Source organism: Ammospiza nelsoni, chromosome Z (genome assembly GCF_027579445.1).
Source record: "Ammospiza nelsoni isolate bAmmNel1 chromosome Z, bAmmNel1.pri, whole genome shotgun sequence".
Classification (NCBI taxonomy): domain Eukaryota; kingdom Metazoa; phylum Chordata; class Aves; order Passeriformes; family Passerellidae; genus Ammospiza; species Ammospiza nelsoni.
In genome coordinates, this window is record NC_080669.1 from 28,605,111 (window position 1) to 28,677,199 (window position 72,089).

The 72,089-nt window shown below is 38.7% G+C and overlaps 2 protein-coding genes across 4 annotated transcripts in view; one reads left to right on the forward strand and one right to left on the reverse strand.

Annotated features, from left to right (window-relative positions):
• Positions 1 to 5,895: 5,895 nt before the first annotated feature.
• On the forward strand, positions 5,896 to 58,159 carry SHC3 (SHC adaptor protein 3). The gene is made up of 12 exons (XM_059492876.1): positions 5,896 to 6,591; positions 21,933 to 22,003; positions 34,006 to 34,069; positions 36,719 to 36,838; positions 39,975 to 40,028; positions 44,213 to 44,264; positions 48,215 to 48,341; positions 49,409 to 49,562; positions 50,618 to 50,714; positions 51,575 to 51,769; positions 53,932 to 54,227; positions 57,228 to 58,159. Exons 1-12 carry the CDS (start codon positions 6,052 to 6,054, stop codon positions 57,354 to 57,356), a joined length of 1,899 nt encoding a protein of 632 aa, XP_059348859.1. The 5' UTR covers positions 5,896 to 6,051; the 3' UTR covers positions 57,357 to 58,159.
• An 8,993-nt stretch (positions 58,160 to 67,152) lies between these two features.
• S1PR3 (sphingosine-1-phosphate receptor 3) overlaps positions 67,153 to 72,089 on the reverse strand; it is a 9,556-nt gene continuing 4,619 nt past the window's right edge. For all 3 annotated transcript variants that reach the window (XM_059492783.1, XM_059492785.1, XM_059492784.1), the window contains exon 2: positions 67,153 to 71,517. In XM_059492783.1, the coding sequence (XP_059348766.1) occupies positions 70,191 to 71,336 (1,146 nt within the window). In that variant the 5' untranslated portion in view covers positions 71,337 to 71,517 and the 3' untranslated portion in view covers positions 67,153 to 70,190. The remainder of the gene's footprint in view (positions 71,518 to 72,089) is intronic.

Sequence of the window (72,089 nt, forward strand, 5' to 3'; positions counted from 1 at the left end):
TTCTTAGCACAGAGACCCTCTCTAGGTGAGGCTCCAGCTAGACTGAGGTGCCTGATGCAGAGGATGGAAGTTTGGGACAGAGAGAAAGAGGAAAAAACCATAGAAACAGGATAATTTAGGTTGGAAAAGACCTGTTAAATAAAAAGGTCTGCAGAAGATGCAGGCAGCCAAACAGACATGGCAAAGCTTTAGATTGTCTGGTTTTTAGGATATACAGTTCTGTTACACTGCTGCAAATTGTCTAGTTTCAGTGTCTGGCTGAAAGAAAGAAATAATTAAAATTAAAGAAATAATTAAAATAATTAAAATTGTAGGGGTTGATTTAGTGTTTGTAGATTTTAATACATATCACTGTCTGATCCTCACAAAAGCTCAGTGTCCTGTTCAGATTTGGGTATTATCTCAGATCTGTCTTTTCTGTGAACTTTTGTAGTGTGTTGACTTTTAAGAGTTGGCTCAGGCACTACAAATGGAGCAGAAGAAATTGCAAGTTTAGTTTTCTTCCAAATATTTAATGTCATATTTCAATGTGTGAACATGTCTTACAATAAAATTGTTTCAGTATTTCCAACTAACAGAAAAAACAGCCTCCTGAACATTGTTTAGGGTCTGCTTCTGGTTGAAAATATAAGCATCTGCTCAAAAATTTGTAGGCACATTTGAGACCTTGATTTTTTACTTCACTGATGTAATTTTAGGTGGAAGCTGCTCATTAATGATTAATAATCACTGATCTTGAATAGTAATATTTTCAACAGTATGATTTTCCAGAGAAATAATTTGCAAAACCAGATAATGCTCCCATTTCCTGGTGCAGCCCACCCTTAGCAATAATGTTGCCATGGAAACAGCAAAACTCTGATCCAGTGAAACAACAGGAGTGAGGATGAAAGGGAGATTGGGGCAATTTATAGTTTTTTGGTTTTGGTTTTTTTTTTTTTTTTTTTTTTTTTTTTTTTTTTTTTTTTTTTCTTTTAATAAATTAACTAGAATTTGTTAGAATAGTTTTGGTTTCAGGTTGTGTTATTTTTGGGAAAGGGGGTGTTCCTTTATTTTGGGTTGGTTGGTTGGTTGGTTGGTTGGTTGGTTGGTTGGTTGGTTTTTCTGTGATGGGAAGATGGCACCCTTTACCTACATGCCTTCAGGTTTTTTTGCATAGGACAGTAAGATGAGGTTGAACTCATTATGGAAAAATAACCCTAAGCGATGTGAGCCCAGTCCATGCTTTGATTCCTGAAAAATGTTTTGAAGTAGAAGTATATAGTCCTGCCACTGAACAGGACGTACAGTGCCTTTCAATAAGTCTTGCCCCCCTTGAAAACACAGTAGGATGTAATTGGGCTCTGTGTGCAGGTAGATCAGAGAAACAGAGGAATACAGAATATGATATGTTAAGTATGTACAAACAGAACATATAGAATTATTTGGCAATTTAGTTTTTAAAACGAAAAATTCTTATTTTTAATTAAAATTTAAAATTAAAATTCTTAATTCTTAAAAAGGTTAGATCATAATGCCTTTTAGCTTATCCTGATGTTATCTTGCTTTTCTTTTAACTACACCATCTAAGCTTGCCGCACATAAAGAAGGCTGAATTAGGCTTAATATTTAGATTAATAAATTTAGATTAATAAATAGATGGGTAAGAGATTTCTGATATAAGTCTATCTTGTGTTGTGCAAAGAATAGGATATTAGAAATCATTGTATTATAAAAATGCTATATTTTTATTTGAGGAATTGACCATTTTTTGATATTGAAGATTCACCAGGAACAATTACTAAAGCAGATCATTAACACTTGTGTCCATCATATTACAATGTAAGGAATAGCATCCTGTTTGCTGATGGCTTAATGTTACATCACACCAATAGTAATTGTTTAGGAATTTTCATAAGGAGGAATGTTAACTATGATGCTCTATGGCTATGTTTTGTGAAGTATTAAAACTCTTAACAACATCTATATTTATGCTTGTCTGACAGTCAGTGTTTCTTATAACTTTGCTAACCTAAATTCCATTTGGAGGGTTTTTTTGGTCCAAAAGTTAAGGTCTTTCTCATTTGTCCTAAATTCAGTTTAGCCTGCAAACAATTTTACTGCTACCGGGTGACAACTCTGAAAACGCAAATATTTCAGCAGAATTTCAACAGTTTCTAGCACTTATTTGTTGTAGAGTACATACTTGACCACAGTGTGTTACTGGAATGAGGTATTTTTGCCGACTCTGATCATATGTTTAATATTTCTTTGAATATGATCACTGAAAGTCAAATCTTTGCATTCTGTAAAGTTTTTTACTATAGGTTGGGGAACATAGTTGTGGTATTTCCTGAGTTTCCTTTTTATGGTGGTCGCATCATCCTATTTGGTTTGGCTTGTGTATTGGCAATATCTCCTACATTTGCAGCAATTTAAAGCCATTTAAACCTCAGCAAAATGTACGTTCTCCAATCATGCCCCCAGCAAAATTTCTTTTCTTACCCTTTGTTGTTGATAAAAATTAATATCTTCTGACATACAGGCTGCAGAGGTAGCTTGGATATAGAAGTAACAAGGTGGCAGCTAAGAATAAGCCCGTAAGAGCCACTTGGCGGAAGAAAAGGACATGAAACAAGAACTGAATTAAAGCTGAAAAAAACAACAGGAAAAAAGATCAAAAAAGAAAGAAGGGTCTAAGAGCCAAAATTACCAGTTCTTTGTAAGAAATGCTGCATTTTGTCAGAGGCAGTGTACACCCCCTCCCTGTGTATGTATTTCTAGGGTTGCATACTATTTTTCATTTTCTGACATTGAATTTCCACTTGCCATTTTATTACTGGGTCGACAAAGGAGTAATTGTTCCATGGCCATTTATTAATCATGTTGTAGTGTCTGGCTCACAGGCCTGCAAAAAGAAAAAATAAAAAAAAAAAGGTTCATTTTCAACCTGGTTGAAATTCAACATGCTGACTTAGCACAGGTTGCTAAATAGAAGTAAGAAAAAAACAGTGCTCTGAATGTCTTGCTGTCTTGCAAGATAATAGCGACAACAAGCTTGTTTAAGGCAGGCATGTTAAAGTCAGTGTGCAAACTCCAGACACAGTGCTGGAAATACAGAAGACATTATAAATGCTCTGGCAATAGCTAGAATGAGCTAGATCCTAATTTATATTGCAGTTTATGCCCATTACACAGTCTCCTAATTTCACTCATTAGTTCCTGGAGCTGGATTTGAACCTGCTGCCTGCAGGGCAAAATTATGTACTGTTTCTAGTCCCTGGAACTATAAAAGGCACGGTTTTGAAATGTTCAGGTCTCCTACCCTAGGACTGGATTTGGGAGGGAGACAGTTTCCTGATCAGACACTGAAATAGGCACTGGATTTCAAGCACTGGGTAACTCAGTGGCTTCTACTCCTCTGCAGTGTCTAATGTCAGATTTACAGTAGAGCTCTGTATCCAATGGATGCCTTGCAGCTTTTCTCTGTCCACTGAAAGTTTCAAAATTAGACCTTTTGCTGGTGGTCTAGGAAGCTTTCATCCTCTAGCTTTCCCTTTGCCTACCATTCCCTGGAGTGATGATCATACTGTCTTTAAATATCTACTGTGCTAACAGGGTAAATAAGGGAGAAATAAGTATATGCAATTTTTTTTCAAGAAGAGCTTTGGGTTTGTTTTTGTGGTTATTTTTATGGGAGGGTTTGTTGATTGGGTGGGTTTTTTGTTTGGATTTTGTTTGTTTTTTGTTGTGGGGGTTTTTGTTTGTTTGTTTTGTTTTGTTTTTGTCAGAGGTCTCTGAAGACAAACCTGTAAAATCTGTGAATCTGCGGGTGCACAGAGAGCAATCGAATATCAAACGAAATGTGCACATTCATGTTCCTATGCTGGATGTAAATGAATTGGCTGAATGAACACAGTCGGGGAGAAACAGAGATCTGGCTCCGGTGTTTTCCTCACCTGCTACTCCTGTGGACACCCCAGGCATTTCTCTGGCAACACCCTGTCTTCCGCAGGGGCTTCACGACCCACTCCCATCTGCTGACACGCCGGCTTCATTTTCTGGCGTTGCAGCAAAAAAGGTGCCGCCTGTGCTGGAAATGGGATCTTCCACTATTTAGCAAGGCTTTGCTGAATGAGTCATCAAAGCCGGCTGGTATTGGCTGGGCTGGTGAGCACCCAAGGGATTGCCTGGCAGCGGCTGCGAGGCCTCGCTTCATTCACAGAAATGTGGGGATGCTAGCCAGCCCTTTCATTCACTCGCGCAGCATCTCATTCACATTTTGCAGTCCTGCTGGCCGCTTCTAATGAAGAGAGCCGTTCGGGAGCAGTAGGGTTTTCTGGGCAGTAGAGACACGTAAAAATAGGCTATCGTGTGTATATTTGCTGTTGCTGTGCTAGGAGGATGGCGAGAGGAATGAATGCTGTGAGGATGCTGTAGCAGGTTTGCAGCGTGGTGATGAAAGGCTCTTCTGCAGATCAGTAGAAAACTGCTTTACATTGACTAGGATATTGCCATTATTCATCACTGCTGGGATAAGAGGTGCTGACTTAATTCAGTATATCATGAATATACTAATTAAATACCTGTATTTAAGCCAGCTGTTCCACTGTGTTTGCAGTTTGTACACTGCAGCCTTTAGTTGTGGGAGAAGGAAGGAATTCCATAGACTTTTTTCCTTTAAGATGTGCTGCAGTTAGTAATTTATTTTAAAAATTTGCACTATGCAACTTCTCTGGTCTGAATTTGTTTGTAATGCAGTGTGTTGTCCTACATCAAAAAAATGTTTTGCAAAGCAGATTAATTTATAGGAAAAAGCCATATGACTTGTGATGGGCATTGTATATCACAATGCTGTACACATTTGGATTTCTAAAGAAATTGCAGGAGGAATGAAATACCTGTTTTCTGCATGTTTTGCTACTTCTCCAGATCAAGTGTTTGTGACTGACATTCATTCTTAATAAAGGCTTTTTTTTTTTTTTTTTCCTCACTGCAGGGTGTCAGTTTGCTGCTACCTGGACTTTTTAACATTCTTTCAGGGTTTTTTCAGTTTTCAGAATTGAACCAAACATTCCAGTGAATTGAAGACCCTCTTCATGTCTTTCTCCGGACTGAAAATCAGTTGTGAAAGAAAAAACGTCTATTAAGCCTGTTTTTGGACATCAGAAAAATACTTTTCTTCACACATAGGTACTTACATAATTCCTGCATTAAAATAGAATGCTCTTGTGAAGTAACAGGGAAGAAGGATTTATTTATCTGTTAAAATTTGAATACAACAGTTTCTGTGAGGGACAGCATTGACAAAAAGGCACTGTTAGGCTGCTTTTGTAGAAAAAATGTATATATTCTTTGGTTCTGTTCATCTGTTCTGAAAACCTTTAAGGTGTCTGTGTTCTGCTGCAGGGGCAGGAGAGGGGGATTATATGTATGCAAATATTATCCAGATATTTGCTGTCTAATTGTGATTTCTTTGTAGATTCACAAATATGTGAGGTGGAAGAACATTTTAACAGATGAATAAAGTGTGGTGTTTCATAAAGGCTGTTAATTCAGTTTTAAAGGTAATTGCCTTTGGTACTAAAAGGGTGGTGGGAGGGGATAGGAATTAAAGGTTGGGAGGAAGTATCTGTTTGAGAAGATAGGAAAAGGGAATTTGAGAATTGATTGGTGCTACTGTGCTGTAAGTGGGTGGATGTGGTTTTTTTTTCTTCTCTCTCCTTTTTTTTTGGCTACAGGAAGTGATTTGCAGTGTTCACAGCCTTTTGTTGAAAAGGGTCCTTCTCATTTGTGTGAGTCATGCTTTTGCTGTGAGCGAGTTGGCAGCTCTAAGCAGGACTGAGATCTCAGTCACAGAAAACTGTTACTTCACCCACCCTTAACAAGGAACCAAAAGAAATTTCTTAAATATATACAGTTTTTCATTTTTCCTTGTACGCTTTTTCTTTTTTACCCTAAACTCTTGTTAACCCTCCGTGCCGTTATGAATTGCTTGCTATGTTAGTGCAGGCATCTCCTGCATTGGCATCAGATTTGCCAGAACATATGCAGGAAAGCAGATAGAAGGGCATGCTTCAACGTACCAAGTATAACCGCTTCAGGAATGATTCTGTGACATCTGTTGATGATCTTATTCACAATTTGCCCATGAACAGCAAGGTCTCAGCAGTTGCTACAACTTCAGCTTCACCTTCGTACCTGGTCTCACCAGAGGCTCTCCGCAAGGACCAAGAAGATGGACCCAGCACCCTGTGTACCCTCATCCATAAAGTGTCCCACTTGAAACTCTCTAGCACGGGCAGCCTTTTGGGTATCAAAAACCTCTCCTCTGCAGTAAAGGAGCTTGCTGTCTCCAAATTGCAGGGAAGCTCGAGTGCTTCTAGTTCAGCAGCAGGGGCTTCAGACAACACATGTAACCTTCTCTCTGCCACTTCGTGTTCTCAGCAGGACGTGAGCAAGATGAGTATGGGGAAAAAAGCACGGTCAGAGGAAATGCACCTGGGAAGTGAAGATTGGAATCAAACTAGCAGTTTTGTCAATAAATCCTCTCGAGGATGGCTGCACTCGAGTGAGAAGATCCTGGGACCTGGTGTGACGTACATTGTGAAGGTTGGTCTGTTTTCTTCCATTCTCTGTTTTTATCAATGAAAAATTCTCTGTTGGTTTTGCTGACAGGATAGTCAGGCTGAAAGGATCTCTATTTGTATTTTTTTTTTTTTTTTTGGTGCATAATACATTAAATGTAAATGCAGGAAGGAAGGGTTGGGAAGCTGTGTTAATTTGTTACATTAAAGCAAACCTGCAAATATTGTTCTACAGCTGTATAAAAATCTTGTTCTTAAGATAAAAGCTGGTTTGATCTGGGTTTTTTAGCCTTCTTCTGAATTTAGGTTTTCACTGTTATCTAGCAAACTGTATATATCTTGGATACGTAGGCTTTCAATATGTCTGGTGCAATATACAGGAGGAAAGACAGACTCCTTGATGTGAGGAGAGCTGTTAATCATGCATGAATTTTTCAGCTTTAAGCACCTCTAAGGGCAAGTGTTTTTTTAAAGTGAAATGATATTTGAAATCTTAGAGCAGTAAGGCAGGGAGCTTATTCTGTTTCACAATTTGTTGTGGGTAGAGCAGGAAAATGCAGCTTGTTTTACATAATGAGCATTCAGCCACTTTAAGTGTTATTGCTCTTTTCAGTTCATTGATATAGCATGTCAAGAGCAGAGGATCTTAAGTTTATAGGGTAAACTTAATGTTTCTATATGCTTTGAAAATATTTTGAAACCACCTGTTAAAGTAGAGCCACCAAGATAAGTGTATGTGCAGTGCTTTTTGTAGTTAGGCAAGAGTCTGGTAACACCTTTCAGCATAGTGTGCAGAAAGTATGACATTATGTCCAGAAAAAATGACATTATTGTCCAGAATTCATTCTTCAGTTGCCGTATTTCATTTGCCAAGAGGCTTTTGTATCTTAAGTGTTAAACTGCTTTGCAGCAGGCTATTAATATTACAGGTCTATTTTTAGTGTCATCTTTTTTTAGGTGTAAGAGTCACAGGTGACTTTATTTCAGGATGCTTTAAAACTGAGTGACACCCTTGTTACTTAACTCTCACTGCTTTTTCTCAAGTCTTATTATCAAAAGCAGAGTGCATTTTAGCTGTTGGGAGACTAGGAAGCAGTTTTCATTTCTTTGTGTTAGTGGTGATAATAGATTTAGCAGGTGGTGGTAGATTGAGTAAGTTGGCCAATTCAGAGCACTATTGAAATTGTACTGTCTTTTTTACCACTCTGAAATTTACTGGGACTACAAAGGACTCAGTGCTACCTTTCAAGCCACAAACTGCTGTTCTGTTACTCTTCAAGAAATGTCTCAGTAAAAAAAACCCCACTCACTGATGCTAGACATAGTGGTCTTGAGACTCTGATGTCCTTCTGCACAGAAATACTCTGGTTAACAAAAGGTCATTTACCATTTTCACATTAGCTCAGGCAACTCAAACATTTTAGTTTTTATTTTGCATAGGATAGTACAAGCCCAATAATAACTGTGTGTATACACTACTGCTGTTAGTTTTACCTGAAGTGATCATTATGAAAAAGAACACACACAGCATTGAATTTCTTAATCCATTCAGCAGTTTACCTACTATATGCTAGAGGAAGCTGATATCTTTGAATTGAAAAGAGAATTAAAGTTATACAGAAGTAGACTAACATTTACAGTTAGTAATTTACCCATACCTAAATGAGATAGTAGAATGAATATTAATTAGTGCAATTGATGTTGGGTACATGAAAGTGTACTTATACACACTGTGTATATCACAATTTTCAAAATCAATCAAACAACTTACTTTTAGGTGTCTGTTAGTAGTTTATTAGTCATCAAAATATATGAAATTTAATTTATTCTTTCTGTTAAAAAAATAGGATGATTAACTTTATGGTTTCTGGCATAAGAATCACAGAATAGTTCTCTAAATGTAAAAACAAAGATTGAAAATAGATACCAAAATAAGTGGTTAATGAATGAATGAATGAAAATAAACTGGTCCTGATTAGTTCCTAATTTGCCTGCTTATTAATGATCTCAGTTTTCCTTGGCAACTGCAGCATTCATATGGATAAGAATAGAAGTGCAGTTCCCAAATCCTTAGACATTGTTTGCTACCAAGGCTTTTATCCAATCAGACCATCAAATCAATACACAGATAATGTATACTGAGGGGAAATATTCCTTGGATACCTCATGGCTATACTGACTGTCTGGGGGACTCGTACCATGTTTAATTAGTACCATATGCCTTTCAGAAAATTCCATATGCCATTTGTTAAATGAGACAAAAATTTGATTTGTTGTTAACCAGCAAAGCCTTTTTTTTTGGGGCAAATGTGCATTGGGTTACAATTTTCTCATTAATCCACATTTAAAGGAGAAAATTTGTCATGGGACAGAATTAGTTGTAACTACTGGGCAGTTTGATAGCTCACATTGGAATCTTCTGAAGTAAGAGACGCAAAATTCCTATGTGCAATATATGAAAAATCTGAAATTTCACTGCTGTTCCCACATATTTGGATATTACTCATTTTAAAAATAGGGAGTGTAACTCTAATGCTTAAAAAGGGTGCAGGTTTGTGGTAAACTGTAGCTATATTCTGATCTCCGTGGTCTGCTGCAATGGAATTGTTTTCAACCATAAAAGTGCTGGTGCTTTCTCAATCTTTTACTCCCTGTGAATTTCCTGTTGCATTTTTATATGTTATAACATAAAATGTTTCACAAAAGCAACCTCAAAAAGCATTTTAGCAACAAATTAGACAATGACCATAACCATACCGGGGATATAAAGTAGTCAGGTACTGATATCATACTTAATACTACTGCTGGACTGTTTAACAAATAATGAATTAATGAAAAAAAAAAAAGAAGGCAGTAGTTTGCTGTGCTGGAAGTCTTTAAAGAGCCCAGTGCTTTCCCTATAGTGAGACTGATTACTGCAGGGAGAGATTATATGTCTTCATGTTGTCAGAAAAACAAAGACATAGAATAAAAACAGTGTAAAAAAACCTGAGTAATGCAACAACAGTTAAATGTTTCAAAGTATTCTGTTGTTTCAAATTATAAATATCTACTTATGAGTATCACTGGCTAATATTATAGACGTTTTGGAGTTTGTTTTATTTAAATGTGAGCACAAAAGTCAAGAGGCAAATGCATTTTTGTCTTCAGGTAACTTGTGGCTGGATTTTGTAACAAGTGTCAATGAGTTTAAAATACTGTTGTTCAGCAGTTCAAAACCAAATAAACCCAAAATACTGTAACATTTTATATATCTATATGAAGTGTATCTGAAAAAGCCAGTAAGACTTAAAGCCAACACAGTAGTATAGAACAGACCTGAGTAAATCTAGTGTTAAAAACCAGATAGAAATATAGTATCTAAAAGAGAGGAAGGAGGAACTATTTCATCCAAAAGAATCACTGCAAGTCAGGCAAATAATATTTCAATAAAAAGGACATTAGATTATTATTATATTTCAATATAAAGGACATTATTCTTATTATAGCAAAGTATTCAAAGAATATAATCCTATTATTTCTTACACATTCTAACGCTTTTCATTCTTTGTGAGTAAATAACAGCAGTTTATATCTGATGTGGAAAACAGACATCATTGTGAAGCTGTTCAAACACATCATCAAGTAAAGGCTACAGTTCTGCAAGCATTCCTGCATGACACTGTTTACAGGAGCATTCTCATTGAAATAATTGAGGCTACCTTTCTACACTGGAAGTTAAGTGTGCTCAGGGATGAACTGGATTGCTGAGTCTCTTTAGTGGCTAACCCAGACTGCAAAGCACAGCCTTAAATGGAGCTAACAGAGTGGAAACTGCATCATATGTCGCCTTCCCCTAGAATACTTCAGGGCTCTTTGGAAAAATGTTTCTCTTTTTATTTTTTTTTTTCCTTTCTGTTGTAGCCAGAATTGATTTGCTCTCACTAAAAAACCCCCAAAAAACATTACAGCAAAGCTTTTTCATTTCTCTTTTTGGTTAAAATTATCTTCTTTATAGAAAGAAAAAATTGCAAGTTTGTTTGTTTCCTTTAACTTAATTTCAACTTTTGTCAATCAAATTGAGGTGATGCTGTTGGTTAATCACTGATCATTTGGCGTGGCCTGACTAAAAACCGCAAACCACAGTCCTAGAGCATCCTGTTTGTAATAAGATTTATATGTTTAAGAAATGTGTTGTGTGTTTCAACCATTTGGTAATAATAGGATAGAACACTGACTTTTTACTTCAGAGTCTGCTAGCCTCAACCCGGGTACACAAACAGTGCTAACCAAGACTAATGAAACTGGCTTATCACTGTGGGTTTTAAAGCTGCATGCATGCAGATTAGGGGAGAGAGAAGTAAGTGACAAATACAACATTGGTTTAAGTAATTAATCTCTCCTATTTTACCATATTCCTGAGAGATCAGTTAGTATCCTTTCCATTTTCCTTCACTGTTATTCGAACTATGAAAGAAGGATGTTGATGCCTGTTGCTCTGCTGAAAACCTTTCTTTTGATCTTCATGGGCCTGAACTACTGTGGGTCTGTTGTACAGCCTAATAATAGGAAAAGAGCATTTCTCACAGAAATTACATCAGATTCTATGAGCAGAAATCAGAGAGTCTTTAATTATAATATTATTCTAATTACAGGAATCAAGTACTATTACTGTACATTTGCACCCCTTTTTTCTTTCTGCAGAAGGCAAAGCACATATTGATTTCAGAGTTGAAGGATTCAGCTGTCAACATGAATGTCTGTTCTCCAGTACATTCAGACTGTTTGCATGGAGTATTTTTGTTTGAAACAAAAATTATACTCTTACTAGTTATTTATCCTGCTAGTTATGTATGTCCTACAGTTTTAAAATCCCTAGATGAATGTAGCTGGTCAGTGTAGGAGGTAAAATTGAATTCAGGCAGAATTCCTTCTCTGTTTTTCCTTGGAAATTGGACTGTTTGTTTCTTTATTTGTCTTCCAACAATGTTTATAGTAAGAATATCATGTGCCCAATGTAAATATCTGCCATTACAAACACAAAGAGAAAACACAGATGAATCAAGATCTTCAGTGAAAACTCATGCCCTTCTGTGCTGCTGGAGACAAGGCATTCCTTTGTCCCAGTGACAGGGTGTTTTTCTCCCCTAGCCAAAGAGAAATCTTGTCTCCAGTAACCCAACAGCTATACTTGTGCTGCAGCCTGGCTTCATTTTACAGCTGAAAGTTCAAGTGAATGCACAAAGTATCAATATTAAATTTTCTTGTTTACAGTGAGAAAAAGCTTGGATCTGCTTTGGGGTAGTGTCAGAGACAACCAGCCTTCCCAGCTACTTATGCTTTTTCAAGGTGATTTACTCCCCCATGTTTAATTTGTTATGAAACAAATTTCATAGAGGAAGAGGGGTTCAGTATTGCTTCTCTGCAATTCTGAATAGTCGTGTAATACTAATTTCATTTGAGCCTATATGTTTATGAAAAAATGTAATGCAGCTCTACCTTTGTCAGCTGCAGGCAGGTCTGAGGCAGAGCCTGTCCATTTGAGTTGTGATGGGAATAATGATGGGACTCGGTGCAAGCACATTTCCAGTCATCCCTTGTTTTTCTAGAGGGATTAGGCACAATTCAGCCAGGATAATCTGGAATGTTTATTTATTAAGTTAGATATTCTCCTTGGTTTTCAAACGAGTTTTCATAGGGCCAGCTGAGATTTCAGTCTCAAAAGGCTGAACCAGACAATCCAAGTCAGAGCTAAAAGTTCAAACTAAAAAATCTATGTCTGAAATTACACAGAAATGGCAGTCAAAGCGATTAAAAAAAAAATAGACAGGGTATAGGGTGACACAAAGAAAAATGTGAAGAAGAGAGAAAAAGAGGTCTAGAATTTTTTCCCCCCTACAGCACCATCACAGTGGATTTACTGCTACAGGTATTTTTTTTAAATTTAAGGGTTTTTTACCACAGAATAGATCCTGAAATTAGAGACATAAATTGAACAAATACCTTAAATAACAAGGACATGACCAAAAGAGAGAGATTTTATCTTAAGATGTTGTCTAAGCCTGCTCAGCACCATTTCCATCCTTTGGATATAATTGTTGTACTAAGATACCTTTATTTACATTTTTGGCTCTTACTAATTTAGGAATTTTACAAGGAAGAGAATGTCTCATGGGACAGCAACATCTTTCCTGGCTGACATTTGACACTTCTTACTTGTGATAAAGTGATTAAGAAGCATAATAAGAAACAGGATTGTCTCTTTTTTATGGATGAGTTGCTTTCATGAACCCCAGGACATTTTAGAAACACCTGTCACTTCCCAAAGAGTTGGAATGTTTCAGAAATGCTGCCTTTGTCACTGAATGTAGGGGCCATGTTTTGTGACCACATGTTGAACGCAGATGCTATTCTTCTGCTAACATTTTTGATAGGTTAATTGTGTGGAAAAGCTAAGCAGCAAGCGCTAAGTAACTGGAAACATTATATGAACTCTCTCTTACAATGTATTTACTTCTGCCAAGGAAAGAAAAGGTGGAAAACATGGAAAGGCAGGGCTGCTTGGTATTGGGCACCTACTGGGAGCTGCAGGTGCCAATTCTGAGCTGAGCTGGCCATGGGAGTTTCAGGAGTGGTGGTAAAAAGAGGTCTCAAGCCCCTGCTTGGGGCCATTGGGGACCTGGTGGTGCCCCTGGCCTCCCAGAGCTGCTCTGCTTCTTCACTGCTTTTATGCTGCAAGGAAACCTCCCAGAGATCTTCACTATTTAAATCCAGCCTTGAAAATTTCTCCCCTTATCCCTATTTTCTGCACAGTGGGAGTTATCTTTAGGGCACTTTTTCTGAGAAAACAGAAAACTATAGCTTCAGCATAGGAGAGTTAAATATTGATAAAGACTCAGAAAAAAGATCTGGTTTAATTGCTGAACTCTTTTGATGAAGAGCAGAGGTACATATGGCACTCACATAAAAAGGAACTCCCTCTCCCTCCGTGCATGTTTTGGATTTTCAATTTAAACAGTGACAGGTCCTTCCTACATCACACCTCCAAATGCACAGTTTAGAAAGGAGAACAGTATATGCATTTCAGATACTTAACATGGGTTTGTGTTTGGCATACTGGAAAAGCACCTGTTAGATCTTTTGTCTTCTGAATCTGTGCTTTAATGATACTCCTCATCAAGAAGTTCAACTTGCTAATGATCCTCTTACTCTCTAATGACTGAGGAAGAACAAGTTCTTTAATAGCTAAATATATTTACAGCGTCCATATTTACAGTTTCAAATGTCTAATTATGATTTCCAGCTATTGAAGCATATTGTTTTGGCTGCAGAAGTTTTTGTGTGTTTGTGTTAAAGGAATTCTGATGCAGAACATAAGCTGCTGGAACTAATCTGCATGGTGCTTTGAAGGAAAGTATATCTTAGTGGATATTCAAGGTAGTAGCAAAACAGTCTGGAAAGTGTTCACTGAATTAAAGTATGCAGCTGTGAAAATGAAGCAATTCATCTGTGATGCTGCAGTGCATACTCTAAGTGGTTCACACTGCAATAATTGCATTCACTGTTATTATGTACTTTTAAAATTAAATGTAAAAAGCATAGAACTAAACCTTGTGGGTTTTTTCCTCAAATGTAGCTTTTTCTAAGGGAAATTTTTGTACCAAACAAAAAATTGAGCCTTAATATAGAATGTGTTTACATTTAAAATAATAGAATAAATCACTGTCCAGTGTGAACTTCTGATTCTAACATTGCTGAGGTTTTGCATGCAAAAGCATTTATCTGTAAGGCAAGAAAGTAAGAAATATTGTTCATGCAAAGCAACTGATAGAGGATTTTTCTGAAATCTTGTGAAGGCTCTGTTCATTTAGCATCTCTACTGCATAAATATTTTTGGGCATGATGTTAACAATCTTATTTCATCCACCTGCAAGTAAGAAATAAGAAAAAAGTATTTTATTTGAAGGTGTTTTGTTTTCAACCCGATTTGAGATGGAGATGAGAAAATTGTCAGAAGGGAAATTTGTTTCTCGCTTATATCTTTCCCCTCTCAAGCAAGAAATGAGACCTCAGAGTTGACTTAAGAAATTGCTTTTTGAGATAAGATAAAATATCTTCATCTTTTCCTAGCTAAATCTTTTGCCTTTTTTAAGAGAATCTGAGTCCTTACTGTTGAGTTGATTGTGAGATGCTGCCAGAATGCTTTTACAGGGTAAGACAATTCATAGAAAGGGTTGGCTATCATTTACCACTTAAGAATTGTTAGTCTGAATATATAGACACATATAATCTATTTTTGCTACAGAAACAAGTTAATGTACAAGAGGAAATAGGAAGGTGTTGGTCAGAGTTGGAGGTATTCTTGGGAGAACTGTGTTCTCATCCATTGTTGTAGAAGCAGACCACCTGTTTTCAAGAGGAATGCAATTGACAGTCATATCCATCATCACTTCTACTAGTATGAAAGCTCTCTTGGTTTACTTGCCTCATGGAGGATTTTATTATGATAAATTTACACTGAGTGGTTGAGGCTTATCTTTAGTTGAACCCCAAAGAAGATTTTCTTTTCTGTTTGCACTCAATCAATCCTTACCTAGAGTTTTCCATCTGGACTGGAACATGCATTCTTTAAGGAGGAAAAAACCTTTGTGGGAAATATTGATTCACTGCAAAGCTCTGTACATGATTACTTACCGATATAAAAATTACCAACTGCAGAAGTATGAAAGCACAGAAGAGAGCCTTTCTGTTTTTCATGGCAGCATATGTTTATGACACATTTTTGGTGCCGGATTCTGATAGTGTCTAAATATAGGGACTTTTCCTCATTCAGAACAAGGCTGCCAGATCTTCTTTCATGCAGGATTGCTGCTTCCACAACCAGGTTTGCTGTTCTACACATAGCAGGAAGGCACAGGGCAGAGGTACAGACGGGGGGCTTTGGCATATCCTGCTAGAGCAGTCACCAGGTGCCCCCAGAGACCTGCTTTTATGTCTGGAGGTATGTCTTGCCCCAAGGGGAGGGAAGGACAGGAGGCTGTGGCATGGCTGGGAGAGCATATTAGCTAAGCACCCATGTTAGCTAAGATTTTAATATGGTGTTACACGATACTTAAGCAGATGATTTAAAGGCAAATGTATTTATATTCTAAACTATTCAGAGTTTTCAGAGAAACTGAAATCTCTAGCAGCTTACTTAAAACTCTGTGACTAGTGCTTATGAAAATTTACTTCTCTCTGAATATCTAGCCTTGGTTCTGCCCACAGCTTTTTCTAATATTATAACTTACTCTACATTAGAAATGTCACAGAACAAATTTTCCATTCCATTCTTCTACTGAAAGTGCCTAGGTAAACTAGCATAAATGTGAATGGTTTTGTGCATGCAGGACCTCCTTTTAACCACACTGCTCTGTGTTCAGTTGATGGTAACCAGCATTTTCAAAGGCTGCCTCTTCTGCTCATCAAATGCTTTGTATTTTCAACAACACCTGCAGACTTCTGTGATGCCAGAGCTTGGGGGAGATGTTTGCCATGATAATGGCAGGACAATGGTTCTCCCCCTACCAGGAAAGGGTTTCCCTGACATTTGACTACACCCTCTTAGCAATGGGCAGCTCTTAAGGTAAAAAAGAAAATTAACAAAGAAACAAACTCCCACAAAATAAAGAAGTGAAGCCCCACAAAACAAGAAACAAACAAAAAAGCCCACAAACACAGAGAAAAAAGGGTTTTGCATATTGGACTGCAGTTCCTGCTAATTGTTCAGTTCAGAAAGATTTTCCAGATTCCCAGATCTATGTCCCAGTTGGGAAGCTGAGCCACATCCGTGGGTTAATGACGAGTATGATATTATAAGATGCCTTTACATATACGTTTTTTCAATATGGATGCAGTGCCTCTATATTTAAAAGATTTCAAGTGCTAGCTCAAGTAAATCATATAAATAATACACAACTACACTATGGTTTCCCTATGAAGTAAAGAAGCAAATGTATGTTTTGATAAACTATCTTCCCTTTTTGTGCCCATGCCTTGCTGATTAGCAAAATTAAGTAATTTTGTGGTGCATGTCTCAGTCAAACTAGTAAGGTATTGAAGGTAATAAATATTCTTGTAAACACAATTAAAAAACTAGAAAGCATTGTCCATTTTCCCCTTAGTTAATTTTTTTTAAGGGAGAACTTTTTGATTACAGCTTAGACTTGTATTTTTTTTCTAGTTTCTAATAAATTTTTTTAAAAAAATTTTTGTGGACTTTTTTTTCTCTACTTCAGTGATTTAGAAAGTGGGTATTGTAAATTCAGGTAAGCTAGGAATTTAATCTAATATGATAGCAAAGGGATTGGAGGATAGAGTTTCATATTAATTTGCTGAAGAGAAAAATTCATTTTGTAAAATATTTATCAATCTTGCAGTCTCTGGCTATAGCTTGGGCTACTTTTTGCTTGGGCTGCTTTTGTGTTGTTTTTTTTTATTTTATTTTTTTCCCCTCTTCTCCTTTTCACATATCAGTATTGTTACGAAAAATCCTGTCCGTATCCACAGTTACATGTGGACAAACTTACTATCTAGAAATCAAGTCCTGGGCTGTTACTATTTTTGTACTATAGCCTGTTTGTTAGTGGGCATCTGGATTTGAATCTTAATATGATTTAGGGTAGATAGCAAACCTGAAAGTAATTTTTCAGTTTTGTGGTACATTGAGGAACTCCCAGTGCACATTTCACAAGCTCCTTTAGCTGTTAGTTGTGATACCTGAAATTCGAGGGAGCTATCATTTTGATGCATAAATAAATGTCTATTGCACTAGTAGCAATGGAACCTGAAATAAAAGCTATTATTTTTAAATAAGAGAGTCTTCAACCATAGTTAACTAGCACTAGTCAATTCATACTAACTACTTGTTTACTTCCATGGCATAATGTAATTCTGGACTAGCTCTTTGGTGAATGAGAATAAAATGTAAAACAGTAAAACCCTCAAAACCAAGCAAACCAATTGCCCCATCCTTTAAGAAATGAAAAGAAAGAAAATGTAGGCGTATGACTTGAGATACACATGAGAACCAGATGTGGCACGTAAAAAGATACTCACTTTTTCCCTTTTGCACATGCCAAGTAAAAGCAGAGCCTAAGCCCGTGGGTGAGAAAATTGCAGCGAATTGCCCAGCTTATTTTATTTCTATTTTTGAAACTTAGATCTCCATACAACACCCAGAACCTCAGGAATCAGAATCTAATTTTTGAGCCCCCAGGCTATTATCTGCAGCTGTGCAATGTTAGAGCATACTTTGGATACGTCAATATTTGAAGGCACAGGCTAATTTTTGTTTCGTAATACAATTGTATGTCTGTTTGCTGATGTAACCCTGTTATCTCTTACGTGACTTGTACAAGGTAGGTACAAGCTGCAAAGTAGTGAACCACTCAGACCTGATGGTGGTCATCTGGTTACACAGATAAAAATCAGTAAATCTAACTTTAGTAAGAATACCTATGCAGTTTTGATGAGCTAATGATACTCAGGTAGTTTGGATTCAGAGGTTAGGAATTCTTATTTTATTTGAGAGTAGGTGATTCTTATTTTGAGAGTAGGAATTCTTATTTTATTTGAGAGGGTAGATATGCTATGCACAAGGCAGACACTCATCTGCTAGACATGTATGTAGGTTGGACTGCTTCAGTGCTGTATGGAGCTACTTCCTGATGGAATAATAAAATAAGTCTTTCTACATTTTTATAAAAGTATTTCTTGCTGTTGTTACTGCCACCTTCTCAGTCCAACAATGGAGAATTTCTTGTATTTTGAAGAGCTTGTTAGGAAGCACCAAACAAGGTTGTTCATATTTCTGGAGCAAGGGGTTTCTCTGACAGTGACTACTCTCTTTTCTTTCTTTTTTTCTCTTATTTTCTTTTTTTTTTTTTTTTTTTGTTTTTCTCTTGGCTCCAAGTACACAGATGCACTCAGCCAGCACATTCGTGTCTGTTTCTGAGAAGTGTTGAGAGATCTCAATATCTTCTTTTACACAGGCTTCAGTTAAAAATTTTAGTTGCCATACAGGAATTTTCTGAAGAAGACAGGTACTTTAGGGAGTACAGAACAAGTCTTTGCATATGGGACAAACCAGAAATCTGAGACATATAGCCTTCTCTTACACTAACCTGCCAAAATTGTAACTACTAAGGATATTGGAACCACATGCAATGAGAGCTACATGGTACCACCGGTATGTGGCACTCTGCTTCCTGCAAGGTACTGTTTAGCGTGCAAAGTGCTAGTTATGAATCTAAAACCTCTGAATGGGAAGGTATTCATTCATATGAAATATTTTTTTCCTTGGGACATAGTACCTTTCAGTGTACACAAGCTGGAAACTCATTCAAATATTAGAAAGCCAACAGAAAGCAGAATGTTTTCTGAGAAAGCTTGGAACTGGTAGTCCCAAATCCTCCTACTTCAAGGTGGGCTACTTCTCGATATATTTGGTTCCTGAGCAATGAGGAGGAGGATGATAATAGGAGATCATAAATTTCACAGTGCACAGTAGCTGATTGGTTAGAATTTACATTAAGTGCTGGGTGAAGAGGAGCTTTTTTTAGAAGTAGACTGTTTTATAACTATATTTTAAATGTTTCATGGAATGCCTAAAGCAAAAGATAGTGTTTCTTTTTAATCAGGGTATTTATTTGTTGAAATAAATGAATAATTTATTTCCTTGCTATCTTGGTTGTATGTCTTCTTTCTGTGGATCCTTGTCAGGTTGTACTTCAAATGGATATTTTTAGACAGCAGTGTTGGTCTTGGGGAATAATTGAAGCATAGCAGTAGGTGAGTTATATGTCCCTGTAGTTGGCCTTTGGACCTTTTGAATGTCAGTTTTTATAGTAATTTCGTTACTTGAAAACATGCCATGGTGATTAAGTGTTCGCATCTTTTATCCCAGCAAATCAGTTGCCATCTTTGCATTGATCAGTCAGGAATACTGCAAGCCTTACTATGTTGTGTTCAGCTGTCTTTGTGATACACATAAAACAAGTACAGGGTAATTTTTCCATCTGACCTTCCTTCAGTCTGATCTTGTCTCTATTTTTGTTAATGCAGATCAGGTAGTGTGAATCAAAGGGGTCTGAATGCACGTCTTCTAAGTATGTTTATGGGTTTTTGTCTACTTATTCGTCTGTTTATTTTGACAGTGGCTTGTGTGCACATGTTTTTGTGTATTTATTTGCACGCCTGCATGTACTTGTCAAAATACCTTCCAGAGTTTGCTTCCAAAATGCTGGACCTGGTTCTCAAATTGTGCAATTACTTTGTTTAAAAGACTTCAGGCAAATATAGGTAAGTGAAGGAACAAGTGCAATCCAAGAGTGTTTTATTATTCAGAGGTCTAAACTAACAGGTTGATGAAATAATGAACTTTCTTTAACAAAACATCGCAGTGATACCTTTGAATAGTCATTCCATTTATAGCATATTTAATTACAAAAGCATCTCATATGAAATAAATAATGGGGCAAAATTAATCTATTAAAGCATCCTGGACTAAAACAAAATGTCACAGAAAGAAAACAGGAAAATATTGATCATTGCTGTTTATTGGCATAAGTTAAATTATTCCAGCTGATTATCTCAAGTGCTGCTAAAGAATTTAATCTCCAAGAAAATGAAATCACCCTCTGAGATAATTAAAAATAGACTTAATGGCTTAACTTCCTTCATCAGAGCATGAAAATGTAGTTGTATTTGTTTTAAGTACTCAGGCAGAAGTATATGTAAAAAAAGTCATTTATTTGTAGTAAGATACAAGGATTGTCTAATTTTGCACTGATGGATGACCATTTGAGAGTATGATCTTAAGCTTGAAAGCTCCATGTTCCAGGATCTCTTTAGATGAGACAATTTTTCAAAGAAACATAGATTTGGAGATTTCTAAAATATTCTAGGAAATGGATCTTGAGATAACCCTTCTCAGAAACTGTGTGCTATAATAATGCCAGTTGAAACAATTTAATGTATAAGAGCCAGTTGATGTTCTAGCTAATTTTATTCAATGTTGTGATGATTTGATAGCATTTGATAAAAGTAAATTAAGTAATAGTGGATATGTGAAAACAAACCAGGTATTCCTTCAGCCTGTAAACATTTTATGTCATACATGTTTGTATGGAAAATCTTAACTGAAATTCTACATATTACAGTTACTGATCCTGTCATTCTCTATTTAAAAGATTATCTATTCTGAAAAATAAAATTCCCAAACAGGAAAAATTGTGGCCTCACTTGATTTCTGCACCAGATTCATCCCAAATAGATTGTATTATGCTGTGAAGGTAGAAAAACTGGTATAAGAGCTGATATAAAAACACAATGCTACAATAGCATCATGATCATCCTTATCAGGCTCATGATGTAAAGACTCCTCCACAATTCCCCAGACTTTCAGAAGTCCAGTGTATGGCTAAGTACTTAACCTTCATGCAAAGATACATGGGTTATGCCTGTCATGAGGCAGTTTCTGCAAAGGCATCATCCAAGTATCTGACAAGAGCTTTAGCTCCAGTAGACTTTAGCATATGCAAGTTATGCCCACTTTTGGAAGCAAATCTAGAAGATTCACCCAAGTTTTTTCTCACTCCTAGTGATAGATGCTGTTGAATTTTAACATCTTTCATAACGGTACTCCCTTTTTTCCACAGAGATGCAGGGCAGAAATCTTGGTCAAAAGTCTGATGTTGTCTTAATATTAGCTGACCTTCATGTCATTCCTTTCTTGAATGACCCTGTTAAAGCCATTTCCCAGCATGGGTTATTAGTATATTGTATTAGCATTTTCCACCTTTTTACTACTATAATAAATGAAAATACTAAATCACATCTATCCCTGAAGTGTTTATTAAGAAATTTGGTTGCTGGTGTTCTTTTCAGCTTTCCCTGTTATAAGTTGCCTTTTTTGTTCTAATGAGACTTAGTTCTCTCCCTTTTAAATAACTTTGTCCTATTAACCAATACCAGATATACGTCCTTTACCACACTTCCTTTCTCAATAACATTATTTTTTACTTTGATTGTACCTAAAGCGGACTGATTAAGATAGAAGAAGACAAAAAAAAGCACAACAACACATAATAAATTGTGTGTATTACAGTGACCAGGTTAAACACAAAACTACATGTTGAATGAAATGTGACACTTAAATAAAACAAAATGTTTATGGAACAAATCTGTGACATAGAACAGCATAATCACAACAACCTACTTTAGGCATAGGATAAATCAAATGGAAAAATAAAAATTGCACATTGCCTTTTAATGGTGAGTTGCACTTTTTCCCAGAACTCAAGCCTAATTATAATACATTTTCCAACTGTTTCTTTTTCCTTACAGTACTTGGGCTGTATAGAAGTCTTACGGTCAATGAGATCTCTTGACTTCAATACTAGAATGCAGGTTGCAAGGTAAGATTTCGTACAACTATGTTTTTTAAAGTAAAATCTGAATTGTGTCCCCAGAGTGAAAAGGTCAGAAAGATAGCAAAACACATGGTAAAGGATTTTTGGATACCATAAGTCCACTTTTAAATTTTGCTTTTACATGTAAATCCCTTATAAGGTATTAATACAGTTTCAGCAGGACTTAAAAGCTATTTTCTCTGTGGATTTTTGGTATGCCAGGAGCTACTTTAGAAAATTTTTGCCTGTTCATTATTCCAAGTAAGGCACTTATCTGGGTACCAATTTAATGGCATTTACGCCAGTGAGAATTAGAATATGCTTAAAATCTATGATCTCAAGATTAATCTAGGGAGCTGGTTTGGAGCCCATGTTTATGGGTTTTATAGTAATTTCTTATGAAAAGTTTTCAGATTATAAACTATCTGCACACAGAATATAAAGAAAAATATATCACCACAATAATACCAGGGACAAAAAAAAAAAAAAAAAGAATAATTTCTTTTTCAGACTGCATGTAAGAAACAATAAGCTTGTATTAGGTTCTTATGACAGTTCCTCTAAATGTGTCATGGTATTTTTGTAAGAGCAGTATATAAGTACAAGACTATAGAAGTAAAAATGCCCATGATTTTTTTTCCTATGAAGAATATTTTCTGAGAACTACAGGAATGGTGTTTTGCAGGCATTTTCATTTGAAAAGCTGAGTCATTGATTTCAGAGGAATGTAGCATTGATGACTTCTAGTAACTGGAGACCACTTTTTCAAATTCTGGAATTGAAATTATAAAAGAAATCCTTTTCAAAGAAACACCTATAAAGTGATATGGCTGGATACAGTGCTTGTATTTCCACCCTTTGAGGCATCTTACAGTTGACAATAAATAAATCTGTTATATATCATACCATAAACAGCTAAATATTTCTTTTATTAAATGAGAAAAATAACTTGTTTTTAGGCTTGGATGCTAATCATATGGTCTATATGCATTGACTTTGAGTTACACCTGCATACAGCAGCTTTGAATTGGGTCATGTAAGTCCTCACAAAAAGTTAACCATTAATTTGTCAAGATACTGCACTGATGAGAGGCATAGAAGCCAAAGGACAGGTAAATGACATAATCCTGTTTTTCAAACAATGAAATTTTACTGCTGTACTTTTAAAAATGTATCATGTATGTTTCTGATGTATTTCAGCAGTGACCTTTGAAAATTATTTCATATCTAAGCAGACTTGTAGTTCTAGTGCAGGTGGTACATTTATGTTTACCACTTGGAAATTCAGTGATACTGGCTTGTGAAACAGTTGTGATAATTATTTGGCTTGTTTTCTATATCTGGAAGTGAATTAATCTTAATTTTTCTGTAGTTTCCTTCACTGTATGCCTTCATTGTAATAGTGTTGTACTTTTCTTACTTTCTAGCTTAAAGGCACTACTCTGACATGAATACATAAGCATATTTGGTGATCTGAAGCAATATGGTCTGTGTAAACAAAATATCTTTGCCTTGTAGTTCCTCCAATAAAAAAGTTTATTGGCTTCTACTGTGAAACAAACTTGGAATTTTATTTTTTTCTGTTGAAGTTATAGCATATATCACTACATGAAATAATTTTGTTATTTCACCTTCCTCTAATTATATCTAGAATATTTTTTTTTCAAGCAGGAAGCCATATCTTTCTGGCTCACTTTTTATTTTGCATTTATGGTTTTCTATTTATCATTGAACAATGAAATCCCATCATTTTTGTAATGTAGTTCCTGATCTAAAATTTTTAGGCTTTCGAGTCGGGACCTAGGATTTTAATCTGCATTTCTCTAATTCATCTGGCTCTAGAAATCTCCTCATCATGTCCTGTGTTTTCAGTGCTCACATGCTTTGCTGTGTAGCATTTCACATAAAAGCCTCTTTTTTATGAAGAAAATATTAAGGAATTGCCAGAATTAACACATGCTAGTTAATTTTCTGGTGTGTTTTAAGAAACATAACATAGGCTTCAAGGTATGTACTGAATTAATAAGACTGATGTTCTGATATTACAGGCACCAACTCCCTCTTAAGAAGGCACCTGGCACCAAATCGTCTGTGCAGCCCTTTGATTGCAAATAAAATAAAAGCACCTGAAAGTTACATTTATGTCTACTACATCATACATATATTTTTAGGTATGGTGGTGTGGCCAAGGCTTAGGTCTGTAGTGTTAGCTGTGACTGCATCAGCCAAGGAGCCAGGGTCCATAGCTGAAGTAAAAGCTTCTCTGTGTAAACCCCTCTGTGCTATTTCCTCTCTCCAGAGAAACAGATGTCACAGCAGCTGCGGTCCCTTTCTGACCCACAACTTTATAAATTGATCCTACTGCATGTATCACACCTGTTGGATCTGTTATTTTTTCGAGACCTTTCAAAACCGGTTATAGAAGAAAGTGATCTGTCTTGACTGATATGACTTCTGGCATTATGCAGTATTAAATAAAGTAGAAAAAATTTATCAAGTTACTTGATTCATTGTGAAAGCCTGGATGCATTTCTTCCTAATAAGTAGGCATCATGTTTGACACATAGAAAGCACTTACTCCCTTTCTAGCACTGCATCACATGCCTGTCCCTGCCTCCTTTGTTAACCTTAGTTTTTCTCCATGTTGCAGAGCTTAAACACAGGAAGTTAGTTATTAGGAATCCTAAATTTGCTGGTTTTCTGCCTTCAAGTTATTGCATTTGTCACTTTATGTCTCTGTCAGCTTTGAGGATGAGTAAAACCCCAAAAGTTAAATAAGCAGCATCAGTTCTTAGAAGAAAAATATTGTGGGGCCCAGTAATGGGAGGGTAAGACATGTAGTCTCCTGCTCTGCTTGAAAACTCCTGGTGTTATTTGAGACAAACTGTTAGTCCCAGTCACAGACAACCCTGTGATTAAATGAATTAGTGCTTGTAAATGGCACCTAAATTGTTGAGTGAGCACTTAGAAATTACTTAAAAATTGGACTGAGATTTCCACTTATCTGGTGAATTAGAGGTAAGAAATTCGTGTGAAAAGGTTGTGTAGATAATTGGAATGGCTTTGAAATCACAGCTGTTATAATGCATTAGGAAAGTATATACATCAGTGTGCATGCATGGACGTATCTGACAAATGAAGAACTTTGGCTTCAATTTCACGAACTGCATCAAAGCCCCAGAGTAAATACTTTGGTCAGCAGCCTTTCCTTCCTTATTACAGTCCTGTAAAATATTGACTTGTGCCATCTAATGCTGTCTTACCTATCCTATCCTGTAACTAGTATTAGTTTTGTCTTTTCATTTTTTGTACAATATAATGTTAAAACTTGCAGCAATACATTTATCTTCATGTGAGAGCAGTGAGCAAACACATCACTTGGCATACTATTCATCAGATCTTAATAACTTTGGTGGCACCTTACTGCCCTAATTTTGAGTTGAAGGAAAAATGAGCAGTTATGTAAAATTTCTAACAACTTCTTGCCTTTATCATTACATATATTCTCAAGTCTCAAGATTCATTCTTTACAGGGGAAATAGAAGAACCAGAGTAGTATTAATCAGTTGTATTGTATTTATTATTTCCTTTAATGAATGTAACGTCATGTGAATCTTTGAGCAAATAAGAGGATGCGCCAGACAACGGTCAGTCATTACACATAATGATAAATGAAAGCCAGCTGAATTCACGTGTTGCGTCTTTGATTACCCAGTGATAATTCTTGTAACGCATGTGAAGTCAAGATGACTTTCTTGGGCAGCAAGACAAAAGCATTTAATTTTCAACGTAGTGGAGGAACAGCAGACAAGACTACTGAGCTAACCACGGGTGGCAAGTGGTTAAAGTTCATCTGAAACCCACCATCATCGTCATAGAAAGGGCCCACTCTTAAGCTTCTGTGGCCAGGCTCTTTATGCCTTCAGGCTTTTTGTAAAAAAAAAATCTTACCAATCAGGTAAAATTCTTTTGCAATATGTGCAGTGTTTGCAGTTCATGTAATATGTTTGTTTGCTTATTGTTAAAGCTATAGTAGAATAATGTGTCCTCACTTTTGTGTTGTGTGCATGAGTGACTTATGCACTGGTTTGAATTAGATGTTGCATGCACTGTTTGTTGTACATTTGAGTCTGAACTACAAGGATGCATGTTCACTAGCATTTAATTAAACAAAATCCATTTATGACATGCAGCATCATGAAGTCACACCTCCCCATGCTAAGTAAAATATTACATTGCATGTTGTTTTAATAGCAGTAGGTCAGAGGACGGAAATACCTCATATCAGCAGTGGACCTAAATCCAAACTCTGATCTCAGTAACTACATTAACTCTGTTGGGATGAACAGCTTGAAAAATATTCCTCTCCAAATTTGAGGCTTGAACTTTATTCATAAAATTATGCCAATTCTTCTCCATTTATGCCAATATCCCTGGAGAAGAGATGGTAGAAATCCAAATGTTAGAGTTGTATTTGAGTCCAATGCTAAACAATATGAAACAGTTTAGTTGATGTAGTGTTTCACCTGGATCTGTGTTGTTTTCAGAAATTGTCAGCAAGCATCACTGAAAGAAAGGGTGGAAGACATTGAAAAGCAAGAATGTGTCTCCTGTGATTCTTGAAGGCTGATAGGTAATCTGTTATCTGCACTGAATTCTGCATTCAGTGTCTTCCTTAACATGCGGTCATGCTTAAAGGTGAGTGTGTTTTATCTCTGCCTTCTTCCACAAGAGCTCTGTCTGTGGGTGGTATTAGGAGATGGCAGGACACACAGACCATTTGCAGTTACAGGAAGAGATGGGCAGAGCTACTTGGGAGTCAAAGCTGTGGGAAGCATGAGGTGCTGGCTTGCTGCTTGGTTCACCAGGAAGCAGGAGTCTCAAAAGTGGATGGAGACATCCTTATAATTCATACAGCATACCTCTGAGTGGGACAATGACAGCTATAGTGCCTGATAGATTGAGAATAATTTACAATTGCTAGTTAAGTTGTTATTAGCACAGACATGTGGTAGAATATATTTTTGTATGCCTAAGACTGGAATCTTTCCTTTTCAATGTGGTAGTATTTGGAAATTGTTACCTAATATTTGGTATAATTTTACTAATACATGGTAATGCAAAGCCAGAATGAGAGCAATTAACTGAGCTCTCCCAGTCCATGTGCCTTTTTAAGAAAGCAAAGAGGCTCTTGGAGGATGGGGAAGGTAGAAAGTTGGAATCCAAATAGTCAGGGAAGCAGTTACACATATCACTGTATCCTGAATTTTCAGAAAGATGGTGACTCCACATGGGTCTGCAGAAGCATGACCTGAAGCAGAGTGGTCTTAACACATTTTAAATGCAAATTACAGTACAAAGTTGACAACTGACAGAAATCTGGAAACCAAAACACTCTCAAGTTCTGCTAACAGCACCTGGCAGCTTGATTACACAAATAATTGGTGGCATGAGGAATTTGTCTGTTGTTCACATGATATGTCCAGTCACACCAGACAGTTCATCAACACTGAACAGTCCTTTTTGGCAAACACAGCCCAGATATTTATAAAGTGTCATCTGTCTTACACAGAGCTTTTGTAAGATACTTCTCCAAAGTCCTGCTTTGGACATGAAGTCAGGCATTAGAGAAAAATATTGTTAGACTAAATTTTTTCGCTCTACTTCTGTGAAGTTTCCTGTGTCTGCCTTTGAAATACCTGCTAATATCTACTCTTTGAGAGAAAATACTTTAGTAAATGAACTGAGGCTTAGCCCAGTTTGGAGATTACTATGATCCTGATTAAGCAACAGAAAACAATTTTAATTTCTCTCTCTATTTCTCTGACCAGGACTATGATAAGTAGCTAGAGACCAGGCTGAGTGGAAAAAATCCTGAAGGCCATAAAAGATGCTAAGGGACTGAGTATCTTTAAGTACCTTAAAGTACCTTTTTTTAGATGCTTTTGGTGTCATTGACTATATTCTTGACAGTTAGAGGGCTGTCTATAAGGAAGGTTTTGTAGCTGTACATTCAAAACCAAGGTTTCATGTACCCTTACTTTATGTTCATCAAAGCTCTGTAGGCATGAAGAGTTAAGAGATATAGTTAAGGTGTGCCAGTAGGATAAACAAGTTTCACTCTACATTTCTTAAATAAGACCACTGTTCAGAACTGTTGTGTTAGAAGAAATCATCAAGATCAGGTAGATTTCTATGTTCCTGATGAATGAGACTGGGTTTTCTGAAACTTACTTGCATGTTATGGAAGAAGGTATAAATTTTAAAGAAGTTGAGTCAAATATTCCTTAAAAAGTTAGGTCATCTGTAAATACTGAGAACAGAGCACTGAGCATACCAATAGAAAAAGAGTTTATTTGCCAGTGAAATCAAAAGAGTCCTTCAAACTGCATTGGTTTCTCTTAGGAGATTAATGGAAGTCTCACACTGAAAATGCAGGAGTATAAGAGTAACTATCATTAGATAGATTGATACTACGTATCTAATGACATGTGGTATTCAAAGCCAACCACCTGAGTGTATAAATTTATTCAGTAAAGCAACAATTAAGTTGGCCAGCTTCCTTTCATTTTCTGCTTTTAGATTTTCTACATGTGAGAAAACTCCATGTGAAGAAACAGAATGGGTAGCTGACAAAAAGAAAAAGAAGAGTCGTCTCCATGCTCTACAAGTGGCACCAGCTTGCACAATACATCTGCTTGATGTTACCTTATTCCACAAAAGTTTTCTTCCAGGTTTTCCATGAAGACAGGCTTCACTTTGGTCAGGATGGTAACAAATGGCATCGTTTGGTCTCTGCTCCAGTTTCTATGGGGATTTCCCCTCAGGGGTGCTGCTGCATGGCACTCTGGATGCGTGGCAGTAGGGGCATCTTCGCCACAGTTAGCCTCCCCTTTCTTTCCATACTGTTGATTCATTCTCCTTAGCTACTTCTTCAGCCTTGCATCCTCCAGACATGGTCAATCTGCTGTCAAACACTGGTTTAGTCTTTGGAGGTTGTCAATGTCCCCTGTGCTACTTCAGACAGCGCATGCTCATTTTGCCTGTTTTGCAAATGAACAAAAAGTATTTCAATTATTAAACAGACTTCTAAAAATGTATTTTTGGTCTCTGTTTCTTTTTTAATTATTATTATTTTTCAGGAGCAAGTTATTTTAAAATTTACTACAGACTTTGTTTTTCCTCAGCAAATACTGGTACAGTATTTGGTAATGATTAAAATTGACAGGAACTTAGTACTGTTAAGAAATAACTGTGAACCTTCTGAACAGTTCTTCCATTTAAAAAGTCAGTCTTTTGCTGTCTGTTTTTCAACCTGTGAAGTCCTAAACTTTTGAGGTGGGGAGAAGTAAACTTGGGAATTACAAGACACTAGAATATCTTTAAAATAGAGTATTAGTAGGTTTTAAATATTTTGAAACAAAACATTTCATACTAAAATGTAATCACATTTTCTCATCTCATTATTTGAGATGGTTTTACTTTTTTCAAATATGCTGAGAAAATCTGTGTTTTTTCTATGTGTATGTAATTTCCTTGAAATTTGAGTTCCAGAATTCTGGGGTTTAATCAATTAAATAACATTAATTAAGAACAGGAACAGCGCAAACAAAAAATGGAGAGTATTTTCATGTGATGATGTTTCATAGAGGAACACATTTGAACTTCCTGAGTGGACCACTTTTTATAACAGAATAAAATATCACTAAAGCTATGAACGATACCAGGGCATTAGCCTTATTAATGGAACTAAATGGCAATGTAAAATGTCCTCTTTCTCAGATGTCAAGCCACTTTAAAGCAGTATAGGTCAATCTCAGAAAATTAATATCGGTGATTTTTTACTGAATGCACTTGAATGCTGAAATTATATTCAAAATACGCAACATGTTTTGTGCCAAGAAAATGACTCCACCGTATGACCATCTGCAAAGCAGAAAATACTCTTGGGCAGATTTGGAACTCAGCATGTGGTCCTTACTGCAGACAGCACAATAACTAATTTTACAAGAGATCAGCATAAATCTACACTGATTTTTATCTGAGCCTAGCTAATGAAGCAGGATGTGGCTTAGAAAGGTGTGATATCTGTCTATGTCAAATAATTTTCCTATTAGAAAGGAAACAAATGTAATCACATCCAGCTTTCCCAAACTGTGCAATATCTAACCAGATATATATGCAGATTTATACAGAACTTTTGGTTTTGCCTTCCTTAGGCAAGGGTTTCCATGCACAAGTCAGGTGATGGCATGCTCAGCCTGGTGGCAATACCTGTTCCTGGGCTTGATTTGTCTGTCAGGTGTTTGTGCTGCCGAGGCATTTCCAAATTTGATTTGCTAAAAAAAAATGGTTACATCTACCCCGTCCTTCCTAGCAGTGCAAGCTGAAAAGAAGTCTTCAGGCCATCCTTTCAACACCACTAGGCAATCTGGCTACCTGGTTGGAGAACTGTCACAGAATCATAGAATGGTTTGGGTTGGAGGGGACTGTAAAGACCATTCAGTTCCAATCCCCTGGCATAGGCAGGGATACCTGTCACTGGACCAGGTTGCTCGCAGTCCCATGCAACCTGGTCCTAAACACTTCCAGGGCTGGGGCACCCACAGTTTCTCTGGAAAACCTGTTCCAGTGCATCACATTCTTCACAGTGGAGAATTTCCTCCTAATATCTTGTCTCAACCTACCTTTTCAGTTTGAAGCCATTCCCATCGTCTTGTCACTAAATGCTCTTGTAGAAAGTCTCTCTTCACCTTTCTTGTAGGCTCCCTTCAGCTGCTGGAAGACAGCTGTTAGTTCACCCTAAAGCCTTCACTTCTCAAGGCTGAGGAATCCCAATTCTCTCAGCCTCTTATCATAGAAAAGGTGCTGGATTCCTGTAAGTGTCTTGATGACCCTTGGATAAAATGCATATTTAGTGCAGTGACAGATGTTTAGTCGTCCTTATTCTTCTTATTTTCTTCAAATACTGCTTTTAGACTCCTTTACTCCCACACAGGAAAAGTACTGTGCCTTCTGTTGCAGGCATGCAAAGAGTTGCTGCCAGGACGCTCTGACCTTGATTACACAGAATTGCTCTATGAATATGTTTTCTGAAGTTCCCAGCATTTTCACTAAAAGCATTGTTAACTTGAAGCCTGCAGTTGCTTGAATAGATTTAGTATTCACAGAGGTTCAAAACCCAAAGACTCCCAGTCTTCCCATAGCCTTTGGGAACACTGAGTTCTGTAAAACCAAGATATTTTACCAAAAGGAAGACAGATAGCAGGAAACTGAATTGTGCTTTTTTTATGGAGTGAGAGGATGTGTAGCCCGGTTGGGTTTTTTTTTGTTTATGGGGGGTTTTTTGGTTGGTTGGTTGGTTGGTTGGTTGGTTGGTTGGTTGGTTGGTTGGTTTTCTTTGTTTATTAGAGGTTTTTTTAAAGCCTTCTCTGCTCTGCCAAGATAGGGCATGCAAGGAGTAGTCAAGGCTGCCTTGTGAAGCCTCGCCTTGGGTTTCAGCTTTTTCACCTAGTTATTTCCATTCCTATCTCAAGTGGCAGTCTTGATGAACAAGATCCTTGAATCAGATGAATCTATTGAGTAACACAATTAATGTCTGGTTACCAGGAGCTGGCAGGAGAGGTACTGCTACAATACCCTACCCTGTCCTAGAAGAAAAACAAAATTGCACACATTTTTTTGTTGGGTGCAGTGGCCTGAAAATCCCCTTGTCTTTCTCTAAGTTCTGTGCTGCCACTACAAAGAGAAGATGATGTGGGCAAATAGGAAGAGAAAGGAAATGATAGACTAATTTAATAACTAATCCCTCAAGTACATATCTCAGAAATCCAAGTCCTTTCTGTGAGAGGCAAAACCTACAAGGTATCTCAATGTACCAGCTGAACCACTGGAATAGACAAAGAGGTGACAAGTGTTGGTGATCTCTCTGTGAGAGCAGCTTGCAGTCAAAATGCCTGGGAAACTAAGACACACCTGGTGAAGCAAGAGGCACAGATCTGAAAGGCTGAAGTGGGCTGGAGACTGCCACTGGCCTGAACTTCCCATTCTATTACCTCCAAAGGATTTGCTTCAGCAGAAGAGAGAGATGGGAAACCACAAGTTTTAGCTCAGTAGCCAGTGAGGATGACTCTGCAAAAGATGATGTCTGCTTGTTTTTCATGAGTAAAAGAAAAGCATTTTTAGTGAATTTTTCTTTTGAGAGGTGTATATTTACTTTTCCCGGGTTACATTTTCAGGAGTTATCCTTGTCTCAGTATTATGGTGATCACTGTCTGATGGTTGCTGTGCTTTGTTTCCAAGATGCATCAGACATGTTCTTTTAAACCAACTGCTTTTTACTTGCCCTGTAAGAAAATCTAGTCATTACTTTAACTAAAACACTTGTTTGGAGTAAAAAAATGTGATGAAGGTGGGAGCTAAATACAGGTGCTGAACCATGAAATGGTGTATTGTAGCTATAATGGTCTGAGTACATATGCAAGGCAAGGTTTCTAGTGGGAGGCAATTTTATTAGATAAACAGATGTAGGTGGAGGAAAAAAAGGCATAGAACAAGTTACTGAATAAACCACCTCTCCTCTAGACCTGAAGAAAAGATAGTGTGCTTGAAAGATTTTTTAACCATCTCTCACTATAAATCTCACACTTCTTCAGAATGGCAGGACTGTAAACCTGCTTTAAGGTGTGTTCCATTCCCCCAACCACCCATCTCCCCAAACCAATAAAATGTGATTCTTCCAGGTGATTCCAACTTCAAACTGGGTCCAAGCTAAAAGCACACAAGGCATGACTATAGATCAGTTACTGATTGCCACCTGATATAATCTGTCATGTTTGCTAAGCCATTACAAGTTGAATGCTGATATATGTGTATGGCATTGTTCTCCTGACCCACTTGTTGATCCTGTGCAGAGTTGGTATAGACAGCACATGGCATAAAGTTAATATCAATTATGCCTTTATCTAGAGGATGTTTCAAGGTTTTGATTATTTTGGCTGTTCTTTATCTTGTAGTTCATTGTTTCCCATCCTTTTGTTTTCTGGTTTGGTTGGTTGGTTGGTTTGCTTTTGAGTTTTGGGGGTTTTTGCTTAAAATATTTGTTATTTGTATGGTTTTGGCTCTAAATATAATCTGCTGTTAGTCTCAATACATATAAGAAATAGTTAAACAAGGTTGGGAATCACCTTTGCTTGCTTCTGTGAAACCATTCTGTCTTGCAGTGGGACGAGCCTATTAAAGTCTTGTACCTAGTGGTCAGAGGGAAGGCCTGTGTGTGTACAGGAGCAAATTCTAAACACTGACAGATTAACCATTCAGATTATAAATTGCTGGATACTGGAAGGAACTGTAAGATTTGTTTGGAGTGTATGATTTCAAGAGCTTTTGTGATGTAGAGTTACTCTTCTATGAAAGGGTAAAGATTCAAATCCATGTTGGACATGCATTTCTTTCAGTCAGCCTGAGTGTGATGGGAAGAATGAAGCAATGTTAAAAAACTGAAATAAAATATTGTTTCAGTCAATTATATTCCCTGTAATATAAATGTAAGGCCACTGATAAACTACTCAGACTGTATTGAAATAGTATAAATTGAAATGTACATCCCATGTACTGTATAGAATGTCCATATTACCAAGGGTTCTGATACTGTCTAAATCCTGGTGGTTTTGCTCTGACTGGAAAAGTGCATAATATAGTAGTAAGAAAAATAATGCTTTCTAACTCTCACACTAAAAAAAACATTTTTTTTGAAGAAGGTGTTAACAAATGTACAAAAGTGAGACCAGAAGGATGGTATTATGAGCAATATTCTAATTTACAGTGAGAAAAGGTCTTTTTAGTAGTGTGAGGAAACATTCTCTTTTTTAGAGGAAAGCTAACTGACCTGCTAACTATCTTCACTTGTGCACAGAAATACAGTTGAAACTGTTCTCTCCAGTGCATTTCAAGCGTAATGAAGAAACCCACACATTCTTTTGCCATAAAGCTTTTTTCTGTCTCTTCAGGGAAGCAATCAGTCGTGTTTGTGAAGCCATGCCTGGTGCCAAAAGAGCCTTCAAGAAACGAAAGGTATTTTTTTTTCTTGTAGTGCAGTTGACTGTATTTTCTCTGTACAGCACAGTGGAGACCAGGCACAGCAGGCAGGTGACTTTAAGGCAGCTTTGAGAATTGCAGTTGATTAATCATTTAGAGTATTGGCTGTTTTTACTCACTGTATGTTGTCACTTGCCCTTTTGGTCAGGAACTGCTTTTGTACGCATCTGGAAATATAAGTACATCTAGGATGAAGATTGTGCATTTATGTTTCTTCCATAGAAACCTCCTCCTTTTACTTTCTTTCTTTTGTAGATTGCAGGTGGAAGAGTTAAAACCAACAAATGGGATGCCTTTCCATAAAATGCATGAGTAAATTATGGAAATAGGTGCTGGAAGATACAGCAGAGGTCCAAAACATACATAGTTTTGAAAGTGACTAGATTCGTTCTTGAAAGATAGATATTCTGATGACATTTAGAGTCTGGTTATCACTGATTTCTGGAAATGGAAAGAGCATATGAGGTGATCCTTTGTTCCCTCTGCTTTTTCCGTAAACACCTGTGGCTGATGCTCAGTGTCCAGTGCTGATGGTGAGTCCAGCGTGTACCTGACATCATTACTACCTTGCTTTTATTTTTATTTGTGTGCTGGGAGGTAGAATCTTCATACAGGAAGAGAAGGAAGCCTTGGCTCAGCTCCTGCACTGATGGCTCTCAACAGTCTCTTCCGGAGACCTGTGAGCAAAGCTGGGATGTGGTGCTATCTCCAAGGGAAGAAGCATAGAAAGTAGTTAATTATAGCCCTTGTGTGTGTTCTTGGGCAGAGGAGGAGACTGTGCAGGTGAAGGCCTGCTTCCCCAGCTGCTCCACCATCTAGGCAGAATCTCAGCAGAAAGGAATACCATGAAATGCCACTTGTTTGCAATAGAGAATCATACCCTGGTAAAATCAGTCATATGTGACGTGTCACAGTGTGATTGGAAATTGTGTCAGAAATTAGGCTATAGTTTCACCTCCACCAAATTTATCTCATTGGCATTTCATGGTTCTCTGGCATTTCATTTTAAATTTGAAAGTAAGGACAAAAGTATCTTTCTTCTTGGAAAGCATAATGACACAAAATGCAGGTGAAAAAATAAGTTAAACAGAGTTCCAAGCAACTAGTGAGACACCTTGCTGTATTACAGATGTAAAAGTAATGTTGCTTATAAGTTGTTGAAAAGAGCAACAGAATTTCAGATAAATATCAAAGACATGTGTCTTTTGCGGGTCTGCACATTCATCATGTTTCTCCCACTAGCGGCATATCAATTTGGTTGAGGTGGCATGTACTTCCTGAAGCCACATTTTCACACTTTACCTGCGCCAACACAGGGTTGGTAATCCTTAGGCATGACTCAGGAATCATGAAGGATTAAGGAAAGAGGAGATACAGAGATACTCAAAAGAGTTTGTTCAAAAGAGAATTTAATGAAGTACTAGCTCTGTAACATGACAGGGTTGAAATAGTGCAGCACATGTTACATAGGAGCAGTATGTACGTAGAGTATTTTTAGTCAGTTAAACAGAAGGGAAAGAAGATTAAATTAAATATATGTAAACTTTCAGGACTGCAGAAGCTCAAATGTATCCAGACTGCTAGGAACAAAACCATCTAAACTTGCAGGCAGCTTAGGACAAGTGCAAAAATAGTGGCAGAAGAGCACCGTCTCCAGTCATTTTGTCTTTATATACTAATGACCAGCACGAATATTCACCAGTGCCAGTATAGCAAGTTAAAGGGCTTGGTCTGTGACTGCTGGGCAGCCTTGTTTTTTACAGGCTGTGGTTACTTGAATGTGGCTGCTCTCACGCAGCTATGTGGTTCCCCATAGCTCTCAAAGGTGAGAAGTTTATGAATTTTGCTTTGACAGCATAATTTCTGTTGCTGCAAAACCTCCTAAGAACTGGTGAAATGCCTATAAAAGTTATCAATACTATTACATCCCCTGTGTTACATTCATATACTTATCCTCTGATAATGTTTAGATCCATATTTTACGCCAGCATAAAGAGGTTTTATTTGTCTATATCTGGCTTTAACCTACTCTTAAGTCTACAAGTAAAGTCATGGAATGGTTAGGGGTTAGAAGGGACCTTTAGAGGTAATCCAGTCCATAATTCTCTGTGTCCCATTCTGTGAGCCTTCCATCAATATCACTGGAGTCCCACTTTCCATGTGGCAAGGGGGTAGAACAGTCAGTAGATGTAGAGCAAACAGTAAATTTCAAGAGTTGAAGCTATTTTTATAGAACAAGCACATTTTTGTTTTAAGATACTGACTGAAGGCATTCATCTTCATCTGCTTACTTGGTCCCTTGGTGATGATGACACTGGTGCTGTCTCACAAAACCCCTATTTTTTTCTTTTTGGTGAAGAGTATATGAAGAACTGTTTGGCTACTATCATTATTATTATTACTTATTATTATTATTAGTAGTAGTAGTAGTTGTAGTAGAAGTAGTAGTAGTATAAATGAGAAATAATTTCCAGAGGAAAACAGTTGTTGCAAATTAATGATCTTTGAAAAGTCATAAACTTTTTAGAAGCTTTTAAGATCACCACTAACCCTGCATACAATGAAGGTCATTAAAAAAAAAAAAATCAGAGAACAAAAATCTGCTTTTTCCCCCCCTCCTCACAGCCACCAAGCAAAGTCCTTTCTAGCATCTTGGGAAAGAGCAATCTTCAGTTTGCAGGAATGAGCATAATGTTGAATATCTCCACCAGCAGCTTAAATCTAATGAATCCAGATACAAAACAGGTGAGTATAACTTCTGTATTAACTTGTGAGGCTTTTGATGAACAGCCTGCTGCACAATTATTAGCTGTCTGCCAAGTACTCGGTTGCTCAAAATTATTCCTCAATAATGTCATAAAATGAATGAACTCAAAATATAATCATAGTGGAAGTCAGTTTATTTCACTATTCAACACAGCTTTGATAAATTGTTTTCTTCTTGCCATGTTTCAGGCAGATTGGTTTTGCTCTTAAAAGACCTGTGATGTGAAATACCATTATATGGTTGTGGGAGTTCTTATTGAATAAAATTACAAACTTTCAGAGTCATAAAAGGGGTGTGCTTGGAGCAACAACTAAAATACTGAATGTGTGTTCCCAATTTTGTTGTTTTCTTCCCATTTAGAGTCTTAAAGGGCAAACTGTTCCTGAGGTGCTGCCAAAAATACAGCCTCAGGGATTTTGCAGTGCAGTGAAAGGCCAGTCTTTTAGAGAGACAAGGCAGCCTTTTTAAAGTAGCTCATTTCTTCTTCTTCACTGTGCTGAAGGTACAGACAGACTTTGGGGAATCACTGCAGTGGTTTGTGAATCATGTATGAGATGAGAAAAATCCTTGCTCAGGGTATATATAAAAAGGAAGCAGACAGACATGCGTAGCCACTGCTGTGCTATTTGCTGTGAGCCACATATTGCATTAGGGCATGCAACTTTCTGCCCAGATACAGAGAGTAAAGAAGTAAAATTCCTACTGATGCCTTCGGGGCCTCAGGGTTAGAAAGTAAGAAAGAATATATATACCATTTATTAAAAAGCTTGCTGTTCGTTACTATGTTTTCATTCGTATATCTTCATTCTTATCCTTATTTAGAAAGCATCAAAATCCCCTGCAGTGAGCACTGAGACTGGGGGAGCAGGGCTGTGACTGGCTGCAGTAGTCTGTAGCCTTACTATGGAATATGAACAGCAGTGCTATTCATAAGGACAATTACTCCCCATCGGAAGCATAAGAACGTGATGTTAATTAGCTCTACCAAGGAAGTGCCAGACCCTGAAAGTCAGCTTGTCATCAGCCAATGCTAGGGCAGAAATGTAGTTAAACTCATTTGTTTCGAAGAGTCATCCTCTACATGTTTTGCCTTTTCTCTGAATTGACAAAACTGTTCATCTTCCTCTTATATCATTCTTTTTGAGGAATAGTAGACTCTTCTGGGTGCTGCAGGCCTGGAAAATGTCTGGTTTCTCAGAGATCCCTGGTCTGGCTGTGGCCTCCTCTTTTTCTTGTTTCTGCCAAGGATTTGATTTGCAGCTAAGCATGGCCCAGCAGCTTTGCCCTTTGAGGCCCCACACAGGAGGATGGCTGCAACTTCTGTAATAGTGTCTTTTTCCCGGCAGATCTGAGAGGAAAGAAAAGACAAGCCAGGGTTGTTGGCCCTTGTGGTAGAAGGAAAGCAACTGCATGTACCCCTGCACAACAGTTCACAAAGTGAACATATTGGGCAGGGATGAGCGGAACATGATTTTGTTTTGCTTATTTCTTTAAAATGAAGGTTGGCATAGATTAAAAGGTTTCTGAGCTGTATGCCAACATTAGTGAATTGCTTTATTTTAAGCAATGCAAGGCATTGATAGTTTGCTGTATCTCTTTTCAGCATTTTGATATTGGTAGAGATGAGATGGGGAATACCCCAACTTCAAAATAAATTAGCTGTGGAATTAAAAAAAACACCTGACTTGAACTAATGGTTTCAAGCACTTTTCAGCTTCCTTAAAATTTGGAAAAAATTAGTTTAGCAACAGTCTGAAATAATTTTTCTTTTACATGCTAAAATAGAAGATTAGGTTATTTGCACACGTCAAGATAGTGATAATATGAAATTGTGTAACGAAACTTCACTACTTTAGTTCTATTGTTGGGATAATCTACATTCTCTATGTATTCTCTGTACTACATATTCAATTTTTACTTCTTTAAGAGAAGGAAATCCTCACTGCTGAGTAGCAGAGCACTAATTTACAGGCGTACTCTTAAAAACTAACCACATCTTTGGAGGATGTTGTGGGACAAGCAGGGCTATTGAAAATGAAGTGCTCTTTACATGAAAGAAACACTACAAATAGTAGTCATCTCTCTCTGACTTAGTGAAGCAGCAAGATTCAGGGAAAGTTCTGTCAGATTTTTTTCTTTCCAAGGAAGGCAGTGGATAGTTCATGTCTTTAAGAAGCAGGTTAGGGAAAACAGCACAGAGGATAGTTTTCTAGCCTATTTTATTTTTTCCAGAATGGTTTGTTGTATGTGGCTCCCTCTCCAAAGTGAAGAACCAAGATCTTAATTCTTATTGTCAGATGCTCTGAGGCACTTAACAGCGGCCTGTCCCATCCCAGATGAATCCCTTGGCATGGCTTCTGTGACTCAAATATCAAGTGAAAGTTTCTTTCAAATGACCTTTTCTTTCTTGGTTGTTACATTATTTCATTATTAAAAGATTTTGTACGTTGATTCTCAGAATAGCAGAGATGTTCTGCTTTTATTAGAGGTTCAGGACAAATTGTCTTTTCCCAGAGAAATATCATATTAGTTCAAATTGTACATAAGCAATTTGAATTTCAAATGCCCTGGAGTGTGCCTGTGAATTTGTCCACAATACTACGCTGCATCTAGATTCAAAATTCTGTTTGCATATTGTAAACATGTTGATGTTTGAAACATAAAATGACAGATTAGGTATTGGATGCAATGTTAGGAATCTTAGCTGGTGTAGAGGTTGGCATGGCTTCATTGATTTCACCAGAGTGGCATCAGCAGAAAAATAGTTTGATGAATCGGGCCTTTTGTTTCATTCATCATTATCTGTAATAAAGAAAGTGAGTTTTAGCAGATTAAAATTTCTCCAAAGACACTTTCCGACAGGTCTGTATGATTTACTAGAGTTCTGAGTACATTTAGCAATCTTGCAGTATCCTGATATGTTTTAAAGAACACCGGAACAGAAACATTTATCCTTAAGTTTGTTTATATTATCATGCTGCTCTTTGAAGTCCCTGTAGGTAATTTTGATCTTGATTTTGGATTTTCACCAGCATACAAGCAAAAAACTGAAATCAGAATAGCAGACTGTAAGAAACCCATCTGACTCACACTTATTCTTTCTGATCCATACAGATCATAGCAAATCACCATATGCAATCCATCTCCTTTGCGTCTGGAGGTGATCCGGTAAGCATTTCTGTAAAGCCTTCTCCCACACAGAAACTGCTTTACGAGGGCCGTGTGATAAAATTTAAAGCACATCTTACTAAAAGAAAAATACAACCACAACTCAGCTCCTGTTTCTTCTTTCATAAATTTTTCTTGATTGTTGCCATCAAGCTCTGTTTGAGGGGAGTGGCTGACAAGCGTTCACGGATCCTCCCCTTTGGATGACTGTAACAAAAACTATCAAGGGGCTGTAAGCATTCGTATAGTAACTGATAAGCAGGGCTTTGTTTTTCAGTGTAATGTAGAATAGTTATATGGGCATTGTATGGATTTTTATCCTGTTATTTATCTTGTACTTTTTACAGTAGTAGAATATGTTGCAGCTATATTTATAGTATTTATAGTAATGCGTGCTTCCCTTTCTTTTTTTTTTTTTTTTCTTCTCAAATGCAAGTGTAAATTGAGAAGACTGTGCTAAATTCTGCCTGCAGGTATATTTGCTACAGTCATGCAGGTTGAAGGCAGACTTTCAGGAAAAGCACAGATTTTTCTCTTCTGTTTTGCAAAGCTTTTAGATACACCTACAAATTTTATTAATTTAGATCAAAGGGCAGATTCCTGCTTATTGTGCTTTTCCTTATTTTTATAACCTGTTCATCCAAAGGTATATTAATAAATGGGCTTCAAAAGTATTTGTCATTCAGGAAGCAATGGGGGAAATATAAATTAGTGACAGAGCTCTTACCTAAGAGGTTTGAAAGCTTTTAAACTTAGATTAATTGAATGGGTACCTTTTTCTCCATCATGTGATTATCTGTCATATATCAGTCATGTACTACAAGTAAGGCAATTTCTAGCCTGCTTTGTGAGTTAATTCTCTCAGTTAACTCTGCTAAGGTGAAGGTGCTTGGTGCTTGCTCTGTTCATTGTGTTTTTGTCAGAAAGCATAAAGACAAATTCTAGTCTTAGTGTAGCTTCACTGAGCTCAGTACAATTGCAGAAGGGAAAAGGACACAATATCACAATAATTTGGGGAACAAAAAATGGATCAACAGCAGCTTGGAAACACAACAGATTGCAATGGATGCTGTAAATGAACAATTCCTGAAGTGGGCAGAGGAGTGATTAGCACAGTTCCCTGCCTCCATAAGAAGATTCTTTGCTACCCATCTGCCATCCCAAATGCTAGGTCCTGGAAACACCATTTCACACTGCCCACTGATGAAATGATTTAACAGGAAAGAGAGGAACAGCAGTAGAGTTCTGGATTTGGAGTAAACAAGCTCTTCCAAATGTTTTAAAGAGATAAAAATCTCACTGAGTCAGTGAGCTACCAGAGAAATAAAATTGCATGGTGCAAGGGAGCCTACAAGGTACAGTGAAATTATGAATTTGTGTTCCCAGTAAGACTACTGCGTGAATTCATTCTGGTATTGGGATGAAGAAAATAGGTATGAGTATCTAATATTTTTCTACAAGCTTATCTCTGGTCTAGTAAGGAACAACTTTAACTCAAAAGTTTGTGCAAAAAGCAGCTAGTTCCTTTGTCCTGGGTGCATGTCGAAGATGACAAAATGCAAGTCTGTGATTTAGCTCTCAGATTTATTTACTCATCAGAGAGCTATCTAGACATAACTTTCATCAGCCCTTAATGATTTCTACTTGGTAGTGGACTGCCACCACCAAACTGCATCTCCCAACCATAGCTGGCCTCCAGACCATCAATGTATCTCCTTATATGGCTTTTAAACTGGTTGGAGAAAGGCCATGGTGACCTAGGAAACTAGATATGTGCCCATGTTTCTTCAGGAAGTGATTCCCTTATTTTGAAGTTATTTTGGAATTTGGTTTACTAGGAGGTGAGTCTATCACTTCTCTACCCTGTCAACCTTTCTGCTCTGGATATCTGCCTCCCATTTGTCATAGCAGTTAGCTTTACCACCTTCCTCCCACTCCCTTACCATTAATTATATTATTCAAAATATAACCCCTGGATAAGTGTTCCACAGTCCTGGAGAATGGCTTGAATATATACTTCTGCATTATTTCCCTTTGCAATGAGTCAGTTTCTGGCTGTGTCAGAATATGGGAGCTTAAAAACCTCTGTACCAAATCCTTTTATGTGCCATTTCAGAACCATTTTATTTCACTTCCAAGGCTGTGCTCTCAATCCACTTTAGCTCTATTCAGCCCCTCCTATGATACTCTAAACAATTTTTCTCCATAGTAAAGTCAGGTGGCTGTTTCCAGGCTGCCAGAGAAGACATCTGTTTTTTGGAGATATCTGCTGAAATTTTGGAGTGGAGGATGCCATAAAGTCTAATAAGGCAGGTCTCTCAGAGGTCCCTGAAGGCAGTAGTTTTTCAGTTTCAGCAATACCTCCAAATTTTAACACTGCAATGTAATGTCTTCAGGCTGAAAATTATAGCTCATTCATACCTGTTTTCAGTTCTTGAATGTCAAGGATCACTTTCCTGCATCAGCCGAGTCCTGTATAGTTTTTTGGATGAGGGTCTTCTAACTTAGCCACACTGAAATGTGCCTGCTTTAGGTCCTTAATGGTTTGTCATAGTCAGCTTGAATCTCAGAGCTTTAAATGAAATAAGGAGTAGGTGTTTTCAGACTGTCACACCCACGCTAGCTATGAGATAGATCTATGATTTACTCAGGCATAAATGTATCCATTAGCTATGCCTGAAGTAGTAAATGAATTGATCTGTGGCCCATTTTCTAGTCTTTCTGGCCCTGAAATAAATAACACAGTGCAATTTGCACCCACACATTCACTCTCTTCCCTCATAGTGGTCTCTTGGAATTGATGCCAAGCATGTGCTGGTCCCTCAGAGAATTTCAGGGCATGCTGTGAGAAACAGTACAGTGAGACATGGGCTCTGTATTATTTGCTACTATAGACATAGTCACCTTTGTTTTCCCCTTACTTGTTGATATGCATCCTTATTTCCACTGTGGTCACTGCCCGGACACTGTGCCACAGGATCTGTAAGAAATTATGAGACAAAGTGGTAGAGCTGTGCTTTTTCAACAGACCAGCCTCCCTGCTGCTGTGTCTGGGTGCCTTCCAACGATGCATTAACTGACATGGTCACACATCTGTCACTAGAGCCCATGACTGTGCTGCATTCTTTCCCTTGCTCCCTCCTTAGGAAGGAAATTATGTAGACATTCAGTACAGTGACTTGTTTTGTGTGGCTGGTGGTGGTTGTGTGCTTGCACTAGAAAAAGCTGTGCTGAAGAAGTCTATCTTTTAACTGAAGATTGATATTTGTTATGATGTTAGATCTTGTCAGAATTGGCAATGATTTTGGATCAGTCACCTGAAAAGGCTTTGGGTACGCAGTCAGCTGTAATGTATCCTGTATATCCCTTGGGTTTAGCCTACCTGACTCGCCAGGCATTGTCAGGGAATACCAGATCTAACCAGGACTTCCTGATTGCATCAAGGCAACATGGCATTTTTCAGATATATCAGCAGGCCTAAGTGTTTCCCGGAAACCCAGGCCTTTCTGTTTAATCTGCATAAGAATAGACGTCTGCACCATTTGTGCACAGGAGCATAGGAGTGGCCGGAGAGGAAGAAAAAAATTCCCACAGGAAGATGTCTGTGTGCTCTTGCCAGAAAATCCACCAGGCAACAGGTGTGGCAGGGAGCAGCCCAAGGGCTGGGGAGGGCATGCAGGGATCCTGCCTGTCAGAGCCAAGCAGTGGCTGAGCACCTCTGTGCCATATGGCACTGTAGTCAGTAAAGGAAGCACCTGCTTGTCACACACGAATAAATGCCATTGCTCAGTATTTCTGAGGAGTAGCGCTGTTACTGCCACAGAACCAGATGATTATTCATGTTATGAACCAAAATCTCTGGGTAGTTTGAAGATAAGGACTTGTAATTCTATTCCCTCCTAAATGAGGCCTGGGCAAAATCCTACTGAGTTTGTTTGATTGATAGAAGAGGTTAAAGTTCTGCTGGATTGGATCACATTCTGTAAAAAAGAAAGTGGTAAAAGGAAATGAGTACCAAAACCCATAAACTTTTATATTTGATTTAAGTAATATGCATCTGTAGAGCAAAATATGCATTTGTGGCTCTGCCCAAAGGACTGTACATACTCTGGACTGTGATCTTTTGCTGTAATCAGTGCAAATATGCTTTTGCATTCATTGTAGATGTCTTAATTTTTTGACAGGATACTTCAGACTATATTGCATATGTAGCTAAGGATCCTGTTAATCGTAGAGGTAAGTTATAAATATCTATTTGGTGTCTGTATTTCCTTTGAGAAACACTACTTATTCATGGTTTAAGTCAGATACCCCCCACCCCCCGAAAAACATTTATGTGGAATGTAGCCCAATCAAAGGATGGCCTTTGACAGAGCCATGGAAGGATTGTGTAGCAATAAGAAGCAGCAGTTTGTTTCTCAAGCTTGGAATAAATAGGTCTTGCCTCTAGTTCATACCCAAATAACACTTTGACTCTCTTCATCTCCTAAATCAAACACTTGCCTTACTTGGCTGTGTAAGCTTCTAGGCAACAGCCAAGTCTTACCTACACCCAATCGCTGTGCAAGAGCTAAGCGGTCTTCTGATTAAGTCAGCTGATGAGGCAGCTGTATCTGTTAGGTCTTCCCAGTACATGCCTAAGTCTTCCTGGCAGAATCAGATTCTTTATCAAATAACTAGCTTTACAGCCAGCTTGCTGTAATTCTCTTTCTCAGTAGTTTTGTTCAAGGTTGTATTGCTTTAGTAGCAATCAGTCATAGACTGGGCCCTGCTTGTTGATTGTGTTCACTGGGTCTTAATGCAACATACAAAGCATTTTGTAATGTACCTGAGAATCTGTTTACTATTCATAGATCATAGAGAGAGAAGAACAGACTATCTCCAAAAAAAGAGAAAAGACATTAAGTATTTCCAATAGGAAGTACTTCTTCTTTCTGGAGAATTCAGACACTTTAACTCCAAAATGCTAATCCTGCAAATCCTCAACTGTCCACCTTACCATCAGCACAACTGACCCAGTAGCTCCCATATGCAGTCATCTTTAATGATACCTGTAGAATCTGCTGTGCCCATGTGCAGAGATGTCCAGACTTGAGGGTATTGGCTCGTAAATAATACCTGCACCAAGCATACAAATATGCTGAACATAAGTGAAATACCTAGAGAACTTAAAGGGAACGGGAGGTAGGGAATAGTCCAGTTCTTTGCAATGCTTGTTGCATTACAATATCGTGTTGGAGAGGCTCCAGTGTCAGACTGTGGAATGCATGGTGCAGAGCTGCTCTCCAGCCCACCTCCTTTAGCAGCAGCTTTCCTCTAAATCCAAGCCTGATTTAGCTGTTCTGAGAGATCTCAGTCAGTGTAGGGACTAGCACTGTAGACCAAATATTTTCTCTGTAGGGTTTGGAGGAGCCCTGTGCTCTGTCTTCTGTCATGTTCCTTCTGCACTATGCTCTTCCTGTACTATGTTCCTTCTATCTTACATCCTTAGCTTCCTGTGACTGTTCCTTGTTGAGCTAGGCTATCCTAAACTGAGACATCATCTGAGCACCTGATATTGTTGTCCTCCTTTTGTTTATTCAGGTCAAGTAATTTCTTAGTTTTCTTTATAAAAAGATTGACTGTGTAGCATTCCAGCTGCAGTGCACATCCTCCATCCTCCAGATAATTTCTGTACCTCCTTCCTTCATTTTCCTGCAGCTCTTTTAAAAAGGTATATGATATCTGCATAACAGGGGCTGTCACTATAGCACAGAATGCACCTTCCTATTTTTTCTTCCTTTTGTCCTCTTCATCAGATGGTTCCTTCTAAGCCATTTTTGCTGCAGTGAAGCACTGTTACCTCTCGTGAAATTCTTTCATGCTGTGATCTTTAAGCCTTCAGCATTATGGCTTTCCTATGGGTGCTTTTCCCCAGTTGTCTGTATACAGCAGTGCTTTGCAGATCAGTGACTTTGTATGTCACCTCTATTAAAACACATTCTTTAAAAGGGTCTAATTTTCCAAGGGACCTGAATTGCCCTCTTTTACCACCACTTGCCATTCTGTCATTTTTTGTGTTGTCTGCAAATTACTTTAAAAGGGGATTTGTCTTTACCTCTGTATTTGGTGAAAATGTTACTGCTGCTGTTACTGATGCTACCCTATCACCAATGCTGTAGTATAGCTTGCATATCAGACTCATTTCTTCATAAGGATGGAAAAGCTATCTTCGTGCTTTGCATTCTGGATCTAGCAAGCTCAAGGCTGTCTATTTTCTGCTGTAACATTCACAAGAAATCATCTCTGCATGAGCCAAACCTTCTCATCCTTTTACAAGAAGCGTATCTCCTACCTGCTGAAAGTCCATTCACGTATCCAAGGAAACAGGTTACTCATTATGTCACCTACTGAAACTACTTAATGACTCATGCTTCATTTCAGCTCCAGAAAGGTTTAGCAGTGAGCAATATCGCCTCCTTAAATTTGCACTCTAGTTATGGAGTGAAAACATTTTAGCTTTGTTTGGCCTAACTACTTTTGGACCACGTTTCCAGAGATAAATGTGCACCTTCCATGGGGGCTGATTGTTTGATGCCAATAGCAGTGTTGCAGAGGTCATAGAAAAACAAATGTCTCAGTGCTAGTCAGGGATGTCTGCCTCTGTCTTTGGACACGTGGAGGTCCTGTTTTTGTCTGCTGAATCCACTTTCAACATGTAGCTAGGGGCAGTTTCCCTGGACGAGGCATTTCAGCTTGATAGCTGGCACAGCAGAAGCTCTAAGGTGAGAAGAGAACACCACTGTATCTGCTTGGCACTGTCACTGGTGCCATCTCATGCTGAATGAGGTGGTGGTGGTGGTGCTGCTGCTGCTGAGGAAGAGACAGCAGACATTCCATACTAGCAACTGCAGGTTTCTTGGCCCTTTTTCTGGCCTCTCCAGAAGTCTATCCAATATTTCAGCCTCTGAAAAACTAATATCTACACCTACTTCATCTCCCTGTATTACTTCAGCTAAATGTCACGACCAACCCTTATTTGTAGGACACTGGCATCCAATGCACTTGGTTCCAGTGAGCTGGACACTGGGCATGTACTAAAATGCAGTTTTTCAGCTGAGGAGCTTATATTCAGCTTATTAAAGCGGTTAGGGATGAACAAATCGGTAGCTTTGAGCAAGAACACACTTTCCTGTGGCAGGACTTGGAAAAGAACCAGTTTGAAATCCAGTCCAGGCTCTAGCCAGTAGACAATATGCTTGTCCAATTCTGAGTATGGAAAATTAACTCACCTTGGCTTCTTTGGATATCACTGAGATGTTGTTCATTGAGATCTTTAGCTTCCACCTCTTAGCACCCATCTGTGTTCTCGCAGTGTTGAATTGCGGGAACTCCACAAGTTCACCTCTTTATGTTTTCATATATGATGAGACCTCCAAGCCATTCTCTGATTTAAAACCAGGACAGATATATCTGCTCAGACAGCCAATAAAGGCTTCTCAGTCTTTATAGGAAGAGAGTTTGTGTTGCTATCCTCCCCCTTTACTGCCACAGTGGGTTCAGAGAAGTTGCACATGGGGAAGTGCTGGAGCTAATCAGGTTGCTGGCTCTGCACTCCTCAGCAGCCCTGCAGTTTGCTGGGAGTGTCTCCATGCAAACAAACAGGAAAAGGCTCTAACCTCTGTATTCCTGGAATAAGACCAGGGCTCATTATCTAGGAAGTATCTGCGGACACTGCTCCTCCCTCAGACTGTAATTTGGAAAAAGAGAGCAGCTTGTGAACTCGCAGTGATTAGACATAAAAGTCAAGTAATTAAACTGAGGAAAACAAAAAAAAGCTTTTATTGTTATTACCATCTATTAATATTTGTGTAATTTCAATTTAAAGCTTAGAATTCTTACATAATCTATTGCATTCAGGTAACAACAAGTGGAATTTTATGAGTTTTTTTCCTGTTCGTGGGCTTGTTAAAATAGCAGAACAGATTAGGGCCCTTGTCTCTTGCAGTTACACATCAGTCCAATTTTATGTAACCTTTAAAAAGTTGTGATTGCCTGAAATTCACTGTATCAGCATTGGGGTTTATTGAAATGTGCACATCACTAATAGAGCAACTAACCTTGACAGTGTAGGTGTTTTGTCATAGGTCATTGCATCCCAGCATGACATAAACAGTGATTTGCATGTGTCAATCTTTTTCATTTAGCTTGTCATATACTGGAATGCTGTGATGGCCTGGCCCAGGATGTCATCAGCACCATAGGGCAAGCGTTCGAGCTTCGATTTAAGCAGTACTTGCAGTGCCCCTCTAAGACACCTACTTTATCTGATAGGTGAGTGCAGTCACAGAAGACAGGTAAAGGACCTTCTTTAGCTTTCAATTTATTTGATAAAATGTGGACAACGTTGCTGGGCACAGACAGGACCTGAATATTTAAAAATCATTTCTGCTGTATTAGCGAAACAGTGTTACAGTGTTTACCTAATGAACATGGAAGAAGTACAATCAATTTAAGATGGGCTAGATATGGATTTCACAATGATGTTGAAATGATCACGTGTTTTGTGCTATTGTTAGTAGGCAGAGATGGATGGCCAAGAATGGTTGTTATTTGTGCCATTTCCTCATTACTGTCACAGCAGCTGTGTCAGTTTAGATGGAGTAGGTCAGACTGCTGGGATTCCAAAATGACTAATGATGTTCCAGTATTTCTCATATTAGGGTGATGTTTCTAGGAATGTGATGTATTGCAGGGAGGTTTGACTGCATTGATATCTGGAGGATACAAACTCTCCTTGTGTGTGTTCAAAAGACTGGGATATAGCATTTTGTTTTCTTTAGAGACATGGATTGCTATGTGCTTACTAACATTATTAGAAACCCCAGTGAACTTTTGCCCTCTGTAATCTCTTATATCAGAGCAAAACTGGTTATATAGGGAATATACAACGCTACTATCCTAATCTGGAAACATGCATTTTATTCACATCTCTTGACTTTGTGAGGTTCTTGCAGAATTACACTGGTGATAGAGCAGTCATAACTAAAGACAAAGATTTAGAGCCCAGTCAGTCGATCAAGTCATAGTATTACAAGTGCTATTTTAAGATTAGATAAAGTTTTTTTTTAAATGCAGTTTATAATGGTCTTTAAAACCAAGTTAAAACACACTCTTCTCAGCATAAAGAATTTGGTACTTTGCAAAGGAGGTTTATGTCAGTTTGTCTAAAAAGAGAAGATTTGACACATGATCCATGATTGCTTCCTGACTTAGAGTGGCGGCTGAGGAGTCCCTACAATATGCAATAGTGATCCCCTGACAGGCAGTCTTAACCCGCTGAAAGTGTCTGTAAGTGCTTTACAAGTAAGAGGCAAAAGAAAGCACTCTCTTTCTTTTAGGATGCAGAGTTTTGAGGACCCATGGACGGAGGAAGATAACGAGGCAACAGAGCATCCCTATTACAACAACATCCCAAATAAAATACCTCCCCCTGGCGGATTCCTTGATGCCAGGCTCAAAACAAGGCTTCTCACGGCTGCAGACACAGCTCAGGTCAGTATAATTTCATTTCTACCCTCCTGCTGATTGATCCAAAATTTTTAAAAGACACGTGTTTTATAGTGGATACCTTTGGAGTGTCTGTAATTCACAACCCTTCCTGTGTGGCCAGTTTCCATCTGAATGGCCATTGCAGATTGAGGGGGGCAACACATTAGGCAGGTTCAGAACAAATTAAAGGAGGTGAAATCCTCATGGTATTAAAAGATTAACTGGGTTCAAGGAACAGAAATCCACTGGGGGCTACTACATTTGCAGAAACCATGTCCGCTTCAGAGAGTATCAAATAGTGCACTTTAAGTGGGAATGATTTAATGCAGAATCATTTAAACAATCTAGTGCAGCCATTACTAACAGTTCATTATGTTAATGACTTGGGAGTGATCAGTATTCAGCCAAGTTCCTAGGTAGGTTTTCCACCTCATGTTGAACTGTCAGCGTGAATATTTCTACCAGCACTCCTGTTGGAAGTTTGACTGCAGTATCAATGTAGACCCCAAGAGGTGTTTTCAGATCCAGCATAACTTTGCTTAAATCCAGAGGGGTCCTGTCTGTAGCCAACATGCTTCCCTCAGTCCCCAAGTCCCCTCGTCCCCTGGTACCAACGTGAATCTTTCAGCTTATGGTGTTGGGGCTCTCTCTGGTCCCACATGTGTTTGTGCGGAACACTTCATCCAGTAACAGGTTGACTCACTACCTGAGCACAAACTAAAGAAATTATGCATCATTTGGTATCATAGGGGGTCACTAAAAGCAGAAACCAGGGAAGAACACCTGAAGGTCACTGGTAATATCTTACTCTTAAACAAATGCATTTGGAATATATATATATTCTGAAATTATGATGAATTGGAAAGGAAGAGTGAGGGTACACAAAATACATTCAAAGAAATTGGCAGGGCCACTTGTAATGTGTGCATTACAATTTTATTACTATTATTTTATTATTATTATTATTATTTAAAATTTAAATTTTAAAATACAATTATATTGCAAGAATTGCATTCTAAAAGCAATTTAAAAACTCCTTGCACACGTGTCCATTCTAGTCTGCATCAGGAATGGAAGGAGAGCAAATTTATTATCAGAGCCATCACTTAGGAGAAGAATTCAGTGAAGAATGGCATCACGGGCCTGTTAAACAAGGTGAGTTTTGCTACTTTTAGCTGTAATACTGCAGGTGGTCTTGAAGGGCAAAGCATGTGAAAGTCTAGTGCCTCAAAGCCTTAAGGCAATGAGCAAAACTTGGTTGATATGTTCCCTTTGTCTGAGTTTTAGTGTTGATACCAGTGAAAAGCATTTGATAATTACCTCTGGATAAATTCTTAAATGCAGGTCTTCATGAAATATTTTCTTCTGTAGAGCAGTTAATGGATAGAATTACCCAGACTTTCAGCTTTCTAACTTTCTATATCTTAAAACCCATGTCTCCTGCATGATCTGTTCTGAAAATGTGACCCACTAGGGTATGCAAAATAGAATTTTTAAATGAAAAGCCTAAATGAAAAGTTTAATTCAAAATGTGAAGCGGTTTTCTCTACTCAACAAATAGCAAGTAGTGTATAATGTTCCTTTTGTTGTCTTTCAATTTCAAGTAATTTCAAAACCCATATAAAGATTTCACCCCATCCAGCTTTATCTGATAACTTTACTGTGTTTCTAGGGACACTTTTGTTCAAAGGCCAGAATATATTCCCTATTGTTAATATGTACACATTTGAGGATTTTATACCTTCTCCCTCTCTCATGACTCCCCAACAGAATATAATTTTTGAAATTTACAATCTTTATTTTCAAAGATTTCCTTTCCTCCTGGGAAATAGCCCCACCATACCCTCATTGAAACACAGTTCTGAATTCATTAATTTACACTTTTCTACTAGATCCAACAATTATTGACTTTATATCTCCCGATCCAGGAAATTTTAAACCTGTGGTGATGTGGTATGATGATAATTGGTCAACACTGTTCTGCTGATTACACAAAAATGTCTTGACCTTTCTAGGATCTCTGGATATTTGTAGTATGTCAGAAGAGAAATCAGAAGTAGCACCAACTGGAGAGCTGCCAATATATGTAAACACCCAGCATATAAATAGAGAAGATCTATTGGCACTTCAGGCAGATGCTGAAAGTGCCTTCTGTGGAACAGCAGAGGATGCTCTAGCAAGCAGCCCAGGAAAGGATCTGTTTGACATGAGTGAGTTCCCTTCCTATTTGCTTCCTTTCTAATGAGTGACCAAATATGTTTATGCATCAGTTCTGTATTAAAAAAAAAAAAAAGAAAAAAAAAGTTTTCAAAATTTACTGTTCCTGGTGTAATTATGGTGAATTTTAATATCCATTGTGGTTTCATATTGGACTGAACTAAAATAAGAGTGGCTGAAGACTTGGAGCTAGTCTGTATAACATCTGAGTTAAGGTTAGTTGCAGTCCATGTTGTCCTTGACATCACAGGCAATTATGTCAGAAGAAAATTAATCAGGAAGCTTGCCATATGAGAAAGTAAAGGAGGGTGATGTGAAGTAAAGTATGGATGGGTGGAAAATTGTCTTCAGCCTGTCCTGTGAGTATGTTGCGAGGAAGTCAATGCATATAGGAAAAGCTTTGTGCTGCAAGAAATGTAGCATGGAAATTAAAGTACTGACTTACCTCTTACTCTGGATAGGCCTACTGCCCTATCTGTTCCAACTTTGAAGGCAGCTTTTCCTAGATCAGAATCATCACCGCAGCTGCAAAACCACAGCTAAAGCATCAGACATAGTTTGGTAGTGGTGCTACTAATACACATTGTTTTCAGCCTTGAGAAGATTCACAAGATTTACTATTTCTTCACATAAGATGAAGAAATAGTAAAAGCATTTGATGCACAGAAAAATTTCTTGGGTTTTTTTACTCTTCCTACTTCAAATAAATTGCTTATCCATGCTGTATTTAGTTCAGTTCACATAATTAAAAGGCAGTGAGGCAAAACAGTTGGTACCTAAAAAATGATTTTTAAAATAAAGTATCTACATTTCTGTTATCTTAGTGTAGGAAAAAACTATTTTCCTGGCACATTTTTGCTGAGATATGGCTCTATTTCCACAGCTCAGTGAGGTGTTCAAGTGAAAGAAAAGAGGAAGGAAGAAAGGGGAGAGAGTATCTATCTGTGAATATAGATCAGAAAGGAGAAAATCTGCTGTTTGAAATCAGGGACGTTAGCTGTTATCAGCCTTTAGAATATCAGAGAAAAGTAGTATTAGAAAATATGCCAATTAGCCTTAAGATGGTGGTTTGTTGAGATAAACATATGTTGGACTCCGTGCAGACTGTGGTATAGTGCAGACATTTGTAAACTATTGTTAATAGCTGGCTGAGATATCGAAAAATGGTGACAGCACAATATTTTTCCTTTTTCTTTGAGCTAAACTAGCCTCTGTGGCCCCATGCAAACAGGGCTTTGTACTCCTTGCATCTGAACAATCTGTTCAGAGGTGGTGTATCACTTCACTGTGCTGCTCTCCAGATGTCCTTTTGTAAGCCTAGGGGCACAGAACAACATTTCTTTTTGATATGTACTGGTGGGCCAGATGAAGGTCTTGCAATAGCAAATAGCTTCCAAGAGGTCAGTATAACATGTAACAAAGCACCCTATGCACCCTCTTTGCTATTTCTGTAAGATTGTTGGGATCCATAATGACACTTTTTCTACTCAACCCTAGAGTTGCACTGAGTTCAGGACTTAGCTGAGGTTTAAAATATGCTTCCTCAAGGCTGGTTTTAACTAGGCAAATGGTGTTAAATGTGTTAACCTGTGTCTGTTTTGTGAAGTTCTCTTCCTGGATGGAGGCTAGGAGTAGGCTGAGTGGTGAGGGTGAATGTTCCCTACTAGACATAGCCTTGGGCTGGAGACTCAGTAATGGATAATTTTTAAATGAATGACTTGTTTGAACAGAGACCAGATATGAGTATAATTACGTTAGGTACCCCTATTATGTAATTTATTTGAAATTAAACTGTCTGAAATACCTAGAAAGACTGAAGGAAAGATTTGCCTGCTACCAGATTGTATAAATACAGCTGTTGACAATAGCCACTAGTGAAATAAACCAGTACCTTTCAAAAAATCCTGCCAAGGTTCAGCCTGATTTTTATCAGTATCATTCTGTGCATAATATATATTTTAAACACATTACACTCCTCAGTCTTAATATATTATATAAATCAGTAAGTCTATTAGTGTATCTTCCCTTATTTTTTTCATAAACAGAAGTGGTTGTAATGCAAAACAAATCCAATTTAAAATGACCAGAAAGTAACTATTTGGCTATGTGATTTACATCTTAATGATCCTGCTCTTGTTACTATTTTCATAACAAGGACCATTTGAAGATGCTCTCAAGAATCAAGCATCTGAGGCTATGTTGAAGAAACCCACCTCCACGGGATGCACCAGTCCTCCTTTATCCAGAGTAGCTGTCCGGACTGAAGCTGAGGAGCTGAGTGCAGAGCCATGGTATCAAGGAGAGATGAGCAGGAAAGAAGCAGAACAGCTATTAAAGAAATGTGGAGATTTCCTTGTGAGGAAGAGTACCACAAATCCTGGCTCCTATGTGCTGACAGGCATGCACAAAGGACAAGCCAAGCACCTTCTTTTGGTGGACCCAGAAGGAACTGTAAGCACTGACTTCTCACTAACAGATGAGGTTTCTGATTCTACTCATTTTCTCTAAATGCCTTTAATCTTCTCTACAGCTTATTCACACCTTACCATAAGCACCACTTCATATCTCTGATATGCCATCACATCTCTAATTCTCTCCCTGATGCATAGCAGAAGACCTAGCAGCACATGATTTCTGCACATTGCAGGGAGCCTTAGGGACCTGATTCCCAAGCAAGTTAACACTTTGACCACTGTTGCGGTCTTGGTCAAAAGTGCAGCTAAGCCTCTTCAGCATTCTTGCTAAAGGAAGGAGGTTTGGCTAGCCTCCTTGGCTTCTCTTGTTACCTGGGATATGGACCAGGCCCTCTGTGTTTCTCTGCATGTGTGCCCAGGAGAGAATTGGGGTGAACCTGTTCCATTTCTTTGCTGCAAATAGACTCCCTCAGCTGGTGAAGGGACTGTCCCCACAGCAGGATGGAGGGGGCAAGGGAGCTCTAGTTTTCTGTAGCTGTCCTGTCCTGCTTCTGCGGAGGCATAAACTCTTCAGAGAGATTGAAATCACTGTCATGAGCTTTATTCCTGGCTCCTGGTAGCTGCAAACAGGTAACTTCTTTTCCTGGTTACCTAAAGGACAACTTTAGGTAACCAGCCCCAAGGTAAGTGAGAAACTCCCATAAAGGAGTTGGCCTGTTGACATCTGAGCTGAGAAAGCTGTGGCAGTATCACATCAGTCCTGCAGAGTCCCTGTTGCAGTGGTGAGGAGCATCCATGGTACTTGTTGCAATTAGTTACATTTGCCGCATGAGGCCAGTCAAAGAATGATTTTGCACTTTTGAGGTGCCAGTTGCCTAGTCCTGGGTTTGGTGGGTGGCTTAATGCCTCTTGAGGGGCAGCCTTCTTTGCTAAAATTTGCCAACAGTTTTGTGACTCATGCAACAAGGTAGCCTAATTCTCTTTTCCTCATGAACCCACAAAGAGCTGTTACAGGCTACTGCATGGGAAACACTGCTGTGTGACCTGGCAAGTGCAGGAATGCTGTGTCCCACTCTGCTGCAGTGCTGACTGGCTTGGAATACTCAGGTCCTGGGATGGCTTCCAGGGCATTTTTTTCCTGTGCAGGTTGGAGAGGCTCCCCCATCTTTGCTGCTCTACCTCTAGTGCATCTCTAATTTGCTGACCTCCTTGGTTAGGCACCTGCTTGTTGTCTGCACCTATCCTTCCCACAGCCTGCTTGTATCATCATGGCCCAAATGGCTCTGAGACGCCTGGCTCAGGAGGCACTGTTCCAGAACACTGATTTTATGCAACTGTGGTTGCTTACAGACAGCTGTGCTGTCTGTACGATTTGTGGGATCTTGACACAGCTTCTGAGCAGCCCTATTTGCAACTTGTCAAAGTGGAGAATCATCAATAACATGCCAGTCTGCGGCCAGCCGCCACAGCGTGCCAGCGGCTTGCGTTTCATCTGCATGGTCTCAGCGGGATTGTGCTTGAAGACTGATTCACACAAAGGCTGCCTGAAAATTATTTCACACACAGTACCCAGCGACATGTAACAGGTCTTAAGGGTGTTTCTCAGAGCAGAGTTAACTGTCCAGTTGCTTCTGCTCTCATCCAGCTAACAGAAGAGTAAAACTAGGAAAAAGAGATCCCTCATTCAGACAATGGATGTTTAAAATGGAGGATTGCAGGATTTTTCTACATTTAGAATTAGACCTCTGGTGATGGTAGAGTGTCTAACTTACGGTAAGAACATCTCAGAATACAGATAAGTAAAGTTAGTGCTTTTTTAAAGATATCTTTTCATTTTAACATTATAGTTTAATTTTAGAGACAGTGACATTTCAAAGCAGAATGCTTCAGAAATTGGGAGAGCCTTTTGGTTTCCTTCAGTGATATAACTATGTGTAGACTGACCAGAAAGCATCATATACCATCAAACTTATTTGTTTTCTTTTTTTTTTTTTAATCCTGTGACATACTGTGTTAAACTTCTAGCAATTTTTACAGAACTTAATGTTGAAACTGAACTATTTCAGGAGAGGTGTCCAGCACAGCATAAGACGACTTTTGAAAGTTTTAACACAAGTTTTTCTCTCTTCTTGAGAGTAGATCAAGGAAAATAGACAACATTTCATAGTCAGAGCAGTGCTCACAGGTGTTTGATTGAGGCAGTGTAGAGCCAGCCCTACACAAAGCTTTAGTGCAACATGCTTGCTTGAGGTGTACCTGTGCTCTGCTGTAGCAGTTGTATGCCTAACTCATTTGCAAAATAGGAACGAAATGTTTTGTGGACATGTGGCTAAATGATTAGAGATTGCTTTGTAATATAGATTTGTTTTTGGGTTCAGATAATTTTGACTGTTTTATCCTGCAATATCAGTTTCCTCCTGTCATGGATGGAATATTGCATACCAGCAGGATGCTGCTACAGAGGGCTGGCATGTGGGTTGGAAAAATGGTTTTTCCTGCCCTGAAGTGTTTCAGTTCTGAAGGCATGGGGATGTATGTGCAGCATAGGACAAACCCAAGCTAAGCACATATGGTGGATGGATCACTTTCTAGGAAGGGAATTTTTGAGTAGTGAAAGAAGAAAAGCACAAAAATGCTGAAGTGTACAAAGAAGCTGTTTTCTGACATGTCTGGCATGATAGCTCTTTCTAATTAAAAAGGTACAAACATCTCAAAGAAGTAGGTAGTCCTTTGAAGAAGAAAAATCTGACTTACAGTGAAACAAAATCATGAAGAGATGTTTTCAAGCAGACCTATTCAGAAAGAGTGATAAGAGTAGGCTGGTCCATGGAACTGCATGCAAAGTATCTATTTGGTGAAAATAGGGGGAGTGAGAGAGAAAACAAGCCACACTGCATAAGCGCAAAATTTCCACCAATTCTGATGGAAGAGAGACCAGTTTCTAAAATATGATTTTGTCATTTTATTCTTTGATAATTTTAGTGTTAAGGAAAGTACCTTACTCTTTAATCTGTCTTCTTGCATCTTTTTTTTGAAGGTTCGTACAAAAGATCGTGTCTTTGACAGCATAAGTCATCTCATCAACTATCACCTTGAGAATAATTTGCCTATAGTTTCTTCAGTGAGTGAACTCTGCCTGCAACAGCCTGCTGAAAGAAAACACTGACTCCAGATAACTATTTTAGTTATTGCAACTTGCAAGCTATAACTCATAGAAATTGAAGATTTGAAAGGAAAATGTACATTAAAAACCCCCCACATATTCACATACATTTCACAAGTATGTTTTATTTAAGTTTAAGAGGCCCCATTTCATATGGTCCACTTGAACATTTTCAATGCTTTATGTGACAGGAAATCACATCAGAAGCCTTTCTTAAAAGTAATTTCAACAAAATTGTTCAGATTCTCTAATGTGAATGTTGATAGTGTATATACACATTATATATAAAAATACAGTATATATTTATATTTTTCCAGTCAGTCTGTTGACAGTATAAAACTATCTTCTGTGCCATGTGTTTTTACCAAAAGAAAAATAACAAGTGTGATTGTTCAGATAAAAAAATAATTTCAGCAGTCTCAATTTCTTGAGAAATTTAATATTACAAATCTTATTTCTGATTTTACCTAAGAAGCACAACTATGGGGATTACAGATGGATTATGCTAGTTAACCATGGAAGGAATCTGAATTCAGTAACTAGTATTCCAACTCAGAAATTTAGCATAAAATGTTTTTTAAAACCATTATTCACTGTCACTGATATCAAAAGGATTTTATCTTTCTGACGTCAAGTTTGAATTCTTATATGATGCTATTCAAACCATTTGTATCTTACTTTGACAATGATTTGGTGTGATCTCTATGTGTACGAGGTGTGTGCTTAGATTTTTCTAATGATATTGTAACAGTATACTGTAACTTCAATTTTTTAATTTCAGTGCTAAGGTTATTTATGAGTAGTTCTCTGCTTATGGTGAAGATCTAGGTGTCCTTGAATTAACAGTCTCAAAGGAGATGTTGCATACTGATTAGACAAGTTCAAATAACTTGTGTTTAATAGGCTTAATATAAGATGTACATGACTGTTCAAAGACATATCTGAAAAATCTTTTCTTCTTGTAAGCAGTGAAAACTATCTGAACTCAGTGATCAGTTTTGCAAATGATGTCACTTGCATTTACTTGCCAAAGCATAACTTCATTTTGGCCTTCAGCAAGTGATAGGCATCGGAAATATACTGTTTTTCTCTAAATATCAAGTTTTAAAAATACACATACAATAAAGACACATTTCTGGCAGCAATGCCTTTGACTTTTGGTACTGGGAAATGCTTTAAGGGATGTTCGTACTGTTCACATTTAAACATTATATAAAGTTATTTTCCCATTCTATGAATCTTATTATGAGTCAAATTCAATAGACTCAGTTCCTGTAAATGCAATGCTTGTGCCAGAGTCAAGATTTAGCCTTCAGCAATCCAAGGTCTTCTCTAGCACCAGTCTCTCAAATCAAATCTTCAGACTTGATTCATAAAAACTCAGCAGGGTAAGTCTAGGTTAAGTACCTGCCTACCCCACAGTGTACTTAAAGTTACATTTGGTTCTAAGAATTTGCTGCATTTAAAAATTTGTCACACCATAATCAAACTGACTGAAGAATTAACTTAGAATCTATTCAGCAGGACTATCATGTTAAAATTCTGAAATAACTTTCTTGTATCTTCTGCTTTTAAATATGGTGAAGTTGCAACTTGAAAGTTTGATTTTGAGTAATCTGAAAATTGAAAATTATTGAGACACCTAAGATTAATCATGCACTTATGTCAAAATACACTTGATTCTGTAACTAGGACATCCAGAAGCCAAACAAAGACATTAGTGAACCAAATGCTTGTGATTAATTTTACTAAAGGTAGTTATTATTTGATATTTCTAGTCTGAATGGTAGCTGAGAGCTAAGGAGAGCAATTAAATGCTGAATTCAACCCAGATCAGTATGGCACTGAGTTTAGTGGAATTCTTAAAATTTTGTTTTACTAGGCTGGGAGTGGCAAGGAAATAGGAACAGATCTTATATGCCAAAGTAGTATCCACCAAAATGACTTTGAGAGTCTCACAAAATGACTTTACTTACCCATGTCTCACTATATTCCAGTTTACATTTTCTCAGCTGCCACTTCTTTTTTTCACATATAATGCTTGCTATTCCATGCTCTAACCTTCCTGTAGCCATGACCTGGAAAGTTTTCACTGTGATATCACTACCTATAAGAGAAGGTGTCTTTTTATCTTTGAATATTGCATATCATTTCAGTAAAAGTCTGTTGCATAACCCTCTTAGGTGTCTCCAAGAAGGCCACCTGCTTCCTATGTCCATTTTGGATTCCTAAATATCCTGCAAAAATGTGACAAGATTTGGGTGTATGAATTTAAGGCACTAAATATACACCAAAATAGATATCTTAATTTTTTTTTACTACTGTCCTAGCTGTAGCTTTAATAACTTAGCGGCCACTTAGCTGCATGTTTTAGAAATTAAAGCTGATGCCAAGGAGACACAAAATGAAACTGCTTGACAGAAATACTGAATTTCCCAGACTATATTTCACAAACCGTGCCTCCAGGGGAATGTGGCTATTTTGAGCTGCTCTGTCAGCACAGCCAGTTTGCCCAGCTCAGCACATCCTCTGGTGATGCAAAGGGTGCGCACATCGTGCCTGGATGCTCTGTGGCTGCACTGCGACGGTGCCTGCCCACGCGCTGGGCTCAGCACATCCTGCCCGGCCACACAGGAGCACACAGAGGCTTTCCTCCATCACTGGGAGCCACACAGGCTCACAGCTGTCCAGAAAGGAGGAGCATGTGTGCTGCTCAGTACTCTGTGGATACAGCCATGTTTTTGTCTCTGTTGCTCTGGTAGATTTGCCTTTATCCTTTATGAAAAGGGCAAATGAAGCGTAAAGCTGTTTGGATAGCGGCTCCAAACCAGTTGTCATTAGGCCAACTGGTTTCACCAAGAACTAATTGAACCTGCTAGAGTGGCTGGGCTCACTTCTGTGAGGAGCCAACACTGCCACCAATTTAAGAGAAGTAAAGGTAGTAAGATAGATTTAAATGCTGAGAAGTTAGCTGAAAACATGACAACTGACAGCATAAAAATGTTCACCTTTGGTTTGGAATACCTCACCTTTTTTATTATTTTTTTATGCAATCTCAAGGACTAGATATTTGCTTGTGGTAATTCAGTACTTGACTTCAAGAAGTGGGATTTTACTGAATGAAAAACATTTCTAGACTCAATAGAAATCACTGAGATTAGGTGATATTATAGTATCTTTTGATGTTTTTCCAGTGAATAGCTGAGAAGTCAGAACTGGAACTCTAAATATCCTGCAAGACTGTCTACATTAGTTTTGAGTCCTATCTGATTAACAGTTTTGATTTCAGTTGTGTTGCAACTATAGGAATGAATGACAATGACTGAACAAAGAACACATATGTTAACCCGATGATTTTGATTACTTTTTATTGTGGATCTAGACTAATTATTAAGCTAATAGAATTCATCCAATGTTGCTGGCCATGATAGGCTGCATATCTAGGTACACTCGTGTTCCCAAACTATTCATTATTTCATGTGCTTCAGAAGCATTGAAACCTGAAAATATAGTCTGAAAACTGCATGACCTTCTGACAAATGGGAGTTTGCTCAGAGTGAGAAATTGCAGTTTCCCTTTCCTTAATGCAAGAAGAGAATGTTCAAGCTAACCATATCTGGCTGGTCACCATATGAGAAGATGCAATTTCCATGGCTTAATGCCTGCCTTTTTGCCCAGTTATACAGTTGTTTCACTTCATTTCCTACAGGGTTCACAATGGTAGGTAACACTGGTTCTGCCAAAACCTGTCTGCCAGATATTCAATAAAAGCTTGAACAAAGGACATAGTCCTGGGACAAAGACTTCAGTGCAAAATGTGCAAATGGAAAAAATGTTTGAGTCTGGTAAATGTCACCTGCCAGCACTAAGTTTTCTATAGCCTATATTCATATTTTTTCCACACTGTGGTATAATATACTCACATTTCTTATCACCATGGTCCCCAGGCATCATATACAGTAAGATGAGGAGAATAAAAAAAAAAAAAAATTATACTGTAGTGTGATTGCTGCTGGCACATCAATACCAGATACCAGATATAATGCATTAATAACCAAATTGATGCATATTTAGACATTTGATAACCAGCAAAGTTTTCCACCTTCTAGAAAATTTGTAGTTATCAGAGGGATATTTGGAATTTGTGAATACTCTGAAAAAAGATTACAAATTCCACTTTCAAGACTTTGTTCTTGGCTTCCAAAGTTTATCCAAAGTAAGTAGAACCAAGAATTTATATTAAGTAAACCATAATCCATATTTGCATAAATGAAGTCTAAGATGAAGTAAGAGACATACTTCCCTTTTTATCTGCCTACAGGTTCAAAATATGTCCGCATAAAGTCTAAATTAAGACATACCTAAGTGTCCTGTCAAAACCACTTTGACTTACATGGTCTCTTTTGCTCAAGCTGAGGTTTTCACTCTTCACACATTCATGTGTGTTCAAAGCTGTCAAATTAGTTGGTGAATTTCCACTTAGTGCTCTGTGATCAGCTGGACTTATTCTACTCACTCACATGCAGTGTCTGTGGACCTTGGTCATATCTGCATTGGATGCAGCTGCAATGAGGGCATGCCCATGGAAAAGATAACATGGACATACAATTTGCCTGCAGTTAAGCAGAGGCTTGGATAGAGAATGAAAAGCTGTCTTGGGAGAGAAAACTTCAGGGATAAGAAATGTGAAACCTGGAAACATGAGCCAGTAGGCATTTACGCCACTAATGAGAATGGAGAGTTGATGCCAAATTATAAGCATGCTAATTGGTTGATAGAGTTAAAGCAGAACCTCTGGGGATACAAAGCCTACTGCTCATCTCTTATTGAGACATTTATGTTCACAAGCCCTGATCTGTTCCTCTGCACACTCCAAAGTAAACATCCCCTAAGACTTCCAGGGAGAAAATGCAGGGCTTTTTTTTTTTTTTGTCTCAGTAATGGGGATAATATTTCAGAGCTACACATTTCTAGCAAAAGCAACATACAAAGAGAGAGTGTTTCAACCTTGATTGACAACGCAACAAGGTCATGGAAACCAAAAGAAGAAAGAAGCTAGAACTAGGTGACTCATTCTGCTACCCTACTGTGAAAGAGAGAGTGCAGATGACTCAGAAAAGAAAGGTGGCCTCAGAATTTGAGATTAAGATGCAGAGTTACACTTTATGTAGCTATCATGAAGATCAAATAAAGTCCAGGTCAAATGGAAGCTTTTTCCAGCAGACCTGGTTCTTCTATGAGGAACAAGACATCAAACACACCCAGGCATACATCAATTCAAAATTACATGAAATTTTCTATTAAGTGAAGAATGTGAAGATTATAATTAGTATATATTTGTGTCCTTTTTGTCTGGATTGCTGTGATAACTGCTTCTTAGTAAAGTCCTGCAGAGTTAAAACTTGAAAGAAGCTAGGTTTCTTCTTTTGAGGTAAATGTTTTTCTTTGCATTGTGTGGGCAGCAACAACAAAACTAAAAAGTGACTATTTTGCTGTAAAAAGAAGTTTTATTGTACAATTGTTATTTAATAATATTTATTACTTTTAGAAAGATTTTTAACTGAGAATTGCAGGAAAAATAATGTATGTGGAAATATTGTGATAATTTATATTCCTAACCACTTTTGTGAATCTCAAGTCTTTGCCTCTCTGCTGACTGTGATATTTTAGCTATAGAGACAAATTTTGCCTCTGAGGAAGTCCTTGAGCAATGTAGTTTGGAATATAAGTGTCATGCAACTGTTTTCTGATTATTCAGTTTGTATATGTTTAACCAAAGTAATAAAACAGTGAGCACTATTACTAGATTGAAATGCATGTAAAGTGGGCTTGAGTCTATTCTCTTATGCTCAGGTTCGTTAATGAAGTTTATTTGCTGGGTTTGGGATTGGGCTTGGGAGCCCAATCTGTGTCTTGTGCCTCTCAGCCTGAAGGGAGGCACATTGTGGGGCAGAATGTGTGCCATTTCAAAAGGTTCACCTGGATACTGAATATTAGCAAGTCAATCAATTGCTCAACCCAGTAGAATCAGGGATGAAAAATTTCAGAGGGCCAAATGGCACATGAGGACCTGGACCTCAGCTACAGTGACCTTACACCACTACAGGAGCTACACATTCTTTGATAGAGACAACACACATTTGTTTTCAACAAATACTACTTTTGCAAAAACACGCAAGTGTACACAGGCCCTCCTTCTGAGCCAGATGATGCCCTGTCCTGTAAAGGTAGCTTTCCTGCTTGGCTCACTGAAGAGGTGAGAATAGAAAATAGTCCACTCCATGATGTGTCCGCAGAGACTGGCTGCAAGGACAAGAGCAGCCCCTTTGTGTGCTGTGGGGAGGACAATGTTGTCTCCATGTCAGCAGGAAGCTTAGCTCTGCTGAGCTCTAACCCCAGTCCTCTTCCTCCACTGACCACATCTTCTTGCAAAGGCCCTTCCTTCTCTTTTAACCACTTGGACAAAAGCTGTGCCTAAGCATGCCCTAGAAAGTCACACTGTATTGGAATAAGATCCCAATATTACCAGGTAGATTGTGCCTGGGCTCGTCTGACCCTTGCTGCTGGGCCAAAGGCGGCAACTGTGGTATTTCACCTCAGAGACACTTTTGGCTGGCTGGATGCTGCAGCTGGGCACTGAAACAAATCCAGGCTTGTAGAAACTCAGTTTACCTTGGGTGGAAGGGCTTCAGGCGAAGGTGAAGAGGAAAAGGAGACGGATTCTGTCGAAGGGTTTATATCCAGAGTTTATTCCATGGTCACAGGCATCTGAATCTTGGTAACAGCTCCAACAGAATACCGAGCACATGGTCCTGGCTGAATTTAAGCTCAGGGACAGGGGGAGGGGAAGGGGCAGGTGAGCACCAAGCAGGTGGGAGGAGGAGGGTCTCAGGGGACGATGACACCTAGATAGGCCAATGACCCCAGGCCTGAAGAGCATCCTTTGAACTTGACCAACCACACAATGGCCTTGCTGGAAAGCTAAACCGATTGACAGAACTCACTCAGCATGGGGGCGAGGGGGAAGGGAGAGGGGTATTGCCACACCTGGGAAGGGACTGGGAAGTAAAACAGGAAATAGGCTCACACTGCAACAACACTGCTCTTGGGGAAAAGAAATGCAGCTCTGAATGCACCAGGGGCACCTGCAAACTCTGCATGCCTCTGCACGGTGCCTCCAGCCTTCTTCAGGTCCTGGGGGGGCCACAGTACAACAGCAGAAACCCCCAATCATTGCTGCTGTACCTGTCCCCCGTGAGTCTGGCCATGAGAAGGGAGTTTCTCCAGGCCTAGGGTGGCCCAGGTTCCCAGCTCCTGCTGGAAGTGTCCTTACTTGTGCTGGCAGGTGAAATGGCACCTGCAGGTGAACACCAGAACATCTCCACTCAGATGGAGCTGACTACCCACTTTTAGGACCCAAGCTTTTTGGTGCCTGGCACTTTATGCACAGGTGTGTTTTCCATTTCTTTATTAGAGCAGTTGGAAACAAGCCTTGAAGGCAGCACAAAGCTTCACTACAGCCACTTCTTGCAAAATGTCTCTTTCCAGGGAGCAGCCACGCCTGGCATAACTGGAGCAGACTGCTCTCCAAGCAGATAGGCCAATGGACTGACCCTACTCCCAGAAAGCAGGGACAAAGACTTCCTCCAGCTCTGGGGATGGCAGATGCAGAGCCTGCCACCCTCAGCTCCATAGCATTCACAGAATCATGGAATATCCTGAGCTGGAAGGGATCCATCAGGATCGTAACATCCAACTCCTGGTGCTGCACAATACACCCCAGGAATCACACCTTGTGCCTGAGAGTCCAAATATTCCTTCAACTCTGTCAGGCTTGGTGCTGTGCCCCCTTCCCTCAGGAGCCTGTTCCAGTGCCCAACCACACTCTGAGTGAAAAGCCTTTCCGTAATATCCAACCGAAACTTCTCCTGACTCAGCTTCGTGCTGCTTCCTCAAGGTCTGTCACTGGTCATGATAGTGAAGAGGTCCCCTCCCGTCATGAGGATGTTGTAGACCACAGTGAGGTCTTCTCTCAGTCTCCTCCAAGCTGAAAAGATAAGACTCAACTGCTCCTCACACAGCTTCCCCTCCAAATCAACATGGCCTCCTAGGGGACACTCTCCAATAGCTCAGCATCTTTTTTATATTGTAGTGCCCAGACCAGCCCCCTGCATATAAAGTGAGGCTGTCCCAGTGCAGAGCAGACCAGGACAATGCCCTCCCTTGCCCGGCTGGCCATGCTGTGCCTGATGCCCCACAGGACAGGGCACTGCTAATTCATGTTCAACTTGCCATCAAGCAGGATCCTCAAGTCTGTTTCCTCACTGCTGCTCTCCAGTGCCGTATTCTCCAGCTTCCCATTCCCCACTCTACACACACAATCAGGGCTCAACCATCACAGGTGCAGAACCCAACACTTGCCCTTATTAAAGTTCTTGCAGTTGGTGATTGCCCTCAAATTTATTGAGGTCTCTCTGCAGGGCCTCTCTGCCCTTGAGGGAGATGGCAGCTTCCCCCAATGTAGTATCATCAGCTAACTTGCTTAGTATTCCATTAAGTACTTAATCTAAGTCATTTTTGGGGATGTTGAAGAGCAGAGGGTTGAAGATGGGACCCTGTGGAACCCTACCAGCGACAGGTCCCCAGTCTGATGTCACCCCATTGACTGCAGCCCTTTGTGCCTGACCCATGAGCCAGCTGCTCACCCACCACATGATGTGTTTATCCAGCTGTGTACATTTTGTCCAGGATTCTGAAAGAGATATGAAAAGCTTTGCTGTAACCCTAGAAGATTACATCAGCTGGCTTCCCTTGATCAACAAAGTGGGCTACCTTGTCATAGAACAAAATCATGTTTGACAAGCAGGACTCTTCCCTCTCATGAAGATGTGCAGGCTGTGACTGATGAATGCATTGTCTTCCAGGTTCTCAATACCTCTCAGAATAATCTTGACCATGATTTTACTGGGCACTGAAACAAAACTGACAGGACTGTAGTTTTCAGGGTCCTTCTTCCTAGCACTTTTGAAACTTGAGACAACGTTCTCCACCTTTTAGTCAGGTGAGACCTCTCAGCTGTTTGAGGACTCTTGTATAAATCCCAGTAAGGTCCCATAGATTTGTAGGGATCCAGCTGGAGCACCTAGTCCCACACAACTTCAGGGTCAACTGGGAGTTGATAATTCTTGCAGTCATGGTCCTGGAAGCTCAGCGCACAGAGCCTCCCTTGGTCTGTTATCCGTGTGGAAGACAGAAGCAAAGAATGCATTAAATACCTCTGCCTTGTCCATGCCCATTTGTGACGTACCCATCCTCACCCATAATGGGCTGATTTTATTTCTAAGATGCCTTTTCTCACGGATATTGAAATACCTCTTTTTATTGTTCCCTACATTTCTGGCAGCTTCATCTCCAACAGAGATTTGACATCACAAATTTTCTCCCTACACTGGCAAACAGCATCTCTGTATTACTCCCAAGTCACCTGACCTTGCTTCCACTGGGCACACACCTTCCATTTTAGTCCCATTTCCAAGAGAAGATCCCTGTTCAACCAAGCCAGCCTTCTGCCTCTGGAGTACTGCCTTCAGCCACAACACCCAGAGTTTAAATGAATGTTTTCCATAGAAGGCCAAAACCTTTCCAAAATTCTCTGAAAAATTACTGTTACTTGACACCTTTAGTTTAAAGGTTCAAGATTTTTTTTCCTAGAAGTTTTCAAAATGTTTCTGGTACCTAGTGATTTGAAAACATTCTCTAAGACTGTTGGCAATAAAAGACTCTTGGAAAGCAGATTGTAAAAACCTTTATTTTCTCCATGGGTGACTGGATTTGCATTTATTTAATAATCCATAATCAAAACAAATATGCCAATTCATTAAATAATATGAATTAAAGGCTTTGTTGCCTTTGCTCCATGTAAAACCAATTGGAAAGGAAAACCAAATTTGGTTTTCTCAATGCTCAAATCAGCCGTGGATGATAAAAGGTTAGATTCTGGGATGTGTTTGGAGGAATTTTCTAATATTTTAGGGTGAAAGAAGATATTCTCCATCTTTTTTCAGCTTCAAAGATATGTGATCTTCCTGGCTGTTTAAGGTCCACTGCTGTTAAACTCTTGACTTGTCCTAATTTAAATTCTGCTCTGAAATCTTCCACAATCTATGCCTTACCTAGTACTTCCCAATGGGATGGACTCACTGAAGATTGTATTGACAATAGCTTTTTTCTCCAATCATAAGTACTTTGTAAATGGTATTAGCAATGTTACAAATGAAGCCATGAATCTTAGAATCTTAGAAACCTGCTTCAAGTACAGCAGGCTAGTGAACTAACAAAATATCCCCACAGCTCCAAAATAAGAGAAGGAAATCAAAGTAGAATGAAAGGGTTTCATACTAACAAGCAATCACATGGCCTTTAATGGCAGAGTTCTTTGCATTACTTGTACCTTGCATCAATACTGACAATAGCTAAGGCTAGAACGCAGATATTAAATATCACTTTTATTTACATCTTCTTGGACTTAGGCCATCAAAAATTTTTATTTTTCATCTATATAATAAGAATCATGTAACATCCTTGACATGAGGGTTGGTGTGGGTTCAGCATCCATGCTTTCTCAAACCAGTGTGCTCCTAAGGCCTATCTGCTCTACAATAGCAAGGAAGCTGCCATGTGCCACCACTCTGGCAACTAACACAAGTACACAAATATTTGAGCTTACAGTTTTAAAAGCCACAGCTTCAGGGGAGAACTTCCACACTACAGCCCAACAGCAATGTAAAATCTAAAAACCTAATCAAGCCATGGCAATGCAATGTCACCAGCTCTATTTCTGATAAAGCTACAGAGCCGGCAGCCTGTATCTACAATCCATATAGGTATATCATGCTTACCTTGGTTTAGCTTTTTCTTCTTCTCTAAGTGCACTGCTTTTCAACATTTTTTGGTAGAAATTATTTCATATTTACTACTCTCTTTCACAGTTATTTCATTCAAATACAATTCTTCTTTGTTCTTATACACTTTTCTACATTTACAGACTATTAATTGGTAAAAGATAATCACAATGCAAACCTCTACATTTTAAAGGTTTTTGCTACATACAATACACAACTTATACACAATACATATTTGAGAAGAGTCTAATGCTGCTGCTTTAAATGATTAAGACCAGAGTAAAGTTAAGGATGAGCTCTTTCAGGCTGTGTATTAAAAAAGCCTCAACTACTTCTGATTGTGCATAAGGCAAAGTGTATTTTGAGACACTAAACACAAATCTTTGAAAGAGCCCAATGAAGTTAGATGTATACATTCTTACTGAGACAATGGGAACTTGTCCCAGAATTTCCCATCAAACTCCACTGAAGCCTCCAGCCATAAAGTACAATTGATGGAAGTACCAAAGGCCACTTCCATGGGGACCTGAAACCAGATGTCTGTGAAGTCTTTACTGGTCCAGGACTCAGGAAACTGCTTTGACACTCAACATCAACCTGTCCTCAGGCTGGTAAGGCAGAGATGATCTATAAAGTTGTTGTAAGGTCTCTCTGAAATGGGCTCTCAAAAGGGGCTGAGGCTCCAGGTCTTCCAGACTAAAAAAACCTTCTTTCCAGATCCAAGGCAGGGTCGGGTATAAACAGAGATATGCCCATCCGCATGACCCTGCTGTACCGCATCTTCCCTCTTGCATCTGCAGAGGTGTCCAGAAATGGTAGAAGCATAGGATCCCACTGACAGAAAATGGGACATTCGCAGAGCTTCCCAGGGAGAATTTCTAACACAACCCCACACTGTGGTAGGGCCTAGAAAGGAAAGAAGGAACTCGACAGGAACCCACTGTAGTTCACTGCTTTCTGAAATGATACGTCTCTCTTTCAGAACTGAAGGATCTCAGCTTAGGTAGTGCATTCACAATGTACACAGGTTTATATAGGTTGGACATACATTTTTAAATATATTGAAAATGGTAAGCAAAAATATATTCATTGAAACAGCACATACACTTGTTACACATGTATTGAGGGATCACATTTTATCTACTTTAAATAGCAAATATATATCCTCTCTCAACGGTTTACTACTGCTTACTTAAAATATGTTGTGAAATGCCACAGTGACAATGGCCATGTTGTCCTTCACTAAACACAAAAAGTTTGAATAACAACGGAAAAAATAAAAATACTGCATTGATATGACTTGTTAAAGTTTCTGACAGTTAAAAGCTACTACTTCATTTTAAATATCCCCATTGAAACGCATCTATTTGTACTATTAGTCACACTGCATACTGCAATACAATGTTTAGCATGTTGTAAACTTTTACCAATCAATGACTTTTTAATAAGAAATTGTACAAATATACAGCTATTTATACCACATACTTATAAGGCCATTAACACAACAGCAAGATACATATAGAGAACTATAATCACCAACTTATGCAATGAATTCTTCTCCCAGCTGGCAATAACTGGGCTCATGTTACAATTGTCAGCAGTCTTTAGTTGAATGCTGAAGTTTCTAACAGGTTTTAATGATGTCTTGCAAGACCATGAGGTGCCAAATGAAGCATTAGCATGCAATGCCATTGTGGCACTTGATGATCTTAGCTGTGCATGGACTCTGTCCTGACTGCTGGGTAGCATGAAAGGCTTTTTCTGAATTGGGTGTGTTACTGAATGAACACCCAAAGCAAATGATTGTTGATAAATAAGTTCTCAAAGTTAAATAAATGGTTAGTGTTTTCCCCTGTGACTGAAGTGCATGAATATTTAAACTACACCTGTAGTTTAAACCTAAAAACACAGAAAAGTACTTGTCTTGAGTAGTCCCTTACTTACAGAAGTTTCCATTGTGAAATGAAGATTCATTTTTCTCAGCAATACATGAGGGAATATTTATCGGTGGGAAATCTTCTTTTGGCTTCTGGGTATTGCTGCTGCTGGATTTACTTCGACTGTGATCTGGAGTGGGTTGAATAGGCAAAGATCTGGCCACCTTGGATTTCACCAGGCAGCCACACACAAGGCGAAAGAAAGCCCGACGCATCTCCTTACTGGCCAGGGTGTAGATGATGGGGTTCATTGCAGAATTGATGACTGCCAGAGCAATAAACCAGTGGGCTTTGTACAAGATGGAGCACTCCTTGACTCTGCAGGCCACATCGATGAGGAACAGGATGAACAGTGGAGACCAGCACGCAATGAAGACACTAACAACGATCACAACAGTCCTAAGGAGTGCCATGGACCGCTCCGAGTTATTGTGGTTGGTGACATTACGACTGCTGGACTTTACCAGTATGTAGATGCGGGCATAGAGGATGACAATGGCGACCAAAATGGCTATGAAGATACTAATGCAGAACACAACATAATTTTTGGAGTATAGAGGCAAAATTGTTGAGCAATCTGGTAAATTGTTTATACAGTTCCAGCCGAGAATGGGGAGGGCACCCAAGGAAATTGAAATAAGCCAGCATGTACCAATGAGAAGGAACACCCTATATTTTTTATTTGCATCGTAAGGCCTCATTTTGATCATGGTCAAGTGCCGCTCAATAGCTATCGCTAGCAAGCTGAAAGTGGAAGCTCCCAGGGCAACAAACATGCTACCTTCCCTAATGAACCAGATTGTAGAGGACAAGCTCAGAGTTTTCTTCCCAGACATAAGAATGTTTACTTTGTAAACAATCCCAGCTAAAAGATCACAGAGAGCTAGATTGCCAATAAAAAAGTACATGCGGTTGTGAAATTTATTGTTTTTCCATATGGCAATCAACACCATCAAGTTTTCCAGGACTATGAAACTACATAGGATCAGAAATGAAATAGTGGGCAGGTCTATTTTATCAGTTGCCTTTTCCCTTAAAATAAGCTTTCCTGTGTAATTATAATGCAGTACAATAAGAGAGTCCACCTCTTCATTTCCTTGAGAGCTGACAAGAGCATCAGGTGGCATGGTAACTGCTGCCATCATTTATTTCCTGATGGATGCTGGATTTTTTTCTGGAGTATCACAAGAATATAGTTCCAATAATTTTCCACAAGAGGGAGATCAAGCCACGTTCCTCCCAGTGCTCCTCTGGGCAGGCGTTGTGTATCCTCACCTCCAGCACACCTCGCATATTAACTTGGGAGAGTGGCTCTCAAAACAGGCTCTGAAAATAAAATCAACAAATGGAACGTAAGTATCACTGCCTTCCCATGTCAGCCAGTGCTTAAGCTGCAGCATACACCCAGGAGCCAGGGGTGAGGGTCTGTCACTGACGGGGCACTAAGATCCAGCACTGCTGCATGCCTCTCTCGGCAGCTGCAGGTAAGTGCAGACACAGCCTGGGTGCAGAAATACAAGGGAAATGCCACTACAACGTCATAACTGTTCAAAGGTGTTTTCCCCATGCTGAAAAACGCACAGAAGAGCCACGAGAAGGACTGGCAAACAGACCCAGCAAGCCATAGCATGGACAGTAAGCACTCACTGCCTCTGAAAAAGACCTAAGTGTACACTGCACTACCAAAAGACAACCCAAACATCACTGCCTTCACATCAGTAGGGCAAACTCTATGCTTTTAAACCTTGTCCTTGTTTGCCATGTAGGTAGGAAACATACTGAGAAAGTTGGTGTCAAGTCTTGATACCAGTGTGCATGTTGCCAGTGCTTAAAATAACTTCCCCCAGTTAATGGTATAAATTTCTGCTATTTACAATTGAGAAGATGCACTGAAAGCC

Excerpts from the sequence above, each read along its gene's own strand:
- SHC3 (XM_059492876.1), top strand. The coding sequence starts at position 6,052 with ATGCTTCAACGTACCAAGTATAACCGCTTCAGGAATGATTCTGTGACA. Across the intron at positions 34,070-36,718 it reads GAGCCTTCAAGAAACGAAAG|CCACCAAGCAAAGTCCTTTC; the intron begins GTATTTTTTTTT and ends CCCTCCTCACAG. Across the intron at positions 50,715-51,574 it reads TCACGGGCCTGTTAAACAAG|GATCTCTGGATATTTGTAGT; the intron begins GTGAGTTTTGCT and ends TGACCTTTCTAG.